Here is a 69700-nt window from a genome sequence, read left to right as displayed (position 1 = left end):
AAAGGAAAAAAAACAGTAACCATGCCACGAACCATGCCACTGGGGCCTTGGTGATTCTAAACTATCGTTATTAAATAATGCATTTCACATCACTGAGGATTTGAATCACTTTCCACTAACCATGCCACGAAGAACACACCGAGATCATTCTGCAGGTGTCTCTTGAGTTGTGACCTAAACAACTGATGGTTAACCAAACAGTCAACCTATCAAAAAGAATAAATTGGCCAAATGACAAAATATTGGGACGACATTCGAAATTGTTTAACCTCGTAGCTTAAAAACCGGCAAGTTTTCTAAAAAAAGAAAAGGTGCGTGGTAGCAAAGATCTTTGAACTTTACTTCATATTTAGTTTTTTTTTCTTGAATTCTCATATTAGTTTCTTCCGTCTTTTAACTTAATTAGCAGTGATCATTATGTCAAATTTGTCTTTTTTCCATCTAATTTAAGGGTATAATGACCCATATAGAAAATAATTCTAATTTATTTAAAAGGAAACTTGGCTTATTAAGGTCAAGGAGGAGTTACTCCTCAAAATATTTAGTAACATAGTCACAAAATTTTGTACTTATAATTGATATGTTACAAATCACTATGTAAAGATCACCAATAAAAAAAATCAATTAAAACTAAGATCGTTTCGTCAATTCCTAAGGAGTTCCGATCATAAATACACAGTTTATGAATAGGTCATGAGGTAATAAAGGGGAGTTCCTTCTCAATCTTTGAGGAGCCAAGTCTATCTCCTAAAAAAAATCAATTTTTTAATTGTTTGGATGAACTTCCTATTTTATCTCTCAACTTAACATAAAAATTGACAGAGTTAATGAAAAGACTACTAGTATAACAAATGACATAATTCGAATATAGTAGAGTTTAGAGACGAAAACTTAACTCGTGGTATAGATCAGAAATTTTTAGGACAATTTAGCCAAAAAAAAAGAATAAGAGAGTTCCTTAAAACCCCTAAGAGGCCCACTTAGGTAATTTAAACTCCTTATCAGCCCAGACTCCAGAGCCCACTTAATACTTATTTTGTACCTGGCCCACACCCTTTCCATCTTTATCTTCCTTTTAAGAAAAAATAAAAATAAAATAAAAATCCATCATTGGGACAGTTATGTGTTTCTTTTGCTTTTCTGGCTGTGACAGTTAGGTTCTGTCCATTTTAAAAGTCAGTTATGACCCCCCTCCAAAACCCTCTACACTTCCTCCGATGCCTCCACCTGTCTCATCCAACGGCATAAATTCCATCTAACACATCACTCACGGTTACTTCCGCGCACCAAACTCTCAGAAATACAAAATTCCCGCAAAAAAAAAAAAAAAAAGCGGGACTCGCGGTTCCAAGTCACATCATACGTGTCATGGCGCCTGGTGGGTCAGATAATTGCACACCACGCGGCGCAATTTGGTTGGCCAAAAGAGTGGGCCCGTAGGCTTTATCCACCTGCCGTCTCGTTTCTTCCAAAGAAACCCATTCGTCACCTTTTATTTATTTATATAAATAAACTTGGCATTTTATCTGAGTGTCGTCCCTCAAAAGTTGAATCTGGAGCGCGAGCCAGGCTTTTTCATTTCGGTATTTTTGCCGCTCTGCACGTTTTCACCCGTTTCTCGAAACAGAATTGAAAACCCTAACCCTTTTTCGCATCCCGCGCTATTTCCTCTCGCAGATCTCACTCGACAGAAACACCCCTGATTTGTTTTCTTGAATTTCAGATCCGCAACTTTCCGAATTCGATTCGGAAACGCTTTGGATCTCCGAGCTCCTCTTTCTTCTATCGGATTTGGATTTGGATTTGGATTTCGTAAGAGAAGGTTAGTTTGTTAATTTTTACTTGAAAATTGGTGATTCCGATGTTTTTGTTTTCGTTTTTCGTGTTTTTTATTCGATTCCTTGCTTTTAGGATTAAAAACTGTTTTTGAATTCTGGGGGAAAAACTGTGGTTCGTGATCCGAGCTCCGGTAATTAGGATTCGTTTTTGGAATTAGAATTCTGATTGAATGCCGTCTCCGTATCACAGTGCTTGTTATTGGAAATTTATTGAATTTCGATTCGTGAGTGGAGTTGTAGTTGGATGGGTGAAGAGGCAATTTGTGTGGGGAAATTGAGAGATGGGGAAGTGGAAACAGAAAACTCCCCGAGAGCTGAATTGAAGCGAGAGCACGAGTGTCTCGGAGATGATAGCGCGGCAGATTCGTTTCCAAACAAGAAGCAAGTGAAGGAGCATTCCAATGAGGATATACGTTCGGAAGTATCAAACCCCGTTGTGTCTCCGAAAGAGAATGGCTCCACTTTTCAGGACATTACTAGCCAACCTGCTGAATTGGTAAATAATAACCGAACAGAGTGCGCTGAAGTTGAGTCCTCATGTTCGGGGAATCCAGGCTCTGAGGAGACCTTGAGCGATGGACAGTGTACCGTGAATGATAATTGCCAAATTGAGAATGAGACGAATGGTGATGTATTGACCTCTCGGGTTGTGGTTGAAATTCCTAAGCTTGCCAGTTCATCTGGGATTCGCAAGATTACGTTCAAATTCAGCAAGAAAAAGGAGGATTGTGACTCTTCACATGGAAATGCTTATGAGGAGTCCGGAATGGACTTTCAGGCAACGGCTAGTACAAGTAGGGAGTTTCCAGCAAGTTCATATTGGAGGCAGTGTGCTGAATCCGGTAACTTTCATCCTTGTGCTTCTAATTGGGAGTTGGAAGGTTCTACTAATGTAGTTCCGAGCAGCTATCCTTCAAATGTTAAAAAGCTATTGTCCACTGGTATTCTTGATGGGGCTCGAGTGAAGTATGTTTCCTCCCCGCCAAAGGTACTATATCAAATATATTGTTTTTTCTCTGTTGGATGTAATATCTGCTTGCAGTGAATATTTATTTTCTGTAGAGGTTCTAACATAAATTTTGGCAGATAGAGCTACATGGAATTATAAGTGGCGGTGGTTATTTGTGCGGCTGCTTATCATGCAATTTCACCAGGGCAAGTTTACTCACTGTTTACATTGTTTTGAGTTTAAGTGCAATATTGCTTATAGGCTTATAGCTAATTGATTCAATGAAATGAGCAGGTACTCAGTGCATATGAGTTTGAGCAGCATGCTGGTGTCAAGACTCGGCATCCTAATAATCACATATACATGGAGAATGGGAGGCCAGTTTATAGCATCATACAAGAACTGAAGACTGCTCCTCTAAGCAGTCTGGATGAAGTGATAAAGGATATTGCTGGTTCTGCTCTCAACGAAGAGTCCTTCCGGATTTGGAAAGGTAATTTTTAAGCAGCAACACTTTTCTGAGTTTTATTTTCATTTCCAAAATAGCTCTTCTTCCAATAAACCTTTTAAGATAGCTCGTCTCCCAATTATTGAATCAATACTTGACTCACACATATAAGATTTGTGGACCTGCAAAAGCGCAAATAACGTTAGACCAAATCCATATCCACTTAGGTAGGATCTCAAGTAGGGGCTCAACACAAAATGGCGTATGCTCTGCATCAAAAGCTTTCGCACTTGATCACACTACCTTTGTTTGGGAACTGAATGAGCGATTCCCATAGGATGATGATTATGATGTGTATATATGTTTTGGACAGTAACTATTATATGAAAATGAAGGAGGATGGGAAGGAAAGTGGTTGGGGAAGGAGGGGGAGGGCTTGTCAGAAGAAAACTTCATTGCTTGGTTTGAGCTTGATTCCAAGTCATGTTTAATTTCACCATCATTTTTCTCAACTTCCTTAGACAAATATCATATATCTCAGATCCAGAAAATCTGACATTCATGAAGCTCATTTGTCATGTGCTTGATGAGATTTTGAGGGTAGTGTAATATAATCAGATGAAAAGTTCACTAATGATAGAACATTTTAACAAATTTTGGGTTTTCAAAATGCTTATGTTGGAATACTGGAAGTGCTAAGGAAAAAGCGATCAACTGAAGGGAAACAAAATTGTGTCCAGTTGATATATATGTTATGTTAATGTGATATTGAGACCCTAATGTTCCTTTTTTTATATATATAAAACATTCTGCAGCAACTCTTTATTGTATTGATGGAATGGCTGAAGTGGAGAAAAGACATCGTGTGAAGCTCCCTAAATTGCCTCATCCAGTTCCCAGGTAATAAACTTAACACATGGTACACTGAATATAAGTCCATCATTAAATTTGTTAGATTAATGTAACGGTGATTGAACTTAATTTAATTACAGGCTAATGGAACATTTTAGATTCTTTTACCATTGTCTTTGTCATTCAGATTAAGATAACTTGTTTTGTGCATGAAAAACTGAAACTGTATATGCTGTGCAGACCAAGCTTCCATGCAACTATGAACCAGAAGAAAACTGCTGAAGGTGGCAATAGGAGAAGGTTCACCCCATCCCTTTGCCCCCTTTTCTTATTTTGATTCTTTGTGAGTTTTTTTTTTTGACAAGATACTGTCAGGGTGAGTTTTGTTTGATTCAGAAATTTCTGCTGGTTGATAGGGATAATGATCTTCACCGGTTACTATTTATGCCAAATGGACTTCCAGATGGAGCTAAATTGGCATACTATGTCAAAGGGCAGGTAATTATATAGATATAGTTATCATGATGATGCTGGTTTCAGGTGTCAATGCCTGTAACTTTTGATCTTTAAATGATTTGATGCTTTCATATTCCCAGAGATTGCTTGGTGGCTATAAGCAAGGAAATGGGATAGTCTGTAATTGCTGTGACAAAGAGGTAAATACTGAGCTGCACAGACCACATCAAATTTGAGTCCTGCATATTGGTCTAGCCCCTCCTTCCCCTTTCTCTCATGTCAATCTTACTCTTTATATGTAAACAGATAAGCCCTTCACAGTTTGAAGCTCATGCTGGAATGGCTGCAAGGCGTCAACCGTGAGTAGCTTCTAAAGAGCTTTGGCTGCTGTTCTAGTTTTTTAGTGTGTGAAGTGTAGATAATTTATTTCATTTTGCAGCTACCATCACATCTATACTTCCAATGGATAGTTGTTTAGTGTGTCATGTGTAGATAATTTATTTCATGTTGCAGCTACCGTCACATCTATACTTCCAATGGATTGACACTTCACGATATAGCCATGTCATTGGCCAATGGGCAAAACCTGACAATTGGTGGCAGTGATGGAAATGATGATATGTGTGCTGTGTGTGGACATGATACAGGGGATTTGATTTTCTGTGATGGATGCCCTCGTGCTTATCATTCAGGTTGATATTGTTTCTAATTTTTGGTACTTGATTTTAGTTTTGGATGTATACATTTGTTCTGTGTCCTTTAAGTCTTGCTCATCAACATTTTAGATCACATTTTGATATATTCCATTTTGTTCTTTCCCCGGTTGAACTGAAAATTTAGTGGTTTGATGAATGATTTTTGATCTACATCACTGTCTTCTCAATCTAATGATAGGAAGTATTGTCCCCATGCTAATATTACTCATGTTTGAAAAAAAACAAAAATAATATATCAATTCTTTTGGTGGAAACAAAGTCATCATATATATTGATGTTAATAATTTTAATATCCCTATGAATCAATCAAGTTAGTAGTTGTTAGGTGTTTCATTTTTTTTTTTTTGGGTCTAACTTTGTTTATATTGCAGCTTGTTTGGATTTACCATTGGTTCCTCAAGGTGATTGGCATTGTCCAGATTGTAGAGATAAGTTTGAACCTGGTAAAAAGGCTGCTGCTGGGGAATCTTCAAATATTGGAAGACCTATTGTAATACGTTTGACACGGGTCTTCAATGCACCTGAGTATGAAATTGGTGGCTGCGTTGTTTGCAGGTTGGTTCCTCTTGTGTATAAATTCCATTCATTTCTTGTGTGCATTTTAAGCAGTCTGACATGAATGACGGTCTTCACGAAGTTGGTTAAATTTTGAGTGTCACATCATGCTCAACACCCATGTCTACAAACTATTTTGTTGGAAATTTGGTACCCTGGTTTCTAGGCAATTTCTTGCAATATATTTTTTTTATAATATCTCTTGAGGACTCTTGCGCTATAATTTCTTTACTTGATGCTTGCCATTTGGTTATCACTCATAGGTGCTAACGTATTATTTTGTATTTTTAGGAGCCAAGATTTCAGTGCAGCTTTGTTTGATGAACGAACGGTTATAATCTGTGACCAGGTATGACTTAACATTTTTGCTCTTTTGATCACATGCAACGAGAGTTTGTCAAAATTTTCTCTCTTTAGTCATCTTTGTTTTATTCACCTCTCCCAAACCCTGCGTAAAGCGGGAACCTTGTGCATTGGGTACGACCTTTAGTCATCTTTGTTTTATTCTTACCATTGATTCTTGTTCAGTGTGAGAAGGAGTTCCATGTGGGTTGCTTACGGGACAGTGGATTATGTGACTTAAAAGTATGTTCTGAATGTTGTGGTGGTTAAATTTTTTAAATTTTCTGGGATGCTAATTTATATTTTATGCGTCTTACTGCAGGAACTCCCCAAAGATAAATGGTTTTGTTGTGATGACTGTAATAGGATTCATTCAGCTTTACAGAATTTAGTATTCAATGGAGCAGAGCGTGTTCCAGCTCCATTATCAGATACAATAATCCGGAAGCATGCAGATAGAGGTTTGCTTATTGATGGAGTGGCAGATGTTCAATGGCGAGTTTTCAGTGGAAAGAGTCGCTATCCGGAACACCTACCCTTCCTTTCAAGGGCTGCTGCTATTTTTCGAGTAAGTACATATATGTGCGTTGGAATTTCTACCTTATTCTTTTACGCTCTTTGATGCATTCCTATTAACGTATGGCGCTGAACTTGGACTTGGTGTTTTATTCTTTCCCATTTGTATGTTTAAAATCCCCAAAGAAGTAGAATTTACTTAGAACTGGTAAGTTATGTTTCAGAGCATCAAAATTTATACAGGATGAATATATTAAGGGAGTGGCTTCTCTCATTTATCACTTGGCGTTCTAGATTAGGCTTCCTATCTAAGTTTTATGTATTTTTCTGTTACTTGTTAGTTGTCAATTGTGTATATACCATATGTTGTCACTTAATTTGGTTGTACGGACAAATTTATGCTGAATAGTTATCAATGTTGTCACCTTCAAATTGATTGTGCTCAATTGGCAGGAGTGCTTTGACCCTATTGTTGCACAGTCTGGTCGCGACTTGATCCCTGTTATGGTATATGGGTAAGCGGTGGTTTTTAATTGTTCCGCTGATTTTTAGTTTTTTGTTGCTTCCTGTAATTAGGAATTTTTGTGTAGCGTTTGTTCATCCAATGTAAATTTCTATGACTAATATTATGAAATCAATTATTTTTCCCGGCATGTTTCAGGAGAAATATTTCAGGTCAAGAGTTTGGAGGCATGTACTGTGTTGTTTTGATAGTGGGGTATGTTGCTCCTCTGGTGTTAGTGCGGATTGTAGTATTTGATGGTTTTGTCACACCATTTCACACTAGTAATAATTTTCGTTTATGTCCAGGTCTGTTGTTATATCTGCTGGTCTCCTTAGGGTTTTTGGTCGGGAGGTTGCTGAGCTTCCGATCGTTGCTACTAGTAGAGAACATCAAGGAAAAGTGAGTATGATTTGGAATCTGCTCTTGTTTATTTGATATACTTTAATGTTTTTCCTTTTCTATGAAAATTACCCTTTGTTTGAAGTTTGACGTCATTGTTTTTTGGTGTTTTTAGGGTTACTTCCAAGCACTATTTTCATGTATAGAGAGGTTACTTATTTCCCTGAAAGTGGAAAAACTGGTTCTCCCCGCGGCTGAGGAAGCCGAGTCAATCTGGACGAGGAAGTTAGGATTTAGAAAGATGAGAGATGAGCAAGTAAGTGTATACAGTTATTTGAATTGCAGATAGTGCGGAGAGTTAGAGAGAAATTGATTTTTCTAACTCGGTATTACAAAGCGGGCTGTTCTTGTTTAAACTTTTAACATTAACAGCTTAATTTTTTTTCTTACGTTCCAGTTATCGAAATACATGAGAGATGTGCAGTTGACAATTTTCCGAGGGACGTCAATGCTAGAGAAGGCAGTGAAGTTGACGGATTGAAAACTTGCCAATCTCCCGAAGTTCCGCACGGCAAAATTAGATGTAGAAAGTGTTTTATTTGTGTTGTTTTTTTTTTCTCATATCTTTTCAGTTAGCGCTTGACGCCTCCTGTAATATCGCTGCTATTTTTAGTTACGCTGGTGATTCGCCTCTCCAATAAGCATCAGTTTGAGGATTTTAGAGAGTAAAAGAGGAAGAGGAGTAGGAACAATGTATGTAAAAAGAGAAGAAAAGAAATTGCATGCTGACCTTTTATCCTGCATGCATGCGATGCCACATTTGTTTTTGTTACTGTATGACGACATTGTTTGCCATAATTCCCATTTGAACGGTTAATTTGCTTCTAGCACTTTTGGATTTAAAAAAAAAATGACACTAACCAGGCAACTAAAGGGCAACATATCATGATTCATGTACGATTATTTCTTGTTTAGTGTTTTTTTATTATCAGTTTTTGTTAAACATTAGCGATCAGTTCTATTTGTGTATATTTTCCAAAACTATTAAGATTTGTTTATGCTAGATTAGGCTACAATTGCATTTCACAAAAACATGAATCTGATTGGATTTGTAATTGGTGATTCCAATATTACGTTCCCAAAAACTTCCACATCCAGATATTTTTGAGTGCGACTCAACCACTTGACCATCCCACCATCTAAACCTTCATTTTGTGTTATTGGGGACATATTCGAACTTTATTTATTTATTTATTTTTATGAATAAACAATAGTGTCCACACTAAGAGAGAAGGGGTAGGCTTAGCCTCTTAATGAGCTATTAATAATGTGATTCAAATTCGCTATTGACGAGAATCAAACTTAAGATCTCTCACTTATAAATGAAGAGGAATATCACTAAACAGTAGTACTAAGTGGCATTCGAACTTAATTAAACTTATGACACTCGTTTTTGTGGAAACCTCCATTGGGCCCGGTCGGGCCTATGGGTTTTGCACAAAGTATAGGAGCTTCTGCAACTGCCCCCACCCGACCCGAACCTCTTTACTCGTTAAACCCTCAACCCCCAAATCCCCAGACTCTGTCATCACACACAGTCCATTGAAGTCGGATCACCTCAAATGGCGTTCATCTCCGCCTTCCGCCGCATCCACGGCGGATCTTCCTCCGCTCTCCATTCCCAATTCGCAGCCATTCGTCACAATTCAACTCTCACATCCCCCAGGCTGTTCATCAGCGGTACATTTCGATCTCACCCACTTCGTTAATTGCTTTCTGTTCTTCCCTGTTTGCGAAATCCAGTCGAACCTGCAGAAACCCATGTTTTTTTTTTTTTCATTTTTTCGATAATTCGTTCGTTTTCAATTGATTTGTTAAAGGTTCCATCTTTTTTGAAAATTGGCTAAATTGATCAGAAATCAAACCCAATTTCTGGAGTAATTAAAATTAAATATCGATGAAACATTGACGACATAACGGTCAATGATTGACGATATAGTGACTCTATATTGACGACATACTGAAAACTGATCATTCGAGCAATGGGGATTTAAAAAATTTCATCTTTGCCAATTTCCCGTATTTTTTTCTTATTTTCTGCTGCTTTGTTAAAATTGGTTGTGATTTCCACCAGATGATGGGAGTTAATATAATTTGGTGCTTCTTAACAGTTTAGTGTATGTTTGTGGTTTATAAACGATTAGGCCTTTTGTAATTGAGTAGTCTCGTGTTGTGATTGGCTCATATTTTAAGCTGGCAACAATGAAGTGACCCATGTGTTTTCGGCAGTGGATGATTTGTGCAATTGTGCATGCTTTGTATTTAGTGGAAAAATAATGTGGTGCACTTTCGGATAAATAGTGGAAGACATGTTTGCTTGGGATTCTTTCCACTTTGTCCTTGTTTTGGTTTCCCATTGGAATGCCAGGGCTTTGAGTTTGGTCAAAAGGCAAAGCAGAAAGTAGGAGCATCATGATGCATCATGATTATGTTTGTAAAGGAAGGAAAGTATATTTTTTTTCTTTGTTTAAAGGCAGAAGCAGGGCATTAGAGAGAGTGAGAGCATTCGGCTCTCCCATGGGTAAGCATGGGCATGGGTGAGAGAAAAATCAAGAGAGCTAGAGTGAAAAGTATTCTAGTGAAAAAACTCTTGGGGTAGAGTGAGGCTCTTGGGAAAATTCTATGAGTGGGTGTGCAAGGGATGCGGGATTGGGTTATGTCGATTTAACTCATGTGTACTTGTACTGTTATTCTCATAGTGAAGAGCAATATCTCTCCGGGGACGTAGGCAGAATTTTTTGCCGAACCTCGTAAATTTCTCGGTGTCTTTATTTCTTGTATTTTATTCTGTTTAACTGAGTGTGATTTTGGTGAGGTTGTAATCTGAATCTCGTTTCCGCACTAATGAACGGACCAAGGCACAACAATTGGTATCAGAGCATCGTTGGGGGCTTTGGTTCGTTGGAGGTCCAGATTTGTTGTTCACCGTGGAATTTTCAGTTGAACAGTTTAATGGGAAAGGCAGTTTTGCTCTTGGTAAAGGAGAGTAATGGAAGCCTGAAGAAATGGAAGCCGTGTTCAGGGATGCTTGGATCAACTGCGAAAGTTGATGTTGAGGAAGAAGACAAAGGCCTCTTTCTTCTTACCTCACTTTCAGATTCGTACGAGAACCTTGTGAAACTTTAATGCATGGAAAGATACAGTAAGTTTGGAGCAGGTGCAAGCTTCTTTGGTGTGAAATGATACACAAAGGAGACCATGGATGATGGTGGGCACAAGACTGCTTAAGTTATTCAAGGTTGGAATCGTGGAAGAAAATTGGAAAGAGGATTTGAGAGAGACAGCAGGTTCAGATCCGGTTCCGAAGGCAAGGGTCCACAGTGCTACGAATGCAAGGCTGGGTTGTAGCAATTTTGTGGCGGAAGACTTCGAGTATGCCCTCTAGGTACTCGAAGCAACACTTCTCCTGGTGATGTATAGTCTAAAGTGTTGCAGGGGTTTTGCAGCAGGTGGAGCTATAGGATTCACAGGTGATCAGATGGTACTGAGGAAAGGAAGTGTGGGAATTTTGTCTGGTTCGATGGGTTGTTGCTGGAAACGGGCGCGCTGACGAGTTTCCAGGTTGCAGACAATAAAGAGGAGGAAAACCTGTTGGAGGAGACGAGGGTGTGTCGAGATCCTGTCTGAAGCTAAATTGTGATTTTTAGCTTGCAGCAGCTGCACATGCATTGGCAGTGACTGAATCGGAATAGGACCAATGAGGTGGATTCAGAGTGTGCATGCTGGTACGTAAGGCCAATGGACTTTGGTGATGGGTGCAAGGATTTTTGCACTGTATATTCGCCAAGGTGGAGATTGTTGTGATTGGCTCATATTTTAAGCTGGCAACAATGAAGTGACCCATGTGTTTTCGGCAGTGGATGATTTGTGCAATTGTGCATGCTTTGCATTTAGTGGAAAAATAATGTGGTGCACTTTCGGATAAATAGTGGAAGACATGTTTGCTTGGGATTCTTTCCACTTTGTCCTTGTTTTGGTTTCCCATTGGAATGCCACGTGAGTGGCTTTGAGTTTGGTCAAAAGGCAAAGCAGAAAGTAGGAGCATCATGATGCATCATGATTATGTTTGTAAAGGAAGGAAAGTTTATTTTTTTTCTTTGTTTAAAGGCAGAAGCAGGGCATTAGAGAGAGTGAGAGCATTCGGCTCTCTTCTAAGAAGGCATCAGAGAGCATCCAAAGGGGGAGAGCATTCGGCTCTCCCATGGGAAAGCATGGGCATGGGTGAGAGAAAAATCAAGAGAGCTAGAGTGAAAAGTATTCTAGTGAAAGAACTCTTGGGGTAGAGTGAGGCTCTTGGGAAAATTCCATGAGTGGGTGTGCAAGGGATACGGGATTGGGTTATTCGATTTAACTCATGTGTACTTGTACTGTTATTCTCATAGTGAAGAGCAATATCTCTCCGGGGACGTAGGCAGGATTTTTTGCCGAACCTCGTAAATTTCTTGGTGTCTTTATTTCTTGTATTTTATTCTGTTTAACTGAGTGTGATTTTGGTGAGGTTGTAATCTGAATCTCGTTTCCGCACTAATGAACGGACCAAGGCACAACATCTCGTGCTTCAATCTGTGTTCCTTTTTTGTTATTTTGGATTTGATTACAAAGCTTCAATCCAAGACATTCCAATTTTTCAACTGATTGATCGAAAACAAAACAAAACTAATACGGCTGCAAATGTGGTAAAGTCTTGTAAATATGCCATCTGTTTACTGAAGAACTGTTGAGACTCCTGACTCCTGTGGAAACTACATTACCGTTTGTGTTATATGGAGTACATGCAGGTTCTTGAATCAGTACCATTGTTTCGTTGAATTGCAATGAGCAGGTCTCTCGAGATTAACAACAGACGAAAAGCTTAGAGAGGCATTTTCCCCATTTGGGCAGATTGTAGATGGTAAATGTTGATTCAGCTTGTTTTTTTTTTTTTTTCTCTCCTAACACTTCTTACATCGCTTTAACCGGAACTCATTGCGTTTGTTGATCATGCAGCGAAAGTGGTTATCGATAGGGTGTCTCAAAGATCAAAGGGTTTTGGTTTCATTACATACGCATCAGTTGAAGAAGCCGAGAAAGCTAGAGAAGGGATGAATGCCAAGTTCTTGGATGGGTGGGTTATTTTTGTCGACCCTGCCAAACCTAGGGAGCCTAGATTTCCTCCTCCTCCGCAAGCACAGCAGGACCCTTCTGAAACCGGCTTCAGATCAAACAAGACCATCGGATGGTGTGGATGATGGCTGCATTAGTTACTTCGGTTTAATCTCATTGTGATGAAAAGGAGGGCAGTTTAAACGCTGTAAACTCTCTGGTTATTTGTATTGAGAAATACGAAACACTTACTAGGTGAATGAATTATTGGAAGTGCTATTGATACATTAAATTTCCCTTGATTGTGCATGAATGATTCGTTAACCTCTATCTGGACGATGGACTGTAAAATACAATGGAACTTACACTAATTTTGTTACGCTTGCACTACGAAAATTAGATAGAGGGATTCGACAAATAATAGATGCACTATAAATTGAGAGGCGGTGTTTTTGAAGTCCTTTGTATATAGCTTTATAGTGCATAAGTGGTTCATTCGGAAAAACACATCGATCGTCATACCCTTTAATTCATTTGTGTACGAGTTTTCTAGCTTTTGTATATCCCCACAAGGCAAGCCTGTCACATCTTTTATCCAGCAACAATGTCTTCCAAGCAAATTCTACAAACCTTACTTTTGCACGCATCTTTTTCCTTCTCGACCCTCCTCCTCCTCCTCAACACCGTCTTCACGAAGATCGTCAGTCACCCCTCCTTCTCAAAGATTTTATGCTCCTAAAGTATATGTCAGAAATATAAAGCCTCATCTTGGCACCATTTCCTTCATCAGAGTCTACCGAGCCCAAATCACAAACTGTGCTTGTTTTTTTCGCTTGTTGAAGGTTCTTCTTTTTCTTCAAAGAAATAATTGACGTAGTATTTATTATTTATGATGAGTGTGAAGTTGAGCTTGATTTTAACCGTGTCAAGTTGATCATGGTGGTTTAGATGGTCTAGTACTACTCTTGTGGCAAGAGACTTCACGTCACAAGTGAATGCCCGATGTGCCTCGTGATAGACTTTCTTATAGACTTCTATTGCTGAATAGTCAAAAGAAAATAGTGCTATAGCAAATAGTACTGAGGAATACTATAGAAAATGGCTTAATATATATATATATATATATATATATATATATTTTCAATCCATGTGGACAAGTTTGTTTTAAACCAATATGAGGTATTCTAAAATACCTTTGTTTACAAAAAAGATCACTTTCATATCACTCAGCTTTTCCGGAGTTTGATTCTTATATTATTACTTTGTTAGTATCACACTCAATTTTTGGGTCTACTATGGAAGGTCTAACCTAGAAAAAAATGAGTGTGATATCAGTATATTGAACTCATAGCGAAATCCTACGCCTATAGTTGGACGGAAATTTTGAATGTGATACCAGTATATTGAAATCTTGAGTTCAATATATTAAACTCATGAATGTGATAATGATATATTAAACTCACACTAATATAGTATTATTATTGGTATCAAATCTAAGATGTCTGATTTATATAGATAATTATTACACTCACTTAAACTCCCGTACAAATTAGAAACATTACCACAAACAGTAGTGTTAAGAAGTAACATTGTCATTAACTTGTCTTTGAACTTGTTATATGTGGCTTGGTAAACTATAATCTTGTCTTTGAACTTGTTATATGTGGCATTAACAAGTTAAGTACCAACCAAAACAAATACAACAAAGCCCAAAACAAGTTAAGGACAACAAAAGAAAACGGCCCCATTCCAAACTTGGAGCTCACTACACACAAACAAACTACACAGAAGAACCCTGGAAAACTAAGCTTTCAGAAGCTGCAGACAACATCGTCGCCGCCACCAGAAAACCGGGCGATCCTGTAACACTGTTCATAATCACAGTGACCTTCCTGTCTTACCCCTGCTAAGTTTGCATTATTATATTTTTACACGGACAATAATGTCCCGCACTCGTCTCGTTCCTCCTAAACCCTAAGCAGGTGATTCAAATTGAAATTCCTCTCCTTAGACCTTTGGAGCTTTGTTCGGTTTCAAGCTTTTCGACGGTAATTGGACGATTCCTCCGACGCCGGCCATCAAGGTTAGTCTGAAACGATTCCTACCTTATTGACCTATTGCATGTCAGAATCTGCTTCCAATTTGTGATTTAATATAATTGGGCTTTAGAAAGATCTTCATGATTTTGTCTAATCCAATTTCACGATTAGCAATTTCGCCTGGGATGGGGACTGCAATTTCATCTGCTCCAAACAAATAGATTCTTTTTAGTCTGAATTTAGAAAATTATATTCGAATTTTGTTTTACATCTGATTCGGTTGGATTTAGGGGTTGTAGTGTTTCCTGGCCTCAGTTTTATATAAAGAAAAAAGAGAGATTTTTTTTTTTTTGTATCCTAAAGAGTTCATCATGATGATCGACACGAGTCTCATATTATCAAGTAAGATGCCAAGTCCTCTTGCATTCATGTATTTACATTTGTAAGCTGCTTTTCTGGGTTTTTGTTGATTTGTTTGCTTATCTGGTATATACAAGAAGAGTGACACCGGCACGAACATTATCAATTTATACATGAAAAACGTCACACTTGGGCCAATCTAACCATTTATTTTGTGTACATCACATCAGCAAAATAATAAAACATATGACAGCAGGGTTTTTTCAAGTCAATTTTTGTTGGCATGTTGTTGTTCATGTAAGTGTTGATTTGATAAATGTGAGTGCTTTTGGCATTTTATGACAAAGAAGAAGAAGAATAGGATGTATGCTATAGCATGATGAGTCTGAGAACTAAGATGTGAATTGTATGGAGGTAAGCAACAGTTATGTGAGATATGTGAATTGTATGTAGGTAAGCAACAATTATGTGAGACATGTGAATTGTATGCAGGTAAGCAACAATTATGTGACTGTTTTTTTGCTAAAAAGATTGTGTGACTTTTTGATATATTGTTCATTACAAAACAAGGAAGAATAGGAAGAAAGTGTAATATATCTCTAACTATTCGACTTTGTTCCAAGCAATATTGTTTGGTGAAATAGTTGTGTTAAGATATTGGAGAAAATTAAAAATATTTAAAATTCATTTTGAGGAGGTGAAATTTGGATACCAATTCTCAAGATCAGTGGTGCCACAAAGCGGCATATGAAGTAGGAGTCTTTTTAACACCTAAAACTTTGTCCTTCTTACGTCCACTTTACGGTTTGAAACGTTTTGGCAGCAAAAAAAATAGGAAGAATACGTCTAACGTTTCGGCGGCCGCAAAACCCCACTCGCCTCCACAACAAAACCTTAAAACCACCGTTTTCAAATCCAACTCCAAAAAACACAGTATATTCGGATACGATCGTCGAGATGTATCTCTGCGTTCCTCAATCAGTCTCCGTCAAATTCCCAGCAATCCTTTGTTTCGGTTCGTCTAGACGGGACTTCAAGATTCCCGCTATTTCCATGTCTGCCATTGAAGTCTCCCGTCACATTCCGGCAGCCCCCATTTTTCTGCCTGAAGGCCCTTGGAAGCAGGTTGACCTATACGTCGTCGTTTTTGTTTTAATTTTTGCATTTTGCCGTGCAATTTCATTTTCATGTTTATTCAATTGATCAAGACTGTGACTTTGTTTGTGATTCTATAGATTCCCGGTGGAGTTACTGCTGCAGAAGGATTCAAAGCTGCCGGATTATATGGCGGTCTTCGTGCCATAGGCGACAAGCCTGATCTCGCTCTTGTTACTTGTGATGTGGATGCCACATCTGCTGGTTAGTAGTTAATCACATTTTGAACTATTTGGTTTTGTGTAGCTTTTTGTTTTCGTAACAATTTTTATGTTGGGTTAATCGCAGGATCGTTTACCATGAATGTGGTAGCAGCTGCGCCGGTGTTGTATTGCAAATCAGTATTACACACTTCAGAAACGGTGTGTTGGATTGTCTTTTGTTTCCATGATTCTTTTCCTTATTAGCGAATTAGGCTTGGATTATTGTAAATTTAGTGTTGTGTTTCGTATTTTCATGTTTTTGTTTATCTGCTAATGACAAATTTTTACGACTTGTTAGGCGCGAGCAGTTTTGATCAATGCTGGTCAAGCCAATGCAGCAACGGTAGGACATTTATCGAGGCATATTTTCAATTTATCGTTTATTTTGTTCTCCAAAAACTTTGTAGCTCTTTGAATCACTCTTTGATCATGTTGTTACGTTTAGGTTTTGCACAAATAATATATGTTCCAATTCTGTCCAGGGTGATGCGGGATATCAAGACGTGATAGAGTGCTCAAGCAGCCTTGCTGAGGTATGTGGAGAGCGACAAACACGTGAATCTCATAGATACTCTTGCATAGGCTTTTTTATCCCTTGTAAACATGAATCTTTGTGGTGCAGCTACTTCAATTGAGACAAGAGGAAGTGCTGATTGAATCGACTGGTGTGATTGGTCAAAGGATAAAAAAGGTAATAATATAGCCACCATATTTTTGTTTCCTTGATATTCTTATTTCTAATCATATTGATTTGGCAGATATATAACATGACATAGTGTTGTATAAGCGAATCATTCGTTAATTCTCCTATGCAGGAAGCACTTCTAAAATCTCTTCCAAAACTGGTTAATTCACTATCATCGTCAACTGAGGGGTAAATGTTAATGCTTGCAAACTTAGCTCATATCGTGTTTATGTCCATGATCGTATTTCTTTTCAGCATTGAATTTCCAAGTATCTTTATTCTCTTTTATCTAAACTGACTGTCTTGTTTGTTGGGCTCATGCTATTCTTTTTGTTGTGAAACTATGTGGCTTAAAAATTAGATTTCATCTCACTAATGTGCCATTTTGGATCGGTCTGTAGGGCAGATGCTGCATCAGTAGCAATCACAACAACCGACCTTGTTAGCAAGAGTGTGGCAATTCAGTCTCAGGTCAAGTTGTTTCCTATATTTATATCTTTGTTTCCTAGTAAATATTAGTGATTGCTTGTACAAGTTTTGATAGTCTCTCGACCAATGACCCAATCAGAAGCAACTCTTATGTTGCTTGCTTTTGTTTAAGTTATTTTTTTAATGCATAATCAGCAATGCCAAAATGTTGGCATTACAATTTCGAAGTTTATTTACTCTCTTTAATGTAAATTAACTCTCTTGTTCTTTAATTGTGATCTAGCTATTGTATATTACTACCAAGTAAACAACATTGAAAAATCAGTCAGATCCTTACAAAACTGGTGATTTGCTCAGGTTGGTGGGATAAATATAAGAGTCGGGGGAATGGCAAAAGGTTCCGGGATGATCCACCCAAATATGGCTACCATGTTGGGGGTATGTCTTCTAAAGTTTCTCTTGATGTTTTATACTAGCACCTAATATTTACTAGTAGTTTTATACGGGAACAGGTAGTAACAACTGATGCGATGGTTAGTAGTGATGTTTGGAGAAAAATGGTTCAAATTGCTGTCAACCGGAGCTTCAACCAAATAACAGTAAGTAAAGTTTCTATTTTCTCAAATTTCTAAACATCATACTTAGTGGGACCACCTAACGAGTTGTAATAAACCTACCTTGTTGCATCTTTCTTTTGTAGTATGCTGACCCACCTATGGTGTTTTCTCATTGCAGGTAGATGGAGATACAAGCACTAATGATACTGTCATTGCGTTAGCTAGTGGATTGTCTGGAACCAAGATTTCTTCCTACAATAGTAATGAAGCAGTCCAACTTCAAGCGTGCCTTGATGTGGTTAGTTCCGCTCTTTTAAGTTTTGCCTAGAGTGAGATCCAAAATTCAGGAATCAATGAAAATTAAATGGAAAAAATAATTATTTTTTTTCTTGACTTGAGTTTTACTTTTATTTGGTCTAATCCAATTTTTAGGATTGAAATTATAGTGTCATTTTGCAGGTAATGCAAGGTCTTGCGAAATCAATAGCTTGGGACGGAGAAGGAGCAACATGCCTAATTGAGGTCTGCATTTTTATTTAAGGATATCTGTGCTAAACAAGCTTAAGTATACCAGACCTCCGCTTCTAAGTATAACGGTGGTGCAAATAATACAATCCAAAGATCAGAAATGACACGAAAAGTTTATAAACGTAGAAATTTGATGCTTGATGCTTGAATATTATGTCCTCTTTTCTTTGTTTCTTTTCATATTCATACATAACTTGTGCTCACTATTAGAGTAATGTTAAAAATGTCGACCAGATTGCTAATTTTCCGCCCTTTTTTGAAGATTTAATTTTGTAGTTAAAGTCAAATTGTTCTTTAATTTCACAATTATTAGGTTATATTGTGAAGTACTCAGTCAGATCTGGGTATATAAGTACCGGACTATGCTGGTTGTTTGCACTATATGTGTTTTGAACTTTTGAGGATGATGAAATTGAGTGCGTTTACTAATCCTAACTTAGATGTGCAGGTCACAGTGACTGGTGCAGACATTGAGGCTGAAGCAGCAAAAATAGCACGGTCGGTGGCATCTTCTTCACTAGTAAAGGCATGACATCCAAACTCTGCCTACCTTTTTGATGCTTAAGTATACAAATACTAAATTTACTTTCCAAATGTCAATCAGGCTGCAATATATGGCAGAGACCCAAACTGGGGGCGCATTGCTGCTGCTGCAGGCTATGCAGGAGTACCCTTCGACCAAAGCAAGCTCCAAGTATTGCTAGGGGATATTCTGCTCATGGATCGTGGGGAACCACAATTATTCGACAGGTAACAAAACGTCTCTCATTAACTAGAACACATTTTCCCTTTTAGTATGTCACCTCCTTTTTCCGTTCTGAGGAGGTCGATCCTAAATTTAGTAGTTTACTAACTGGATTTCCTTTCAGGAGTGCGGCTAGTGACTACCTCAAGAAGGCTGGTGAGATCCATGGCACGGTTGTACTTAGTGTATCCGTAGGTAAGTTTTTGAAACATTTAGAGGATATGCAAGTCAAATATTCAGTTAGAACCATGATTATAATTTATAACTCGCATCTGCTTGACTACTAAACCTGCAAACTCAACTGTTTTCGTACATCTTTCGTGTCTATCGTGTTTGATATGCCCTTTTACTTTTGAACAGGTGACGGCCCTGGGCGAGGTCAAGCATGGGGTTGTGATCTAAGTTATGATTATGTTAAAATTAATGCCGAGTACACAACATAGTACTCATTTTTGTCATGGTGCAAAACCAACTGGAAAAATATTATCTCAAAATGAATAATGACGACCCAAATCTGTATTTTTATTTTATATTTATAGGAAAAATGAAAGATTTGTTGTGAATCGATTAAAAATTGAAAAAAGAATCAAATATTCACTGATCAAATCATTCACTCCACCGTAGTTTGATAGATCTTTGTAATAATTGATTAACGGACGAGAATAAAGATAGAGTCCCGTTATACATGTTAATATCGACAACAACGAAATTTATAGTAAGAGGAAAATCCGTCGACTTTAGAAATTGTGAGGGTTCAAGCCCCTCTATCCCCAAAACGACCTGGTTGATTTCCCAATTATTTATATTTTATCATTTTGTTAGCTATTCAAATCAAAATTCGTTATATTTATCATTTATTTTCATTATACTCTTTTCTTTCACAAATGGATTTGTGCGGAAATTTTTTCTTATCACAAGACTTGTGTGTGATATATATGATACGCGTACAGTACAAATGATTTGAGCAAGGAATCCATTAAATTTGAATAATTAACAATACATATCATTACTTGTACTGTACTGAAACTTAGAAAATTGATTTTTGAAGATCCAGGAAATTCTATTAGATCCTGTATAATACTTTGTAATACTTTTTCGTTTTCTAATTGACATAGACTGTCACATCCCGGCCCGGGGTGGACCACTTCCCGGGCCCGCTCCACCACCGTAGCACGATATTGTTCGCTTTGGGCCCCGACCACGCCCTCACGGTTTTGTTTCTGGGAACTCACGAGCAACTTCCCAGTGGGTCACCCATCTGGGAGTGCTCTGACCTCCTTCTCGCTTAACTTCGGAGTTCCTACGGAACCCGAAGCCAGTGAGCTCTCAAAAGGCCTCGTGCTAAGTAGGGATGAGAATATACATTTAAGGATCACTCCTCTGAGCGATGTGGGATGTTACAATCCACCCCCCTTAGGGGCCCGTCGTCCTCGTCGGTACACCACGGCCAGGGTTAGGCTCTGATACCATTTGTCACATCCCGGCCCAGGGCGAATCACTTCCCGGGCCCACTCCACCATCGTAGCACGATATTGTCCTTTTTGGGCCCCGACCACGCCCTCACGGTTTTGTTTTTGAGAACTCACGAGCAACTTCCGAGTGGGTCACTCATCCTGGGAGTGACCTGGCCTCCTTCTCGCTTAACTTCGGAGTTCCTACAGAACCCGAAGCCAATGAGCTCCTAAAAGGCCTCATGCTAGGTAGGGATGAGAATATAGATTTAAGGATCACTCCCCTGGACGATGTGAGATGTTACATAGACCCAAGTCCTATATTAAAATAAAATAAGGATGATGCATCGTGAATGGTCGGGATAGGTCAGCTGGTAGACCAGAGGATTGAAAATCCTCGTGTCACCAGTTCAAATCAGGTTCCTGGCACATGAGTAATTTGTATGAATATATATTCAAATATTAATTGATAGGGGTCGACATACTAGTATCATATGTATATAAAGTATACAAAATAATTAAGAACATAACAAAAAAACGAAAAGGAAGATTTGAGTATTATTAATTTTAAATTAAATTAATAGCCATAACTAAAACTAATAAAATGGCTATAACTAACCACTCCGTTAATTTAGAATTAAAAGATAATTCTAAATAAAATTATTTATTAATCAAATATGAAATTATTTTAATTATATATAATAAATAATATTATTATAAGATTGTAATATACAATAAATATAGAAATAGAGCAGCATGGTAGCTTGCAAGGCTCATAACCTTGATATCACGGATTCAAATCCCGTATTCGCAACATTTGTTTTTGACAAAAAAAAATTATAATAATGAATTAACCTTTTGTTTTTGGTGGGAGGAAAAGAGAGGGAAGAGTAGAACCCCTATATTATTGTGGTCAACTATACTTAATGTTTTATCTAATAAATAAAAAATGAAATTTAATATATTTATCCATTATCCTGGGCGGATAACGGGAATCGAACCCGTGTCTTCTCCTTGGCAAAGATAAATTTTATCATTCGGCTATATATGCATTATATATAATTTATTTAGTATTTATAATATTTTATAAATGATATATTTTATTTATATATATAATAAACTAAATAAATAAAATTTCATTTTTATAACTTATTATAGTTATTATTATAGTTATAGAATAATACATATTTAATAAACAATATATACAATCCATATTTAATAAATAATACATATTTACATCTATTTATTTTGATTTAATATTTTTCATTTATATATATTTTTACAATACACAAACACAAAAGTTTGATGACACACCCCGACCTAATTCGAGGCATGCTGGCTGTCACGTGCGGATGACGTAGCCATGTGCATAGTGTGAAAGCAATAATGATGTAAAGAAATGCGAATAAATAAAAACCAAACCAACTAGAGCACAAGATAAGGTAAGGTGCAAGACGAGAATAAGTGTGACTACACATAACCAAAGCATAAGTAGCCTAAGTGCAGTCCAGCAGGACGAATAGTAATTATACAGTAGCAACGAGGGTCCTACACTAGTGATAATCTGTCAGAGCTGCCGTGAATTCCTCGTGAGCCACCAACAAGCACTCCTACCTAAAACCTGAAGGGGCGCAAAACGGAAAGTGTGAGTGGAAAAAACAAAGCTTTTCAAAACCATTTCATTTATCAAAAGTTCTAACCCCTCGCCGTTCCCAGAGAATAGAATATATTCATATTTACATCAAAACCATACTCATAATAGCGATAATCATAAGTATGCCCTGCCAAATATCACAATGCAACAAAATAACTTAGGTGAAATAACTCATGAGAAATAACATGTCAGCCGGATCCACCTAAAGGGGCCTGTACGGTTGAATCTATAGCTCAACAAGTATGCCTGCATACGAGTCGGAACCACCGAATGTGGTCTGTACGATAGGACTAGGTGTAAATAAATATGCTCAAGTGCTATGATCACGTGAAGACTGTGCGAATAATCGTGGGTCACCTACGAGTCGGAACCACCTATAGTGGTATGTACAATAGGACTATGCACCTAACTTGGATCCAAGGTGAGCGTATGGTGCGGGAGGTGAACATCACGTGAAAGACTGTGCCCTAACCACGGGCGAGAGCACTAACACCAGAGTGCAGGTTTATGAGCTCTCAACACATCTCACATGATCATCAATTCACAATAACAATCTACAACTCACCTGAGCGTCCATCGCGTCGAATCACATATGTATATACCATACAATTTCATAGTTTAAGTATAAATCAATAGGCATGGCATTTCAAAACATAATTTCATTTAAACACATTTTCTGGGAAAAATACCAAGTATATAAGTATATACTGAAAACCAAAAGCCCACTCACTGATATGTGGAAGGGTCGTAACCCTCGAGCCTTACTTGACTGCGCTCGTCCTCAGGATAGGTCTCACCTATATGCGAAACAACTATATAAACGTTATTTAAAGCACATAACCAAAACTAGGTAATAACTTCTCATACATTGCTCAATTGGGGTGTTTGAATATACCAATGTGATCTACTCAACCCCACGAACATCCCCATATTTTTAGAAAAAATTTCCAACGTCCCACGAGCCGTCACGTGCTGGCCAAGGCATTGCCAGACGCGCCGCCCACTCATAGGCACGTGCATGGCACACTGACGGATTCGGCATTAGGGAATATTCCGTTAAATAAAAGCATAAGCCGTTAAAGATACCTGATGCCATTAGAATATTCCCTCAAAGTTGATGGAATATTCACCTTCTTCTCCGGCGAGTCATCAAATTCCGTCGCCGTCGCCGTTTGTGTCACCAGAAACTGGGAAAAACTTTAAACTTCAATATCTTTCTCATTTTTCATCCAAATTTCATGAAATTTGCACCAATTTGAAGCTTAGGACTAAAGGAACACTTCCTTACCACTTTTAGGTCCTAAATCCAACGAAAACTCGCCGGAAAAATTCGAGGAAACCGGCTAAACCCTGCAACTATATAAACCCGAACATTCTAACGTCAAAACCACTCCAAAATCGATCCAACGTGCTAGAAAAGTAAAAATATTACCTTCATAAGTCTCGAAGCAACCTAAAACCTTCGCGATCACGTCGGAGGAATTTCCACCCCTCACTGGAGCTCGGGTAACTCAGGTTTTACAAGTCCTCACGTCCAACCAAGGGTATAGATCGACTTCCGAGCTTGCAAGGAGTCCAAAGATACCATTCACGACCTCGATACGTGCCTGAAAGGGTTGGTTCACGAGTTGACCTCCAAAGATACCATTCACGACCTCGATCCGTGCCTGAAAGGGTTGGTTCACAAGTTGACCGTACAATTGTACAGAAAATGGAAGAAATCCGAGAGGGAAGGAGAGAGAGGGTCCACGGGTTGGTGTGTGTGTGGTCCAGGTTTGGGCAACCAAACAAAAATAATTAAAACTTAAAAATCTAATTGGGTCCAAAAGCTAAGGAAGAAAATGGATTGGTCAAAATATTAAGCTTATTCCACACAACACAACCACACAACGTTCAAGAGCAATATAGACATTTCACACCATCGAAAATATATTTTGGGACAGGTTGTCACATTTGACCCCCCTCTAATTTTTTTCTTTATTTGAATTTTTGGGACTTATATTGAATTTTAATGTGTCTTGCAACCTGCATGAATTGGGAGGGGGTCATTTCATTTTTGGATATAGAACGAATAGGTTCAAGAGATGAGAGAAATAAGGATACCCACTAGAAAGACTAATCCAATTCATAATGATGTGCCGGAAAATAGAACATTTTTGTTACCCAACCAACCCTCAGGAGAAACAAATACAACAGGTTACACTAATCATTAAGATTAATGAAGTAGCAATTAATGCAAAACAGCCAATTGGAAAGCAATAAGTCATTTTTCTAATCCTCCAATCTACCAACAAAAGAATCATATTATTTGATCCTGGTTTTCAAGACCAGATCTATCAACCACTCGGCCATCTCTCTGAAAGATAATTTCTATTTTATTTTTATCCCATATTTTATTTTTATTCCACCCCATAGAACACAGACATATGTGTTAATACCATTACTATCTACAAAAAGATATCGGGTGTGAATCTATCGGTCTATCTATTATGTATATATATAATATAGATGCATGATCCAGCAAGCATTGCCCATTTGTAAAATTTATAAAGTAAAAAAAAAAAAAGGATTCATGGTAAAAGGATTTGCAGTCATAAATAGCTCCGATATTGTTATTCATGATATTGATTTGATTCAATATCATCGAGATGCAATGCATCCCATTGAATTTACAGGCGAAAGATTTATTATCTCGATGGGATTAACTCTCGAGTTATTGCAAATTAAAGAAAAATTAAACAATGAGATTATGGAAGTAAATATTCTCGCATTAATTGCTATTGCACTGTTTATTCTAGTTCCTACTACCTTTTTACTTATAATATACGTAATGTGACAATCCGTCCTTAATTTTACGTTTTTATTAATTTTAAAAGCATGGATTTACGAAAATGCCTTAGAGGTAAGGACTTTGACTTCCGTTGACCATCGGTTTGAGAGACGTATGACTTATTCTTTTAGCGTATCCTTGTAGTACTCGTCACTATGAACGCATATGCGAAAGCCGTTTGCAAGTCCGGATTATAACGGTATAGTTACGGACGTTTGAAATTGGTTAAGTACATTTTAGTTAAATATTTTTCAACTCCCACCATATGGGGATGGTAACCAATTTGAGGTGATGAAGGGATATAAGTGACCAATCAGAATTTGGGTGAAAGAAGCCCAATCGGAAATCAGGAAAAAAAAAAAAAAAAAAAAAAAAAAAGCCCAGCTTTCCCGTGGGTTCTTCCACACATTCAACCCAGTTTGACCTCCAATTTTCCAAGGTCGATTTTGGACAACTCCGGTGGATTTTTTCGATGCCACCACCATCATCTTGAAGTTCTCATTCCCCTCTACAAAACCCAACCAAGAACCACCTTGATTAACCACGGTATGTGGCAGTTTGAGGCCATGAAAGTCGATGAAAATCAATAGTGCTCCGGCCACTCGTTTCAATTTTTCGGCGAATCGGCAAAGCGATGGCCGATGCCACCACTTGGGCTTTGTAGCCCATCATCTCAGGAGTAAATCCCAACCAACCTTGATGTGAAATCCCGTCCCCGGAATTTCACTACTCATTATGTATCTCGTAATTTAAGTTCGTATTTCACGTTTACGTCATTTTTATTACTTAATTTTAATTCCGTAAATTTTGGGAATTAAATTGATTAGTTATCTAATTGGAAGTTTCATAATCAATCTTTATCTTCCGTTGACCTTTCGAAGGTATAACTAGTGTTTTTGAATAGATCTCGAACCCACGAACGCATAGGCGTAAGCCGTTTGCGAGTCCGGGTTTTAACGGTATAGTTGCGGACATTTGAAGTTGTGTTACTAAACTATAGATTTTTAAATTTATTTAAAACTTCTATGTGGAAATGATAACCAATCAGGAAAAAAAAACAGAGAGAGAACTCTAGAAGCTGCCTGATGGCAGCAGGGGAGAGGAAGAAAAGAAGAGATGCGGAAATCAAACGCACATCAGCAGCAAAGAGGATTTTCCTTTTCCTCTCCTCCTTCAAATCTTATTTTCCTCTTTAAATTCACTCTGGAACTCCAAATTTTGTGCAGTTTTGCCCACGAACTCAGACTATCTCAGCGAGACAATCTCTACTCTCGAAGGGTGATAGTCTTTCAGAGAGTGGATTAGACAGAGATGGCAAATCAAGGTACTAATAAGCGCAAGGAAGAGAATGCCCGCCACATGGCCAATCTCCGTCGCCTCATCATGGCCTGTAATGTTATTTATGTGCTAATGGTGGCTTTGATATGACTACTGGTGGAGTATGCGGCTATTTGCATGATCTCATCTACATCACCTGCTCCGTGCAAGTCATGTCCATAATCTCTGGAAAATTTTGGTACACATATCTGCTGGTGAGATCTATCTAATTAACCATTTTTCTTGTTGCCACCCATTTATATATATATATATATATATATATATATATATTACCTGCTTAGAACCTTGCGTGGATGTTTCCAATGAGGTGGAGACTCATCACCATTATCATGTGTTTATTTACCAGGAATGAGAATGTAAGATTTGGGGATTATTCTCATTCCTGACATATCTGCATTTACTAACACTCAAGGAATGCAAATGTTGGGTGTTAGCTTATGGTAATTTGCTGCTTTGGTTCTCAAAAGCAATATGATTTGTCAAGTTCTGTGAATCTGCTAAACAAAATTAAGTTTTGCCTAACATATTCTTTAATCAATAGAGAAGTCAAAGAATACTGTCTCTCTTTTGAATCTTTGTGAATAAGGGTAGGAATGGTAGTATGGTATTAAGGGTCTAGGAATGCATTTTTGTTATGGAATTTGTGAAGTTCAATAACTCTGTCAAATTTGGATTTTGGGCCAATATTACGGTTTTCTTAATTGATTGTGCTTAAGTTGATGCATCATGCTGGATATATAATATGTTCGGAAATTAATCTTTAGTCTTAGGAAGTGTATGTTATGATTAGAATGGTGATAGCGTCTGTCCACAAGACTATGAATGAGTGTGTCATGTCTTCTCTGTAAATTTGTTCGGACCTTATGTCTTGAAACTTTGTTTGGATGTTGCATCTTAATCAAAATAAATGAAACCTCTGAGAGGCACTACGGGATACTAAGTGAAGTCTAGTGGGCCTACATTGGTTAGAGAGTGACTTGAACATACATGATATGGTTATTACCTTGATTTCTTATATTGGTATTATCTATGAATATGACTTGGTTTTATAATGTGACTTCTATTGAATGTGATTTTATATATTTAGCCATAGACCTATGTTTATTAAACATGATTTGGCTTGTGTACTGATGATGATTGTGATATGTGAATTGACTTGCATATTTGAAAGGTGGTTGATTTGCATAGATGGTATGATATGATAAAATGTGAGTGACTTTAATATATGTGATATAGGTGATTATCCTGTTTTCATAACTATTATCCTGTGTGGATATGAGATGGTTTTATGATTATGTTTCCTATAAAATTATTAAGTTTTATATTGAAGTTTCTGGTGTGGGATTTGACATGCATATTGGAAATATTGTTGTTGTATGATTGGCTTAGTGTGATGAAATGTGAGGGGTAGTAGTGGACCGTTAACCCATTGTCATGGGGTTTGTCACTTCGAAACATGTTTCACCCCTCGTTTCATTATTTCATTTCTCGTTTCGTTGAACCTTTGTAACCTGAGTAACTTGATCCATGTTTTGTTTCATTGAGTGGTTGTTAGGCATTGTACTCCGTGATTCCGTTGAGTGATGATCCGGAATCGTATCCTGGTTTGGATTCCGTTTAGTGATGGTCCGGAATCCCTTCTACTCTGCGGTTCCGTTGAGTGATGATCCGGAATCGTATCCTGATTTGGATTCCGTTGAGTGATGGTCCATAATCCCTTCTACTCTGCGGTTCCGTTGAATAATGGTCCGGAATCTTATCCTGGTTTGGATTCCATTGAGTGAAGGTCCGGAATCCCCTTTGGTGTCTTGGTTTAGTTAAGTGGTCTGAAATCCCATTTTCCAGAGATGTAGGCTTCGGCCGAACGGCGTCACTGTAGCCCCGCATTTCAGTGCATTGGATGTGTTATTGATTGATATGGTTTGAAATGATGTTTGTTATGATTATTGTAATTATGATTAGAATTGTTGGCTATTGTGACTAGAGAATATTATTGTGCTTCGTCGAATGTTCTTGGGATGTTGCATGCCTGAATTGTGGTTTGTGTGGAGACATAATGGTTTATGTGATGAAAGTTCGAGTGTATTGAAACGACGAACTACAAATGGCTTGATCCTTATTTAGGGTACGTAGGCAGTCTAACGAGGAGGTTAGATGCAGCCATAAAGTATACACAAAATTATTATGCATCTGGATCTTGAATTATATATTGTTCATATCCTAAAGGCGGAGTATGTTGAGTTACGGGCATTTAGGGACGTCATGCGTCGATCTTGGACGTATGTCGGGATCGGGGCGTGACACTTGACCCCGTTGGGCCACCGTAGACGACGAATCAACGCTGGGAAGCTTTAGGCACCCGCCGGCTTTGTGGGAAAAATTGATCATCTTCTGTCCACTTTTGGACTTCATGGCAGGTATGAAAGTTGTTCATCTATCTGAGATCTTCATTTCTGTAAAATTTGAGAATTTTTAGAAATAGTGGAATTTTCCTGCGAACCGTGGCGGCCAGCCACCACGCGAGGCGGTGCGTGGGCCGAGACCTCATCTGACCACCTTAGGCTAATTTTGAAGCCCTGATTCCATATTTGTCATCCGTTTAGTGAACTTATGATGTTTTCATGTAGTTTCATAGTTGACCACCTAGTTGGCCGTCATGGGGTCCTTGCATGAATTGACGATCCAACCGTTGGATCGTCACCAAACCTTAGAACCTTATAGTACGTAATATTTGAGGATCATAGGAAGTTACGGATTGAGAAACCGTGTATGGATCTTCCCGAATTGAATTTGTTAGTTCACAAAATAAAGTGTTGACCTCCACTTAATTTTGGCAATTGGCGAAGATTCGACCATTGGATTATTCTAAAACTTTAGAATGTTGTTTTAGAAGCATAATTTGAATCTTTGGAAGTTATGGATCAGAAATCTAAGGTACGAATCTTCCGGATCGAGTTATGTAGGGTTGTGGACCCTACCGTTGACCTTTGACCGACGATTGACTTTTGGTCAATGAGTTTCAAATCATTCTAGAACGACCTTGGGGATGTGTTTTATGTCAGTTGTGTGTTCTATCAATAAGAATCCTGAGTTGTGATTTGATATTTGTTCTAGGCAACGTTTGTTCGTGACGTTTTGATATTTGTGCTAGGGAGTTATAACGCGGACTCCAAGTGAGTAGGCAGTTTATTTTATACCTATACATATTGATAATTTCTCTAAATGCGTATTTACTTTACTTTTACGCTTATATTGCCAAGTATCGTTATTGTGATATTAATTGTAATAAATGCTGTTATATGGTTGGGATATTACTATCATGACATTCATACATATTTGTACATGCTCATCTTGCTGCACCAGTGTTAGTACTCACCCCAGGGCCAGGACCAGTCATTCACGTGTATGTTCACATCGCACCGTTTGCTCGCCTTAGATCCAAGTTAGGTGCTAGTCTTGTCGGGTAGATTGCATTAGGCAATCCGACTTGTATATGATGTGCTTCTACACCAGTCTTCACGTGATCGTAATATTAGAGTGTATTGATTACTCCCAGTCTTGTACGTGTCGGAAATTATCTGTTCGAACTCGTGTGTCAGCTTAGATGGATGAGCATTTAGCTATACTTGATTATCACATGATTATATTACTGCGGCATTTGATATATCATGACTTGGCATATTTCTGGTTATAATGTTGTTGTATTATTGTTTACATACTTACATAGTATGTTTTAAGGAAACTATACTTGTTTTACAAGGAGGGGTTAGTATATTCGGAAATAAAGGTTTTTACAAAACGTTGTTTTACTGACCCACTCAACTTTGTTTTTCGCCCCTCCTGGTTTAGTAGCTTAGCTTGCGTGTAAACGAGGACTCTGGCAAGATCTTAGTAGATGGGTACCTTAGTGGTATAACCCTCACCCTAATTACTGTACTGTTCTTATGCTCTACCATCACGTGTGAAATGGGTGCAATCTCGCTCACCGGCGCACTCTTTTGTTTTAGGCACTTTTAGGTTTAAATTTATTCACTTTTTCACATCACTTACCCTTATAGTTACGTTACCTCACAGTGATGGCCAGCATGCTTCAACCTTCTCAAGTTAGGGTGTGTCACATAAAAACAGTCAGCCAAGGTGATTAATTTGAATTAAACTTGATTTTTTATTTCTTATCAATAATTGCAGAGAAGAAAATGATAAACATTTTGCGTCTTAAATGAAATGGGCAGACTAGAATAAGTTGTATTCTATACGATACGATATAGTGTGGTAGAAAGATTTAGATATTTCTTTCTACCATACTATCTAGTATTGTTATTGTAGTGTATAAAATTGTATTGTAATGCGGGTTAATTTAATATAGATTAATATAGATCAATCTACAATAGTAACATCATATTCCTTTTCTCTATATATAGAAATCGATTTAATTACGTGTATAATATATATATTGTATTGTAATGCGGGTTAATTTAATATAGATTAATATAGATCAATCTACAATAGTAACATCATATTCCTTTTCTCTATATATAGAAATCGATTTAATTACGTATATAATATATATATATATATATATAGTGATCATGTATATTATATAGTATCCCAATTCTATTTCTTTGCTTTATCTATTTGTATTTTGTATTGATTTCCATTAAATTAATTTGAAATAATCGAAAGCGACTTTTACAATTAGAATTTCTAGATTTCTGATTATTTTCAATATGAATCCCGGTTGAGAGAATCAATCAGAGAAGTCATTGATTGAGGAATTGACAAAATATCCATGGGAACTTCTTCAGATTTTGAAAAAAATGGGATCACTTCTTATGGACTCGTTGAGAATGATTCTGATCTAGTTCATGGCCTATTGAAGCAGAAGGCGCTCCGGTGGGATCCTCACAGACAGAAAAAGATTATAGTCAGTTTGATAATGATCGAGTGACATTGCTTCTTCGGCCCGAACCAAGGAATCCCTTAGATATGATGCAAAATGGATCTTGTTTTATCGTTGATCAGAGATTTCTCTATGAACAATACGAATCAGAGTTTGAAGAAGGGGAAGAAGTCCTCAACCCACAACGGATAGAGGAAGATTTATTCAATCACATAGTTTGGGCTCCTAGAATATGTCGCATTTGGGGCTTTCTATTTGATTGCATTGAAAGGCCCTATGAATTGGGATTTCCCTATTGGGTCAAGTCATTTCGGGGCAAGCGGATTATTTATGATGAAGAGGATGGGCTTCAAAAGAATAATTCAGAGTTCTTGCAAAGTGGAACCATGCAGTACTAGACACGAGATAGATCTTCCAAAGAGCAAGGCTTTTTTTCTAATAAGCCAATTCATTTGGGACCCTGCGGATCCACTCTTTTTCCTATTCAAAGATCAGCCTGTGTTTTCACATTGAGAATTCTTTGCAGATGAAGAGATGTCAAATGGGCTTTTTACTTCCCAAACGGATCTTGCTACATCTATATATAAATGCTAGTTTACCAAGAATACACAAGAAAGGTACTTCGAATTGTTAATTCATCGCTATAGATGGCTTCGAACCAATAGTTCATCATGTAATTGATTTTTTTGTTCTAATACTCCATCTAAGAGTTATCAGTATTTATCAAAGTTGTTTCTATCTAACGGAACACTATTGGATCAAATGACAAAGACATTGTTGAGAAAAAATGACTTTTCCCAGATGAAACGAAAATTGGATTCATGTAACAAAAGAAAGGTTTCCCTCCTTAGCCGGAGAAGGGTAAGATAAGTTTTTAGATATTGTGTGTTTTAAGAAACTATACAATCAATCGAAGGGGTGGATCCAACCCAAACAAAAAAGAAAGATTTCTTCTAAACAAGGAATTAAGGAAACAGGATTCAGATTCAAAATACAAGGCAAAGGGAAAAAAATTTCATATATTTTGTATCATGTTATTCTTAGGGTTGACCTTCGCTATTTTTTATCATAACTTGACTTGATATTATAATAATATCACTTGAATATTATATTTTATATAAAATTTAATGGAATTAAAAAAAAATTATTATAAAAGAATTACATTTTTTAAAATTTAAAATTAAAATTTTGAATTTATTAAATAACTTATTAATAACTTATTAATTTATAATATAATAACTTATTAATTTATAATATCTTTATATAAACTAACATCTTTAGATTATATTAGAATATAAAATATATTTATAATACATAGATATTTATTATTTTATATTTTATACAATTATATATATATTTATTATTTTAAAATTTTAAAATTTACATATTAATGATTTAATCGGTCTTCTCAAGGCAGTTTACTTACTTACTTTAAAGAGTAAGAAATTTTTGTTATAGATAATGGATGTCCTTGGCTTCATCTGAACGGTGTAATAAAGCAAGGTAAGAGGAACATATAAGTCATGTTGCTTGTGCTTAATTAATGTATAAGACTTGGATCAAGCTAGGGCTCGTTCGCTTAGCAAATCTTTAATTAGTAAGAGCGTTTCTTATTCAAGTCATTCAAAATATCTTTCTTGACATAGAAATCGAAAAAAAAATGTATAGATATGGAAATAAATTGTGTCCAATAGGATTTGAACATACACCAAAGGTTTAGAAGACCTCTGTCTTATCCATTAGACAATGGACGCTTTTCATTCCAATTTTCCTATATCTTGTTTAGAAAAATAGTTGAACCAATTTTCAAGTCAATGATGCATTACATTAATTATATTCATAATTTTTTTTATAAAATATTCAAAATCTCAAAATGTTTAATTCTATTTTTTTCTTATTTTTTATTAATTTAATAAAAAATAAAGTAAAAGCGGGTAGTGGGAATCGAACCCGCATCGTTAGCTTGGAAGGCTAGGGGTTATAGTCAACGTTGATTCATCATTTTTAACGTCTCTAATTCAAAATTGAATGTGAAATTTTGGTTTCATTTGGCTCCTTTATGGAAGATGTTTAAATTCCTATATTAAGACATGAACGAAAAAAAAATTCCACCTGTAACATCTATGTCAGCTTTTCTGTCTGAATGTATTCAGAACAACCCGCTTTCTAGACGATCCCTATAGAAAATAGGGGGATTATATTATAACAACCTTTTAAGTTACTTTGTTCTCTATTTCTATGTGAGAGAATCCTTAGAGCAAGTCCACCCCTAAAAATGCAGTCCATTTAATCCACTCAAATGAATAGTGATTGACCCCAATTAACAGTAATTGGTCAAATGCATCTCCACCCTTCAAAAAATATGTTGGTACAAATGCATCTTCATCCCAAAAAAATGCGCTAGCACACAATCCATTTAAAATATTATTAATTTTTTAATAAAATAATAAAAAAATTACATAAAGTAGTACAAATAAATAAGAAATTACATAAGGTACTAAAAATAAATAAGAAATTACATAAAGTACTAGAAATAAATAAGAAATTATACAAAGTCTAAGGAGTTAGGATATGTGGTGCTAGGATCTGTGTAGCTAGAACCCCCTCGACTTGTTTCCTAATCTCTTGCACGCCTCCTTCGCACCACGTCTCTTTTTACCGATGTCCAAAAATATTTAGAATTCGGAGACATTCCCACTAGAGGCTTGTTCATAGTGTCACGATCTGCTTGAACCATCATTTCTTCTCTAAGCATCAGGTTTTCTCGTTTAAGTATTTTTCTTTGTCTCTCATTAGCCGCATCACGTATCTCAGTAGCATCTAAGATTGCTTGCATAGTCGCAGCTTTTGTCTTATATCTAGCCGCTTCATGTGCTATGTTCAGTTCACCTTGGCGAGCAAGTTCGTCCATATATTTTGTGTAGTCATTCTTGGAAAAACTCCATTTTTTCTTTGCCGCCCATTTACCTTGAGGCCTTAGGGACCGACAAGTCGGCTCATGCACTTCTTCAGGCGTCATTTCCCGCTCTTTAAATGTGTCGCCTTCCTGTTCGACCGAGTCTACTTCTGATGAACTGTGTACAAAGATGTCGTGCATGACAACTTTTGGACTGGTTTGCACAAGTTTGTATATGGGACAATCTTTAAACAATTTTTAATAATTTTTATAATAATTTTTATTAAGTTAATTAATCTGGACCGTTGGATTTGAAAAAGATTCAAATCCAACAGCCCAGATGTGGACACGTGGCCAACGGCCATAATTCTGACCGTTGTATTATTTTTTTTTTACGTTTTTTGGGCGAAAATCCTGGACCGTTGATCTTGGGATCGAACGGCCCAGAACGCACCACTTCACTAGCCGTTGGGTTTGAATTTCAATTTTTTTTACCGTTGAAAATCCAAAGGCCCAGAACGAGCCACGTGGCTTCTCTCGCTCCCCTCTGTTGCGCCTGCACCGACAGGCCCTGCCCCTTTTTTCTTGTCGGGAACGTGTGCATGTTTCCCACACTCCTGACACAAAAAAAAAAATCAATAGTGGCCTGTGATGTCATGCTGATGCCAGCGTGACATCACATAAGCCGGGCCTTTGCTTAGCACGTTTTGAGCTGCCCTAGAAGTTGGCTTGGGCTGGGTGCTAGCCTATTTGGCTAGGTTGGAATTGCTCTTGGGGAAAGCAATTTGTCTCTACCGAGCTAAAACAATTTGTTAATGTCTCTAATAAACCAAAATCATTGTTTAATAGCCATTTTGCTTCAATTTCCGTAATACAAATTCCAAATTAAAGATTTAGTTACGATTAGAAAATTTAAGCAATTAAGTCTTAAATTCCATCTTTAATTTAGCAGTTGGCCTACAAAACCAGCTCAATTTTTACGGCCTTTTAACGTAAAAATTATACTGAAAAAGGGAAATGCCGGTGGTTTTGAGGTCTATACATGTAGGAGGGAGGAACAAAACGTGGTCATACGAGATGAGAACACTACCTTGCGTGTTGAACGATGGATGTGAATAAAATTAGGTTCAACATAACTTCCTCATACATTAGGGTTCTATAATGCTATTGATGTATGAATTCATGAACCTATGAATTCATGAACCTTTGCTGGAGAGAGTACGCAGACAATGCGATCACATAAATTGATAAGCAGATAATTGGCAAATCATAATAGGGTAGCAACGACACAACACGCAAAGAAATCACCACGCTGGGTCAACAACACGGACATGACTAGAGTAGCAGATTGTTCCAAGTTTTCTCAAACACTATCATCAACAAAACGGTCTCGAGTGACTTATTTATGTACACAACGGAGGTTGTGAAATTCGCAACATATATATGTTTTTACTTACGAGGCTTCAGCAACCGGGTAATGCATGTTAGCGAGCGAATTTTTCAAGAAGGAGCTCCCACAATAAGAATGCTGGTCTGGGCTGCCTACCACAAGCTCACCAAAACCATTGTTTGTGTCAACCAATGTTTCACGGGGATCCATTGATCTGTAACACCTCCCAGAAGACCCAGATTTGCGATATTGCTTCTTATCTTTTCCTCGTGAAGAACTGCTCTTTTGCCATTTCTTTCCATCTTTCTTACAATTTTTCTTGTTCTTTGACTTCTGCTGTTTCTTGGCTGTCACTGTATGTGACATTGATGTAGCAGGCGGATCGTACACATCAGGGGCCCATTTGACAGAAAGTTTCCCGGGTGATAATCCCTCTTTCGCCCGGCTACCTTTTAGGGCAGAAAGTAGCTTCGAAGGAGACTGCACAAGGCATTAAGAACAATAAGAACCTATGTTATGAGAACTACACAAAACTAGACCATCACAACATTTCTTTTCAAGTGGCTAGTTCAATCCATCCAAAACTAAAGACATAAACATAATTATACTAAATCATAATTCCATATTTTCTGGAGAACTTAATATAGGAGATGCACAGAAAATAGTATGTAGCTTCTACACATTGCATGATATGCTAGAGACCAACTATCCGGCAAGAAGGACAAGGCATAATGAACAGGACGAAAAAGCCAAAAAACAAATGAACATTTTCTATATCACAAAGAAACAAACACATTTTGCCTCCACCACTTTAAGTGAAGCCAAGAGGGCGAGGACGGGATGCGATCATACCAACTCACATGCACTGGATCCTATCAGAACTCCGAAGTTAAGTGATTTGACAAAAAAAAAAAAAAAAAAAAGAGGGGGAGGACAACCCAAAACTCTAAACCATCTCCGAGTATGCACCACTTTGTGTGATGTGCAGTATATCAAGCTAGGCATAGTCCAATATAGGGTTATTCACTCATTACAATAACAACAGGTTCTTAAGTATATCAACTGAAAACAAAAGTGGTAATGATTAATGGGATGTCCAAGAGAGAGAACATAGTATGAGGGGGAAATGGTGCACAACTCTGTTCCAGTAAGCATATAAATAACTTACAGGCAAAGACACTGAGCGCGAGTGGGCATGGTGATGATTTTCATCCCCGCATAGCACTTCTTCTGGTTCCTCCTTTACTATGCTTGAGGCATTAGGAGAGAGCACACCAGTAGGAATAGGAAAGGTTGCACACTTGTTCAAGCATTTTCGAGTGACGTTTCCCTGTTGTGCATTAGGAACTTCATATGTGTTTCTTTTTTCCACACCACTAGTATTATCCCCATCAGGTGCATGTTCCACTTCTCCAACACCTTTGATCTCAATCGACTCTTTTCCAACATCTTTGGCATCAATCGACACTTTTCCAACATCTTTGGCATCGACGGACACTTCTCCAACATCTTTGGCATCGATGGACACTTCTCCAACATCTTTGGCATCGATCGACTCTTCTCCAACACCTTTGGCATCAATCGACTCTTCTCCAACACCTTTGGCATCAATCGACTCTTTTCCAACATCTTTGGAATCAATAGACTCTTCACTAACATCTTTAACATCAATCGACTCTTCTCCAATACCTCTGATATTCAAGGACTCACCAACAGCACTTACAAGGTCGCTTACTAAATAATCTTCAAGCAAAGTACGAATTTGCTCTTGGTTCGCAGAAGGCTGCAAACCTTGTAAACTGTCTACATTTCGCAACACCGATTTCCCACTAGAAGAGCTTATGTCCATCTACAATAACAAATTCTACACAATGCCAAAATCCACATGTTAACAACATCAAACATCAAACATCAAACATCATTGAAGAAATCAAATCAACACAGTTAACCGGAGAAATCAAATCAACACAGTTAACCAAATCATTGAGCTACAAAAATAACTACATATCCATCATATAATCGAAATATCCAGCTGCCTCATTATCTGAACCTAAATATAAACAAAAACAATGAACACCAAGCTAAATTCATAAAATTAATTACCTCGAATAAAGTTAGCAGATAGAACAAGCTTCGCACCAAGATCTTACAAAACGATTCCAAACTTTTTAAAGCCTTAAAGAGGATTTCTTCGATCCTTAAAACCTCAGATTTCTCGAAGAAATCTCGACGAGAACTCTCTAAACTTCGCTACAAACTGGGAAGCTAAGCAAGAACCACAAGATAAACGAACCCAAGTGAGATTTCGACCTAATGTTAACTAAGGTTACCGCGCCGATCACCTTTTTCGAGATGTTTCAGACGATGAGAGCAAGAGCCGCCGTGGAAGGAAGTCAAGTTGGGGACCGAGGGTCGTAGGAGGAGGTGAGTGGGCACCGAAGGCATTATCGTATGCTCTTCGAAACCCCTAAACCCGTACGTTGCAGCAAAACCCGCCCCAGATCGTGAACCAGAGCTGCGAAATCTGAGAAACCCGGCTTCTAGGTAGTCGTGAAATCGGGGGATTTAGCGGCTTTCAGGGGATTTAGCGGCGGAGCATGGCGGAGGAAGGAAGAATGGATGGATTTGGTGGTGGGTCAAAGTCAAAGGGAGCTTCAGAGATCGCAGAAATGGAGATCAGAGCGGATGGGATTTGGGGGTTTTCCTTGTTTGTATATAAGGAGGAGAAGAAGACGGGTAATGCTTTTGGGTCAATGGGTCCACGCCCGAGTCTGCCGGGTTCGCAGATTATATCGGAGACGTACACGTGTTCATCGGGGATTGCCGCTGGGTCGCGGGAGATTTTTAGTTAGGTTGGGCCAGGTCAACTAACATTTTCCTTTTTCTTTTATTTTTTATTTTCAAGAAAAGGGCTTTCTTGGTATATTTATTTTGCTATTTGTAATTTAAGGGACAATGACTTTTTTTTATTATTTTTTTTATTTTTAACAAAAAATATTATTTATAATAGGAGATGGGCGAGTGGGTTATCATAGTGAGTTAGCAATAATATGATTCAAATTCGTTTTTGACGAAAATCAAAAATAAAATACAATGCTCAAGTAGGGCTAGTTTCGAAAATAAGAAAGGAAAACAAAACCAATATCTGATTGAAAATCATTAATTTTCAAAATTAGTTCCATTTTTTATTTAGTTTAGTAAATCGAAATGATGAACCTTGTGTAGATTTCTCAGCATTTGGAACTAGACCTGACAAAGTTGTGTTTGCCGTGTTTTTGTGGTTTTTGTGTCAAGTCAATTATTATAATGGGCCATGTCGTGGCTACTAAATTATCTTAATGAGTTTAAGAATTCAAACTTCAACCCGACCTATTAAAAACAATATATACTTTAATAAAAAAATTCAAATGAGATTACTAAATATTAACATCTGAATTCGTAAGGTCCTTTGATTTAGCAATAGGACTACAATTCCGTTAACCACTACAAGCTTAGACTTTCATCCCATATAAATATTACTTTCAAAACACATAACGTTATGCGATAAATACAAAACAAGTATACTATGTTAAATATGAACGAGTCAAGTACGTGAAATATACATGAGCACATGTATAATACACATATTACACGTGAAACTATGACTATCATATAGTTAGGGTTTTTAGTTTAACGGATTACCTACTTGTAGATTTGAATCAAAGCGTTATGTAACTGATTGACCTGATAACACATCGGATCGATTAAGCTTTGACTCAAAATCTGTTATTTTCGTATCATTTTATATCGGATTAACGGGTCATGTGTTAAATGCTAGGTCTAGTTGGAACTTCTAATCCAATTGAGAGATGTGAAGTGAGTCGCCGTTAAAGAGAAGATGAGTGAAGTCGAGAGAACAAGAGCTTATCCACTACATAAAACTTCCAAATTTAATGCAAATCCAGGTGGTAAATCAAACAAAGTTTATCAGAAAATCACGTATTGAAGAAATCCAAATGCAACGACGGTAGTCGATCAAAGAGTGGTGGTAGTTGGCCGCCGTTTAGAACGAGACGGAGAGAGACGAGCAACAGAGTGATGATGGGGGCGGGGTCCGGTGGTCTGGGTTTGAGAGATTGAGAAGAGGAAGGAGACTCTTCTCTTCGCTCTTCTATTCAAAACAACAGTAGGAATTTAATCTTAACCAATATAATGGCTAGGATTATTTATAATGATATGTATTATATAATAAAAGTTTGAAAAAAATTATAATCAATTCGGTTTGGTATTACTAAAAATACGGCGATGAGGTCCATAATCATGTACCGAATTATCGAAGAATAATCCTCTACCAAGAATTATCGAAGAATAATCCTGTGTTGTTGCAGTCCTATTAGATTAGAAATGTGATGGTGTAAATCCTAGTATATCTTGGAATATCTCTTATATTCCTATTAGGAGTAGATTACCTGTTAAATGTTGTAATCCTAAAGGGAAAGGTTTTTACCTATCCTACTACTATAAATAAAGGCACAATGGGATGATACAAACACACCCACAATTACACATCTCTCTCATTCTCTCTACCTATTGCCGCACCCCTCTCTCTAAGAGCAACTACACTATCCAGTGTAGGAGCCCTCCCCCCATGCTATTCACTATTTAATCCACCCAGTAAACAGTAACTGCCCTTAATGAACAATAATTGTCGTGGCAATTGCCTTTTACATCTTCACTCCTGCATTGAATAGCCATGGCAATTGGCAATAAAATAATACATAATAATTTTATTTGTAATTTCGGATAAGATTTTTAATCGTTCTCGTTGAGCCACGTATCATTATCCGAAAAGCCAATAGCAATAAAATATTTGTATTTTTTTATTTATAAAATAATTCAAAATAATTTTATTTGTAATTTTGGATAAGATTTTTAATCGTTCTCGTTGTGCCACGTGTCATTATCAGCAAAGACAATTATTAGTGATGGATTTTCGATAAGATTTTTAATCGTTGTGTTACGCCACGTGTCATTATCTGAAAAGACAATTATTGGTGATGGATTTCCGATAAGATTTTTAACCAATCACGTCGTGTCACGTGTCATAATCCGATTACAATCTTTGAGGCTAGATTTCCACCAGATTTTTAACGAATAACGGCATGCCACGTGGCATTATATACAACCTAATCATTTTGGAATCCTCCATATAATCCACTATCCATCCTCAGAAATCTCACACCAATTTTCTCAAGATCTCTATCATTATTCATAGTCTCTGCTTCATTCTTCACCAAAATCCCTATCATTATTCATAGTTTTTGCTTCCTTCTTCACCAAAATTTCTATCATTATTCATAGTTTCTGCTTCCTTCTTACAATGTCTTTTTCTTCTTTTTCAAAGATGATGTGGGAAATCGATCAAGAAGAGGAAGAATTGTTTAACCAATCAGAAGGAATGTTCAATGCCGTTGATTGGGCCAACAATGAGATGGAAGAGGATGACGAGCGTAGACGGAGAGATGACGAATCAAGAATGGCAGGAGCCTCACACTCTCGTCGAGTTCCAAGCTATGGTTCAGATCTGTAGGTCCAACCGTGCTGTAAACATTGATATAAACAGGCAACGACGAGGTTAGAAGCTCTTGGACGATTATTTTGTCCGTAACAGTGCATTCCCTGATACGTACTTCTGACGTCGTTTTAGAATGGAACGACATGTGTTCAACAAAATCATGGGCGCTATTTGCAACCATGATTCTTACTTTGTGCAAAAGCCGGATGCTTTTGGTGCTATGGGTCTCCTGCCTCAGCAAAAAATTACTGCTGCCTTGAGGATGCTTGCATATGAAGCAGCTGCAAACCAAGTGGACGAGATAACAAGGATGGGAAAATCAACCATTCTTGAGTCCCTGATGAGGTTTTGCTCGGCAATCGAATCTATCTACACAGCAGAGTACCTCCGGAGACCTACTCATATGGACTTGGAAAGGTTTCTGAAGAAGGGCGAGATGTGAGGTTTTCCAGGGATAATTGGAAGCATTGATTGTATGCACTGGACTTGGAAAAACTGTCCAAATGCATGGCAATGCGCTTATGGGGACAGAAAAGGATCAAAAAGTATCATTTTGGAGGCGGTGGAATCTTTTGATACATGGATTTGGCACGCCTTTTTCGGGGTTCCGGGAGCTCAAAATGATCTCAATATCCTTGCCCAATCCCCAGTGTTTAACGAAGTCCTGCAAGGAAAGGCACCAAAAGTCACATACTGGGTCAACAGACGTAAGTACGACGGGCCATACTACCTAGCAGACGGCATTTACCCAAGATGGGAATCGTTTGTCAAAACAGTGTCACGTCCACGAAGTGCAAAGGAAAAATACTTTGCAAGCTGTCAAGAAGGATGCAAGAAAGATGTGGAGCGTTGTTTTGGTATACTCCAAGCTTGCTGGGCTATTGTTAGGGGTGCTGCCAGAATGTTTGATGTAGAGTCGCTTCGATCCATCATGATGACGTGCATCATTCTTCACAACATGATTGTGGAAGATGAGTACGATTATGATGCCGTTGATGAATATCAGCTAGACACGATAAACAATTCTAAAACACAAATATATTGTGTTCATGATGCCACTGAAGAACCTGTGCAACACGAACCATTACAAAGGGATGGACGTTACAATGATAGGGTCATTCAACGATATACTGCACTTCAAAGGCCATATATGCACAATGCCCGCCAAATTGACTTGATAGAGAACCAGTGGGAATTGAGGGGTGCTGAAGATACTTAAGTTCATTAGTGTTATTTGGTGTGTTTATTTTATTTTATGTGGTGTGTTTTTTTAGTTCATTTAGTGAGTTGAAATGTAATTTTGGTATGTTGAAGTAATTTTATTTGGTGTTTGTTTTTATTTGGTGTGTTTTTTTGGTGTGTTGATGTAATTTTATTTGGTGTGTTGATGTTATTTTATTTGGTGTGTTTAAATGTGTTTTGAATAAAGTACTAAATTAAATAAATTGGAAACAACATATTCAATAAATAACCAAATTAAATAAATATACTCTTAGTTTAAATAAAGTACTAAATTCAATAAATTAGAAACAACATAAAGTACTTTATTCAATGAATAAGAAATTACAACCCGAATTGATTGGAAAATTATGGGTTTGTGAATGGATAATCATCACCTAACCAATTTGTCATGCTAGGATGATCTTCTCTTGTCTTGCTAGGATGATCTTCTCTTGTCTTGCTAGGATGATCTTCTCTTGTCGTGCTAGGACCATCTCCTCTTACTCTCGCTTCTCTTGCATGCCTCATTCGCATCACGTCCGCTTTCTCCGACTTCCAAAAATATTTAGAGTTTGGAGACTTCCCTTCTAAAGGCTCCTTCATAATGTTACGATCTTGTTTAGCCATTCTTTCTTCTCTTCTATGTTCCCTTTCTTGCCGAAGTAGTTCTCTTTCTCTCTCATCAGCTTCAAATTTTTTCTCAAAAGCTGCAGCTTTTGCATCCTCTCTAGCCTTATCAGCCTCAAATTTAGCCATTTCCCGGGCCAAAGTCAATTCACCTTGGTGGGCAAGGTCTTCCATATACTTTGCGTAATCATTCTTGGAAGCATTACCTTTTCTCCTTGAAGCCTTCTTACCTTGAGGCCTAATTGGAAAACGGGTCGACCCCGACGCTTGTTCAACGGGGGGGGGGGGGGTTTCAGGCACTTCTTCTGCATCATCTTCATCATGATCATGCGAGGCATGATCGGGTGTAAAGTGTAGATGGATGCTGTTCATGAAAACTTCTAGACCGACAGGCATAACTCTGAATTTAGGACAATCTTTGACAATATTCCAACATTCAAACTGGGTGAATGTTTTGTTTTTGCTTTTGGTTTTGGCACCATACCAAGCTTGTGCTTGAAGTTCCTACATAATGAGGGAGAATAAATAATTATAGGTAACAAAAAATAATACAAACAAATAATTATAATGAAAGTAGGTAACAAATAAATAATACAAACAAATAATTATAATGAAAGTAGGTAACAAATAAATAATACAAACAAATAATTATAATGAAAGTAGCTAACAATTAAATAATACAAACAAATAAATAATATATTATTACCTGATCCGTTAAATTTTCCCCACTTCAAAGATTACCACTAGCTTGTGCAAAGGCGTCTCTCCACGTACTAAACGCTTGGCTAAGTAATTTCCAACGACTGGACATCGATTCTTTAGTTCTTTGCCCACCCATTTTCTCAAGATAATTGGTATGAATAAGACTCCACATTTCTCACAACAGTATCTCATTACCCGTAAGCAAATCATGAGTAACTTGAACCCAACTAGTACACAACGCAACATCTTCAAGAAGTGTCAAATTCGTACCTGCTTGAGTTGTCATTTTGTTAGAAAAAAAAATTGGATTCAAACTTTGAGAGAAAGATAGGAATGTGATTGAAAGTAGTTGAGAAAATATGAAATTGTGGTGTAAGGTAGAAGATAATGAGAAGGTATTTATAGAAAAGTAAAATCAAATTTTTTTATAATTTTTCATAATTTTTTTTTGGATTTTAAAGAATTTCTTACATTTTTAAATTTTTTTTATTCACCTAATTAATCTCTGTAGTTGGATTTTAAAAAAAATTGAATTCCAACACTCCAAATTGTGCCACGTGGCACAACGGTAACATTTCCGAATTTTTAATTGTTTTTTCTTTTCTTTTTTTAATTTACAAAGCCTAATAATGTGGACCGTTGATCTTAGATCAAATGGATGAAATTAAATGAGATTTTTAAATATTTTTTACTGTTGGAAATCTAACGGTTCATAAAATAAGGCCGTTGCAATCAAACGAACATGGGGAAGCCACATGGCTTCCCCAATGGTAACATTTCAAAACAAGCGTCGCGGGCCCCAACCCTGTTTTTTTGTCGGAAGACGCGCGCCCACGTGCATGTGAAATGCATGCGCTTGACGCAGCCCTCGGGCTCTCGGGCGGGCAATCGACGCCGGGTGTCACGTCCTGATCCCAACATACGTCAAAAATCGACACGTGACAACGAAAATAATGTTCGTTGAATACGGTATAAGTTACGGAATAAAATACTTTAACTGATAACCCAAAATAATGTGAAGGTGGCTAAGTTCTCCACAAAATATTTACAATTATGTACATCCCAAAAAGAAGCATAATCTTTGCTTTACTAAGAACAAGTATGAGGTGCTCAAAAGAAAGTCCCAAAAGATAGAGTACAAGAGTGAAACAAGGGTAACCTAACACTCCAAGTCTCTGATAACTGCACTGCTACCCCCACCTACAAATTTCCCGGAGTCTACTCAAACCTGTCACTTGTACGATCAGTGCCTACACCATCGGAATGGTGCACCAGGCAAACAACAACCTAGATAAGTTAAGAAGTTTATGCGAGTGACAATAATATCAAATATGTGAGAATAATGCTAATGCCAACCATCAAACAAAGTTTACACATCTTGAATATAAATCATTCATAAGAAATCAATACCAACTTTTGCAAACCCCGAAGGAATCACCCAAACACCCAACGGTTCATCTGAAACCAATCACAACATCTCACAACCATCTTCTCAACAACACAATGAAAAGTAGAGTTAGAGCGACACAGTTTGACCGAAGCCTACCCCTTTGAAGCCATCTCAATTCAAATTCAATACATCCCAAGGTGAGTAAGATCTCGGACCTTCACTCAATGGAATGTGAAATAGGAGGGATTCCGGACCATCTCTCAACAGAATCCAAGTGGATACGATTCCAGACCCTCACTCAACAGAATCGCTAAATCAATACGTAACAATAACTAAATGAAACCCAATTTAGATATGATTCTGGAACATCACTCAACAGAATCGCGGAATAGAAGGATTCCAGACCATCTCTTAACGGAATCCGAGTGGATACGATTCCAAACATCACTCAACGGAATCGCAGAAGACCAACAATCAGAATGTACGGCGACTCAAAGAAATGGGACAAGCACATGCTACTTAATTTACAAAAACTCAACAAAGAAAGATTAGGCACAATTACTAAATTTAGAACCAATCACCGAAGCGGAAGGTGAAACCATATTGAAGCAACAAATCCCCATCATAATGGTTAACAGTCATTACTAGTCCTCACATTAATCTTAACATGTCAATCATACAAATCAAACCACATTTCCAATATACATGCCACACCCCATTTCATTAACATAAATTGATGTCGAAGTATTGGAATAACAATTCAATAGAACATATTCATAAAACCAATTCATATCCACACAGGATCATAATTATGACAATCTGATAATTACCAATATCACATATATTAAAGTCACTCGCCTGGAGTCCGCGCTAATGTACCCTAGCACGATAGTCAAGGCATCACGTTCTATCACCGCCTAACAAAGCAAAAGTCCACATTTAGATTTCCTTCGATAATTCACATACTCAAAAATTCTCATATGTCTCCCACAACAACATTTAATGAGGAATCGAACCGTCGTTCTAATGTAGGGTCCATGATCTTACGTTATTTGCTTCGTAAAATCCAATCACTAGATTTTCACTTATAAGTCCCTAAGGTCCTTAAACAATCTACAATAGCATATTAAAATCTTGTCTCAATTCAATGATAAGATTGTCAATTGTTAGAATAATCAAGTGGTAGACCTTATCGATAATATATACAATCAACAACATTTTCATAAATCAAATGTCACATATCGGAAAATTTGACTTTTTCAAAAAATTCTCAAATTTTACAAGAATGAAGATTTCAACAAGTAGAGTAAACTTGATACCTGTGGCCGAGTCCAATTTGGTCAGGAAGGCCCTCAAATTAGCTCGCACCCAACGAAACCCTAAGGTGGGTGTTATTCAATTCGGCTTCTTTGGTGTTCCAACGCCCCAACCACCAATTGGGTTTTGTTCTTGGGTCCAAGGGAAGCTGATTAAGGGTGATGGTGAATGGTGATACTCTCCGAAATGACAATTCGTCATTGAGAACCCCCGGGTTCTCCTATGGAGTTCTACATGAAATAGACCTTAAAACCCTTGATTTTTTTGTAGAGAGGGAAGGAGGAAGGTAGTGGAGCAAGTTGCAAGTGAAGGAGGTAGGAAAATTAGAAGAGAAATGGTAGGAATTGGCCTAACATTGGCCGGTTTGAAAATAAAAAGGGTTTGGTGGTGGTAGATGGGTTCACCCAATGGAAAAAGAAAATGTCCACATTTTCCTCCTTCCTATTGATCTTTTCTCAACCTTAAAAAAAAAGGAACTTTAACGAAAAGCACCCGGTACTGTTCACTTTAACGAAAAACCACATTTTTACACTAAAAAGTCAATCCTGGTACTATTCACTTTACCCTTTATTTTGTCCTTATCATTAAAACTCAAAGTTTTCAAACATTTTTCATTAGTTTTCCTTAAAAAAAATCTGCTAGGTCCCCTTAATAGTGGTTGCTGCCTAAACTTTTTCCACCACCTAATTTGCCCAATTCCACTTATAATAGCCGGTCCATTAATCTAAAAAGGGTTTGGGTCTTTTACCCATAAGTGGAAATTAAAATGATTTTCACAATCTAAAGTTTCACCACTTCAAACGTCCATAACTATACTATTATAATTCAGACTCGCAAACGGCTTTCACCTATGCGTTCGTGGGTTCAAGATTTATTTAAAAACACTAGTTGTAACTTCGAAATGTCAACGAAAGATAATGATTGTTTATGAAACTTCCAACTCGATAACTAATCAATTACTAAACTTATAAGTAGTAGAATTAAAATTAACTAATAAAGATAACGTAATTGCGAAATATGAATTTAAATTACGAAATACATAATAAATGGTGAAATTCCGGGGATGAGATTTCACACCGGGCCTGCTCCTCGGACCTCGTCTGTCACTCGGGCTACCCAACGTTGGACCCTATCCCCCTAGCAATTTGGTCCTGTTTGAAGGCCTGGCCCCCGAGCAACCTCCCCCACTGGAGTTGCTCTAAGGTATCCATAATTGTTCAGTAAATTATGCCTACAACATGTACCAAATTATTGAGATTCTTCGGTATCATGTTACCAAAATTTTTGGGATTTTGGGCCAAATTTGGGTTTCTTGGGTTGGCTTCGAGAGTTTCAGTATTTTCTTCTAGACCTACCTAAAAGGATGTTTTATCTTAGAAAACTTTAACGAAAAATTTCTAGTACTGTTCACTTTAACGAAAAACCATATTTTTACACTAAAAAATCAATGCTGATACTATTCACTTTACTCCTTATTTTGTCCTTATCGTTAAAACTTAAAGTTTTCAAACCTTTTTCATTAGTTTTCCCTTTATCTTATTCAAAAGGCATTAGTAGTACAATTAAGAGTGATTTGGCTTAAATTATTAGCATTAACATGTGACGTCGTTAAGTAAATTTTGAACTCTATAGAATAAAACGGTTTATTGATATTGGAAGATCTGTTTAGATTTCGGCATTGTCGGGGTTAAAATGTGATTGTAGACAAACAATTTCGCAAGCGTGCGAACCTAATACACAACGTTTGAAATTCCCCTGAATGTTTGAAGCGAAATTTTTGTGCCACACGAAGGAAGGCTTGGACGTATGAAGAAAAATTAGGAAAATCATACAAAAAAAAAGATTAAGAACTGATACCAATGCCATTAACTAAAAGACTGATCCTTAAAATTATGAGATATTTAACTATACTAAAAAATCAATTCTAATATTATTCGGATCATCCTTTATTTTGTCATTTTCGTTAAGGAAAAATTTTCAAACTCTTTTCATTAATTTTCCTAAAAATTAAACACAAGGAGATTACATGAGTCATAGTTACATGCAAAAAGCAACCCCTTATTAGATCTGAAGGAAGTTGCTCCACAAAAACTCTCCCAGCTCGCATTTCCTAAATGAGGTTGGCGGTCACACTACAAGAGAAAAAGAAGCAAACTACCAATGTTACAACTTATGTTACAGACACTGACGTAGCTAGAAACACTAAAAAACGAAATCCAACTGGGGTTTTGGGAGCCACCAATGTTGCTCCGAAATCAGCGATTCTTGGTCTTGTACTTGGACTCGTCAATCTTGATGCCTTCCTCAGCAGCACGCTCACCTCCGGACTTGTCGGAGGTGCTCAGCCCGCCTTTCTTTCCCATTTCATGGTATCCCTCTTCCCCTATCTGTTCCTTCCTCGTCTGCCCTCCACGGCACCGCCCTAATTTATCATCACACAATCATTCATTAATCATTCAGAGACTACAACAAATATGTCAAAACTTACTTTCACCTGGAATGCAAAGGTTGCATTATAGAGAATATGACTCACTACCACATAAATTACCATATTTTTTGGCTTTCAGGTCTCGACATACTGCTACCCTTGCATATAGCGTACTAAGTGCATGAAATTTCTTTCTCGCAGGAGAAGTGGAAAGAGTGAGTAGTTAAATGAATTAGTTACCTTCAGCAAGGTGCTCCTGAGCCTCGAGGCTATGGCCACCAGTACCACCGGGGACGACAGTCTCTCCCCTCCTTGCCTTCTCGTCCAGCTCCTTTCTCTTCTCGGGGTCTTGTCTTTCCTGTTCCGAAGCCATTTCTTAATTTCCAAACTCGAGTTCTTCTCACAAACCCTAGCAACTGTACGCAAAGTTTGACCCAGTGAGGTAATTGCACTTTTCAGTACTGAGTTACCGTTAGGAGGGGAGTTGGGGTTTATATAGAGGAAGGATTGGAATGTGACTGAAGAGGCAGAGAGAGGAGGATGTGACACGTAATAGGGTAAACGTGGCTGATGAGGAGCTCTAGAACTTTGGGGGTAATGCCACGATTTTGCTTTGCTCTGTCAAAACGGTTGTTTAACCTGCAGTAAGAAGGACACGAGTCCATTGCTTAATTCGGTCACTGAATCCGCACCGTTGCCAAGGAGATGATCATGCAAAGTCATCCTTTACATGCACATCCACATCCACAAATAAACCCTAGAAACTGTATGCAAAATCATCTCCTGATATTTACACATGCATGAACAAAAATGAATACAAGTACCAAAGAGAGGAGAATTCAATTTGCGACCTGTGTTAACGTCATCGATAGCTCGATCAAAAAGCTAGCTAGTTTGTTGACAATATGATAATTTGAATAAGATCCATCACTTATCGAATGCGTATATAATGCAAGTTCTGGACTCGATTTGGATCTAGTCTTTCTTTTTGCTAACAAAGATGCTTGGAACGTACATACAAGTTCTTACAATAATTACAATTCGTTGTAAGTGCGTTTGTTGCACCAGACTATTACGGATTGACCTAGCTCTAAAAATTAAGTTGGATTGACTTATAATATATAAGCTAGACTGACGTAGTGAAATATTGTGAATTTTGTGCATTTCAACGAAGAGAAATTTAAGAAAGTGATATTGACTTTAATTGATGAGGAAAATTGTTCTTGTTGACCTATGCTAGAAACCATCAACCTATGCCAAAATATAAAATTATTTAGTGACCTAAACCAAATTTTATTTTTATTTTTGGTGCAAAGGGTTTTTGCTTTTTATTAACTGTTGGGATCTGTTTGGTTGGTAAGAAAATGATGGAAAAGGGAAATTGAAAATCATGGTTTTCTAAATTGTAGAGGATGAGTTTACTATTTCAGCAAAAGAATTTATAATAGTCCTATAACAGCCAATTCCCCAAATTTGTTTCCAATCTCCTTTGATTAGCAGCCAAATGTATTCAAGTACGTATATGCTTTACGATTTAGGTAGATATTGGTGTTAATTATGATGAAGAGATTTGGTTAGGTTTTGGAACTGGCTGGAAATGCTGCAAGAGACAACAATAAGAATGGCATTATCCCAAGGCATGTGCCTATTGGCCGTGAGGAACGATGAAGAACTTGGAAAGCTCCTGAAGGGTGTGACCATTGCTCATGCTGCTGTGCTTCCCAACATCAACCCTGTGCTTCTGCCAAAGAAGCCCGAGAGGGTTGCGAAGGAACCCAAGTCGCCCGTCAAAGCTGCCACCAAGTCCCCTAAGAAGGCATAACGTATCGAATTAGTAGTGTGTTTGGTAGCAGTGCAATGTGAAGAAAGTTGAGGTTCTACCCTAAAACCAATTGGCAGTATGGGAAGTATCCTAACTACTTATAAGCACATGCAAGATCCATCATCTCATTGATGTGGGATTCGCTCTCAACACAATGCACTTGTGTATGGAATCTCCATGTTTGTACTTGGTTAGTAGGATGCCTTCATGTGTCGTTAAGACCTTTCTACCCTGTTTCGATATCCATTTTGAACGTCCATGTTTCATATGAAATGAAAATTTTCCGACTTCTAAATTTTGCTTTTTGCAATGCAGTTGGAGATAATTTATACAAGTGGAGTGGTTTCTGCAGACTCTCACTTTCTACACACCCCTCTTAATCGTGGCTCTTGATTTTCCTTTGGTTTGTTCAATCCAAATGGTTAGGGAAAAAATAAACAGGTGCACTAGAAGTGAAAAAGAGTGAGCATAAATCGTTTCTCTTTGTATAACTATTGCTTGATTTGGTGTTTTCTTCCACTTATATCTTTTAACTTTGAGAACATCTACTGCATGATTCTCGAGTTGGAAAATTCTAGTATGCAACGATATATGTTATACATTAATTGTTTTATCCATGCGACAAGTCGGGTTCATCTTTCCCTCCTAGAGTATAGAATGATACTTGTCATTGAATACATGTGCCATATACTGTTGTACGGTAGAAAGACTGCTAGGGTTGTTTTTTTCTTTTTTTTTGAAATCTCTCATGATAAGATGGTGAGTTTGCGTTAAGCAATTTAGAAAGCGTTTGTTATAGAAGTTTATCGAACGGCTGGAATAGCTCAGTTGGTTAGAGCGTGTGGCTGTTAACCACAAGGTCGGAGGTTCGAACCCTCCTTCTAGCGTCTTTTTTTTGTAATATTTTTGTATTTTACATAGGCAACATAAGTTGGATTCTTGAAGTGGTTGCACTTGAATTTTTAATAAAAATTTGAACTTGTTTTAATTAGGCAACATAAGTTTGATTCTTGAAGGCGCTGCTTCACGAAATGCTCTCAAATCTCAAGTGCTTGTCGAGGTTGCACAGTTGCACTTGAATTTTTAATAAAAATTTGAACTTGTTTTAATTAGAAGCGGTTTTAGCAAAAACGTTTACGAGAAAAATAAATACTTTATAGAGGAGTCTCAAATAGGCTATGAATTGTAGCAATTCAACTTAATTGCCTTCTTTGATATTCACATGGGCTATGAAAGCCTCCTCCTCCTCATGTGAAAATTAATGTGGATGGATCATGGAGCTACTTACTGCTAATTGTGATTGGGGTCTTATGTTATTCTATGGATGCCAAACAAGTGGTTTCGGACTTGTTAATTAAGAGATGAAGATAAATTGGGCATGTGGCGGAAGCTACTCTTGTTTCCTTTACTTTGCTTATGTTATATATTTGCCGTGATTGTAATTGAGTAGCGCATCATTTAGCTAAGAATGCTTGTTTGCATCGTGAATTTCATATTCGGGTGGAGGAAGGGCCTCCATTTCTATTTGATTTTTACCCTCTCACGTACAAAGAATAGTCAAGTTAATTCCCTATAGATACATGAAAATAAAAAAGAAAAAACCTAATTACCTCTTGGTACTTCTTGTACCAAGAGGAAGAATGGAATCGTACGTAATTATTTTTCCTGTTTTCTTTACAAGGTTGTCTTATGATTTCGAAGAGTACATAACTACTATTTCATAGCATTAATAACTCTCGCATTCGTCTTTGATTTATCCTCCATTCCTTGTTCATGTGTCCCATCATCAGAAAAATCAAAAATTTCCAGTTAAAATTTTCAATCTACAAACCATCATATAAATTGCAATTTATTAGAGATTTCAATCCAAAAACGACGCGAATTGCCCACTATTTCACTGGTTCATCACATCTGAATATATTTTTCGTGGAAAAATCCAAATAAAAACCGATTACATAAAAACAACTGCATGCATGTATATTATTCACGTCAAAAATAATATTAACACAAAAAAAGGACGTTCCCAAATAGAGCCTATCATAAAAATTAAAAAGAAAATCAACAACTGGTAAATTTAGTAACGGCCTTGGTGCCCTCAGACACGGCGTGTTTGGCGAGCTCGCCGGGCAGCACCAACCTGACGGCGGTCTGGATCTCCCTCGACGTGATCGTTGGCTTTTTATTATACCTGGCCAAACGTGACGCCTCCTGAGCGAGCTTCTCGAAAATGTCGTTGATGAAGCTGTTCATGATCCCCATGGCCTTGCTGGAGATCCCGATGTCCGGGTGGACCTGCTTAAGCACCTTGAAGATGTATATCTTGTACGTCTCCGTCGATTTCTTCACCTTCTTCTTCTTCTTCATCTCCACGCCGCCTTCCTTTGGGATCTTCTTCTCCGCCTTCGTCGGCTTCTTCTCCCCAGCCGGTGCCTTCTCCGCCACCGGCTTTTTCTCACCCTTCGTTGGCGCCATATCGGGTGGTTTTTTGTTGAATCGGAAAAGATGCGATGATGGGAAGTTGGAACGGATTTTTGCGGGGAGAGGGAGTGAATTCAGGTATTCTGGTGGAGGGGAGGAGAGTGCGGTTTGTTTATATAGTGACGGGTAGTTGGTTCTGATTGGTGGATGGGTTGCATGAGGATCGGTGACGTAGATGATTGGTTGTCCGTTGGATTGATTTGGAAGCGTGGTGGCAGTTGGATTTATTGGAGTCGTGGTCAGACTGATCCGACAGCGAAATACGAGGTTGATTTGGCTACCGTCACGAATTTGGACCGCACGATTTGTTGGAAGGAATATTGACTTGGCTGTTCAGTCCACCGTAGGATTTATGAATTATAAAATTTTATGACTTGTGACTTTCCATTTTCAGGAGTTCATGTGAAATCATTCAAAATTTTAGGGGAGATACTTGATTTGCTAAAGTCTAAAATACATTATAAAATCACTTTTAATTCATAAAAATTCTTAGTTTTTTAAACGGGTAATATTAGGTAGATCAAATTTTTAAACCAGATTTTGTAAACTACATGATGTGGTTGTTGATTATTAAATTATTACTTAAGCGTTGATTAACATGTTTGTTTTATTAGTGACACACCATTTGATTTGTAAATTTAGTCGACCTAGTATTGGCATTTTCTAATACTTTAAAATCAAATCCTACTAAGTACACATGGACTTTTATGAATTACTTTAAAATCTTGATTAAATATGCCTAGATTTAATTTTGTAAATTTTCATAAACTCTTTTCAAATCTTAATTGAGTACTCTTACATTTGTGGACTTCCATGGATTCGTTTAAAATTTTTATTGAATATCTTAAATTTAAACACTTTATATATATATATATATATAATGATATGTTTACTCTAATGTGTCACAGCCCGTCCCGAATTACTTTTATCTATGGCGTGAAATGTCGATTTTGCCCATGAGCGTTGGGTCGTGAGTGTGTCAAACAGGCCAATCATTTTAAGTCCTAATGGTTTGGACCCAATTAGAACTTAGAGTTTACTTGATTTTGGTTGGTGACCCAAAATCTAGACCATACACACACACCCACATCACTGCCGTTGACCTCTCTCTCTCTCCTTCTCTCAGAATTCATCCACTTTCCTTACACTTTGTACGGACAACCCTCAAACCCTTCAACCAGTTACAGATCGAAGACTTGGAGGTTGGTTTTGTGTTCCTTGTAAGTCCAGGAGCACATTGGTACCCTTAGTTGGTCGAGAGGACGTCGGAATCGTGAGAACCAAGAATCTCCGATTGATGCATTGTTCATGCACACGTAAACGTGAAGGTTTTAGTTGATTTTAAGCTCACATGGAGCTTTAGATTGTCTTCACGAAGCTCGGAGAAGAAAATTGAAGTGAATTGGACGTCGGAAAGTTGAGATACGATGAGTTGTAGGTTTAGCCGGAATATCGAAGAATTTTCCGGCAAGTTCTGTTGGTTTTAGGACCTTTGAAAGGTAAGGTTTTGTTCTACTTGTCCTAAGCTTTAAATTGGTTCAAGTTTCATGGAATTTGGTTGAGATTTGGACAAGATATGAAGGTTTCTGTAATTTTTCAATTTTCCGGCAAACGACGACGACGACGATGACCGGCGAGTCTAACCGGAGAAGAAGATAGAATAGTCCGTCAAAGTTGATGGAATATTCTGACGAAGCCGTTAGGTAAAATTAACGGATTCCATTACTTATTCCTCTCCGTTAAGTTCCCTGCGCGTGGCGGCAGGTGGGTGGTCGGAAAATTTTTCTAAAAATATGGGGATGTTTGTGGAGTTGTGTAGATCACATTGGTATATTTAAACACCCCATTTGAGCATTGTATGAGAAGTTATTAGCTAGTTTTGTCTATGTGCTTTAAATAACGTTTATTCAGTTAATTCGCATATAGGTGAGACTTATCCCGAGCACGAGTGCAGTCAAGGGCGACTCGGGGGCTACGACCCTTTGACATAACAGTGAGTGGGCTTTTGATTTTCAGTATATATCTATATACTTGATATTTTCCCAGAAATATGCGTTTAAATGAAAGTATGCCTTGAATGCCATGCGTATAACTTTATATTTAGTATATGAGTTGAATTGTTTACATATATACATAATTGCGGTGTTGTGGATGCTCAGGTAAGTACCAGGTGAGTTATGTTTTGTTATGAGAATTAATGATTAATGGCATGTGATTGAATAACGTTTAGCTCATAAAACTGCACCTAGGGTGATTGTGATTTAGTCAGAGATATGACACAGGTCTTTCTATAATGTCACCTCCTGCACCATATGCTCACATTGGAACCAATTTAGGTGCACAGTTTTGTCGTACAGACCATAATAGGTGGTTTCAACTTGTAAGTGACTAGCGATTTATCGCCCAGCTATTATGAGAAAGTAGTATTGAGCATATTTATATTACACCAAATCCTGTCATACAGACTTTTTCATTGGTTCCGACTCGTGTGCAATAGAGTGCCGTATAGGTCATTGTAGTGACTCCGGCTAGATTTGACTATTGAGCTATGAATTCAGCCGTACAGACTTCCATAGGGGTTCCGGCTAATATATTATAATTCCATGAATTTATTCTCATCTGAATTACTTACTGTGTGATATCTTGGCATGGCATACATATGAAAATGATATTGTGAAGCATGATTTGAATTGATAAATTTACATATATATTTATGTATATGCTTATATTCTATTTCTGGGAAATTATACATGTTTTACGGCGAGAGGTTAGAAATGTTGAGAAATTAAATGGTTTTGTAAAACATTTGTTTTTGCCCACTCACGTTTTCTATTTTTCGCCCCTCCAGGTTTTAGGTAGACTGCTGTTGGTGGCGTATGAGGATTCCGGCGATTCTGACCTATTAAATTAATTGTAGGACATCTTATGGTACTATACACTTAGACATTCTATGCTCTGAATAGGAGTATTTACACTTGTATTTCACTCCTAGCACTTCCTGTTTAATAGTGCATATTAGTAGCTTTCGGTTTTAATTTATTCGTATATTTCTTATCTTAATTGCTTCCGCACTGTGCACATGGCTACGGCACCCTCACGTGACAGCCAACATGTCTCGATCTCGGTCGGGATGTGTCAAATGGGTAGAAGAATAAATTGATTGCAAACTCATCATCTATAAGATTTGAAACTAAACCTCTTAAAAAGGACATTGTAAACTCCTAATTAAATACACCCCTAAACATTGAACAATGCCACTAACTTTTACTCTTAAAATAAGATAGCTTTAAAAGTTGCAAAACCAAATGACACTAGGCACATTTGATGTCTAGTATTGGCTTGGCAATCAACAAAATTTAATAAATGTTGAATAAAAGTATGGGTGTTAATTTGCATATCTTATCTAAGTGAAGGGTAAAAATGGAGAAGTCACGAAGAAGACTTGTCCCATTCAATCCTATCATTTTTTGGGAAATTACGATGGATAAAGTTTATTCATAATTGCTCCATCTTCTACCTTCACTTGATCAGAATATACAAGTCAAAATCCATATTTGCATTAAACATTTCCTTTGTTTAGTAAGGACTCGTTTGGATGTGCTTTTAAACTCACTGAAGGTACTTTTAGAGAAAATATTTATAGGTTCCAAAAGCACTAGTTATGTGCTTCTTCCATGAAGCACTTTAAGTGCTTTTCCAAGATGGGTTTTTTTTTTCTTTTCACAATGATCCCTAAAATTAACTCTCACCATCAAGATGGGCCTTGAAAGTCGCGTGTTAATTTCAAAGACCATTTTGATGTCGCCGGTCAATTTCAACGATCATTTGTGAGAAGAAAAAAAAAAGGGACTTATGTGGCGCATTTATGTGCCACATCAGCACTTAATAGAATTTTTAACATAATTATGACATATATACCACATTGATTTGCGACACCTATTTTCTGGAACTACATTGATTGATTTTCAATTTCAAAGACCATCTTGATGGTCAAGATCAATTTCAGGAATCATTTGTGATAAAAACCTTTCCAGGATTTAATTGCATTTTTACTAAGGGTTGCTTCCATAAACTTTTTTCACCAAAAGGGTTTTCAATCATTTTAAAAGCACATCCAAACGAGCTATAAGTTGTCCAGCCATCCTAAACATCATATGTGCCTAGGTCCGTTGGTTTTGAAAAACCTAGAATCGGAATACAAGAATGCTGAAGAAAACGGCACAAAATTTGTCATTACTTTGAGGAAGGTCATCAAAATTGCCACCAAAATCCAAAATTTGACAATATTTTAATCACCACAATGCAACTTACATTAAACACGTTCACTGCCACGTCCATAATGCATTGCCGTGCACAGCTACCTGGGCATAGTGCGACGGTGAACTTGTTCCATGCAAGTCTTCTCCCTCTATTGAGTAACTCAAACAATAAATTAGAAATAGCATCGCTAGTGTATCAAGAATATAACCCTTTCGGAGCCAGAATGACTTGTATGAAACTCAATTGTTCTGTCTTTTCAAATTTGCATCAACCACCTTGTACTAGCCAGCTTACAGGCATAACTAAAATTTACAACCAAGTAATATAAAAGAGTCGATGCACCATTTTAGTGCAGTGATAAGCAGCGCTAATCAAAAACTACTTTAACGGAATGATGTCTCACAAGACATTCCTCCTTTTGTACCGTCTTACGTACTGGAAATTCAAACAAAAATAAAATAAAATAAACAGCTTACAACCATGTGAAATGATAAGCAGTCTTGAATTCCCACCCCAAGTACCAAATCAAGGAAAAGTTAGAGGAGGCCCCTTCTTTGACACTAGAAACTTCTTATGCAACCAAAAGCCTTTCTTTTAGGTAATCTTGCAAGACGAAGGATAATCAGGTTAAACACATAGCTCATTGCGAATGACATAACCGGCAGGATCCTATACACAAAAGCACATACTACCATAACTTTATTTATTTAGGTTTATACATATAGGTCTGAGGTTAAAAGTTACAGCACAGCCAGACATGATTATAGAGTACTACTCAAAATCCCGTCATTTCAAGGCTCTGAACCACAACTTACCATAAACATCAGTGAAACATGAAGATGCAGATAATAGGAGAATACTTAAATAATGCTTGGTGAAGGAATCAGAGAAAGAATTCAGAAAAATCATTTAAAATTTACTAAAAAAAAATAAACTCAACTTCTATAACTCCTTTTCTTTTCTTTCTTTTCTCTTTTCACATGATTCCATAAAACCCTCAAGTCATAAATCCATTACGGATAAGAGGAAGAAGAAAACAGTATTTAGGGGACGAGCATCCAACTTGAAACAAGATCCTAGTCTCTAGATCCAGAGCACAAATCTATTCCAAGAGAAATTTAATCCTCGTTGTTAAATCAACCTATGCCATATTGGTTCAACAAGCATAAGGGTCCACCAGTCAGGCTGGTAGGATATTGTTAAGACTACAAACATGCGAACAAATTGATGGAAAGAGCAAGTAGCAGCAGCATCTTTATGTCCTTGTTTGATGTTGGGATTTTATATTGACTTCCCATAAGGTGAAGAATTGATGGTATGAGCAGTAGCAGAATCATTCTCTACTTCCTTGTGAGATGCCCGCCTACATCATAGCCACTAGTAGTAGTAGCCATATCATATTACCAATTTCAAGATAATCCGCTAAATATTCAAGGCATTGCTTGGCCACACTTCTTTTCGCAGCCTATCTGGTAACTAGCAGGCAGATATGTGAAACTTCTTAAGCTTTTAAGTCAACATCTTGAACACTTTTATCACAAACGTTTTATCATCACTAGAATTGTCTATCAGAAAGCAAAGTCACCAATGGCTAAAGTCCTCCAACTACACCGTAAACGTTCATCACAATGCAGGTGAAATCTACTTTTGAGTTTCCAACTTGATTTAGTAAAATTACAATAAAATTTAAACCAATAAAAATCCAACTTATTACCAATTCTAACAACAAAATAAATGTGTCCTTCCCTATGTGCCGACTTTCTAAATACAGTAGGCATAAAACCTTTACTCTAATATTCGAAAGAAGGATTATGTTCACTCCGAACATCAATGTGAGAAGTTAACTAGACTATTAGGGTAAAGAGCCAAAAGTGCAATTTATGCAGCACCGAACTCTCACCAAAATATAAGTTCCAACACAAAAGGTCGCGTTATCACATTGCAATATACCATCCATTTCTCAAATCACAACTACTTTGAATACCCAAAGCACTAACAAATGTGAAGGAAAACAATGCAAGACAAGCACATCAAATGAAAACACACAAGAAAAATAAGGGGGTAATTCATATAGACCTTGTAGAACCCGCATTGATATTCCGATGAAGAATTCGACCCTGACCCGAATCCCCGCCATCAATCAACTCCCTGAGCCCCAAAGTAGTAACTTTCTCTTTATCCTCCTCCTCTTCCTCTTCCTCCTTGGCCTCCTCAACAAGAACACTGTCACCTCCGCTGCCACCACTTCCACGAGCCTTACCAATCAGCCTCTCAAAGTAATTCCCATATATATACTCAGGAGTGTACCCGTTCTCTTCATCAAAGAGCATGATGTGCCCATGCCACTCCCAAACCCGATAGTCCGAACCCGATTCCTCATGAAACCCCACGCAAATGTGGTGCTCTCCGATGGTGACGGCCTGACCCGAATTGGGCTTGAGGGAATCTGTCTTGCCGCTGAGAATAACCCGGATGATATCCTTCTCGAGGCGGGATTCTTCCTTGGCGAGCTGGGTCTTGTTCTCGTCGTCATCGTCGTCGTCGGCGGAGAGATTGGCAGCGTCGAGGAGAAGATCCTCGAGGGTTTGGGAGAGGAAGGAGTTGTTGGTGGGGGGTCGGATTTGGAGCCTGCCCATTAGGGTTTGGAGCATGAGGTTGTCGAAATTGGTGGTGTTGGTGAAGGAGCTCATTGCGTTTGGATTTGGGTTCGGACTTGTAAAATTAGGGTTTTAGGATCCCTTCGGAAGGAAAGGGGTTTTGGGTTTATGGCTTTAAGCTTGGAAATTGGAATATTTTTTTTTTTTTTCATTATTCGACCAACAAAATGAGAAATTTGTAGTTGTAATGGCAATACAAATAATACATCACGTATTTTAATAGGAGTGGTAGAAAATTTTATTTTTTAAGTTATTAACTTTTTAGCACACATATTTCATTATTTGTATAATGACACGTAGCGTATCACCTATGTACCGGTCTCATTGAAAAATCTTTGTCAAGAAAATGACGATTGAAAATGATGGGTTTATGCCACGTGTAGTTTTGATGGTCCACGTGGTATTCGATGATAAGTACACTGTGGCTGTGACCTGGACGTTTATCACAAAGTCAACCTGTGGGCTGTGACAATGATGAGAATGTGTATATTAATTAGGCCCAAGCCTCCAAGTCCAAAAGGTTTTGACTATTACCCGTTCACGATTTAGGTTCCAAGCCCAAACTTTTATATTTGATTCTATCATTTCATGTGTTATGATTTAAGTAGACGACAAATTCACAATTTAATATATATAACATCAATAAAGAATAAAGTAGTGTTGTAAGTCCACTCAGTTTGCGTTATCTTCCCACAAAAATGAATGAAAAATAATAATAATAAAACAAGTGGACGGACATAATAGCATTTCAACTATGTGTTGCAACATATGAATTGATGATACAACAATGACAGTGACAATCACACACAGTTATTTCGTCGAATTCTTGCATTTGCCCAACATTTTTAGTATGGTGAGAGTAAAGGGTTTTGTACTTTTATGGGAAAATGATAAACACGTACCATGTTTTTTTTTCTCTCATACACCCATGTTTAATCATGACCGTTGTTTTCGTCTGATTCATTCAAATCCGATATCCATGTTTAATCATCTACCGTACATTATATATAGCGGGTTAGTCAATCTTGTTTTGTTTAGCTTTGTAATGGATTGCAGGTTGCATCAGAGACTGGTTCCCCAAAAGCACGTTGGCATCCACCAACGCTAGTAAGTTGTTGTGGCGAAAAGGAAGACATGGTCATATATTACTGGTGTGTACTAATTCTAAAGTTTTGACGGTTTTATCTGGGATGACATGTTTGTTGGAAGCTTGGATGTATTAGTTGCGGTTGTGTAGCTTGATACAAGTCATGGATGCGGACAGACTTGATCCCACGTCATATTACAAGTGGGTATTTCGTTGCTAATAGAATCAACGTCATTTGAGATAAAATCTCACCCCCGAGTAAATTCATTCCATGAGACGCTCTAAGTTGAAATCGAGTGGTTAAGTTAGAAACATTGCCACCACTAACATTACATCTAGTAGTATTTCTCAACAATCCACTTCACTTGTAAATGAAAAGTTTCAAGTTCGACCAGCATAGTTGGCAAGTTCGATGCTAAATGGTATCACATGAAAGGGTCAATGTTAAGACTCGGTCTCAGCTAAAAGTTAAGCTTTACTTTGACCCCATTGTTTCATCGAAATAATCAAATTTATTGGTAACAAATGATATTGAAATTAAGCATTTTACAAGGTGAATTGTTCACAAGAATTGCTCCATTACACTGACACACAGTAAATAAAACCTGTTTCTCCAACAAAAACAAAAAGGGCAGCCTCAAGAGTCGCATTCCAAATGAAAAAATAAAGGCATAAACCAATATATCAAGCCAGACTATTTTCCTTTCTCCTTTTCCCTATCATTTTCGTCGATATCATTACTATATAAAAGGTTTAAGACACAATCCCAACTAGAGTCGGAGTATAAAGGCATACATTGTTAAACAATGTGTGCATTAACAACAAAATATCAGTTATTTTTTCATTACAGAGAAACGAATATATAACGTCCCCTATATATAAGAGTAGTGATAGCACCAAGTTTCATCACTTGCAACTACCGCCTAAGGCTCTCCACAATGTAGTCCGCATAGAGGTTCCTATCATGTTGAAACAAAGAGTTTGGGAGATTAAGATTATACTCCATTTGTATAACTAAACAAGGCAATGCAACATCAGACCGAGGATGAGTTATGTTATGCACATGCAGTCGCTTCAGTAATCTGATGTTTTAAATGAATGAACACTGGTTGACGTCAAAAGAAATTTGGACAGAGGAATGAGATTCAAATCAATGTTCTGTACAAAACCAGACCAAAACTCTAGTGATTCAAAACTTTCCCGACTTCTTTTTCATTCCAATGCATAACTTGTATCCATGCTATTCTAATTTCTAACATCTACATTCTTGTATGACTATCGATGGTTAATTTACAGACAAAGAGGTAATCATATAGTCTGGGCATGCATGAGTGGGTGAAGGTCAGAGAGCATTGACACTTACATGGAATGCTGGATTGCATCAAAGGCAGTAGATGCAGGGAGAAAGTCATCAACTGCAACTTCTTTGTTCTCATTTTTCTTGTAGTCCTCAAAGAAGCGCCGGATCTCAGCCAAACGGTGAGGTGGGAGCTCCTTGATGTCATTGTAGTGTCGGTACTCAGGATCATCAGCACAAACAGCAATGATCTTGTCATCTTTCTCACCCTGGATTAATGAAAAGTTAGAATTTTGTAACAAATTTAAGATAATAACCCTTTATGTCTTTATATATACCTGGTCAATCATAGGCATCAGGCCAATAGCTTTGGCACGAAGAAAGCATCCAGGAACAACTGGCTCCTGTGAGAATTTTCAGTGTCAAAATATATCAGATTGAGGCTCCACTTACATACATCAGCTTTAAAATAAACCAAATGGATTTGGAAACTGTGTAAAGCTACTTACAAATATAACGCAACATTTTCAAAAACACGATTCCTTACAAATATGGCAAATTAAGCCCAAAATTTTTTATATGATTATTATTTAATGAGACATGCATATGATTGATTCAGTGTCAAAATATATCAGATTGAGGCTCCACTTACATACATCAGCTTTAAAATAAACCAAATGGATTTGGAAGCTGTGTAAAGCTACTTACAAATATAACACAACATTTCAAAAACACGATTCCTTACAAATATGGCTAATTAAGCCCAATTTTTTTTAAATGATTATTATTTAATGAGACATGCATATGATTGATTGTGTCATAGCGAATGATTGGACATGGGTGGTACATGCCCAACAAGTTGATGTCATATTCAGGTTAGCATGCTATAAACCATGTTTCATTGCTTGATATTCACAAAATAAAGTTCCGAAATGGCTTGCAACAAAACGAAGCATAAAATACCTGCATAATAATCAAGACATCCAAGGGGTCATTATCCTCACAAAGAGTACGGGGGATGAAACCATAGTTATGGGGGTAGACAACAGATGAGTACAGTATGCGGTCAACCTGAACGTACAAACACCCTTCAGCAATCATACTTAAATGAATAAAGGTACTAGGAAGTTAGCTTGCCTTAGATATTTACCTTGATGAGTCCAGTTTTTTTGTCAAGCTCATATTTCACTTTGCTTCCTTTTGGAATTTCGATAACCTGGATTATTAGTCATGTTTCCACAAGAACTATGGTCAGGTAGGTTGACATACATATCGCAATACGTAATTAAACACTCTTTCTTAATAAGAGCTATAATTGTCGTGAACATTACAATTATAATATGAAAACTTAGTATTCAGAGAAAATTCTGTCTCGTGAACATTACAATTATAATATAAAAACTTAGTATTCAGAGAAAATTCTGTTAACAGTAATGTTATAGTGCAAACTATATTCAGGAGCACACTATTTAAATATGACATTTATATTTAAGAATGCCATGAGATTCTGAAGTAGGTCGACTCCATTCGCACTTAAGAAGACTTCACTACTTATTCCAATTGTATAGTTACTTAGTGCAATATATATTGAATATTTATTCAAATTTTCAAATTACGCACGGAAAATGAAAACTTTGAGAAGCACAGAAGAAAGTTAACAATAATTTTCTGGAGCAGATTATTTAAATATGAGAATCACATATGAAGACTGTATAGATTCTGGATGGTTGGTCAATTCTAAGATAACTTCTTAATGTGTAACTTTTTTCAACTGTGAAGTCATTCAGTGCAATATTTGTCGCTATAAGTTCAACCTAAGTACTGAGAATGCAAAATTAGAGCAAACACTGCAGAAGATAAATCATCAAAAAATCTAAAGCATCAATGATTCAATATACTTACACAGTTGAAAATCTTAGGAGCTCCAGGTCCTGCATTGAAATGAAAATAAAAGTAAAGTGGTTAGACATAGGCTATAATAACAATTAGAGAAAGCTAGCACGACGAACAATGGCTGCTGGAGATATTGCATACCGATTTCAAGGTCATGCCACGGGTGGGCAGCGATAGACCTCCTGGTCATGGATGAAAGTATCCTCTCATTTAGAGGTGGATGTGAGGAATGATCATGATGATAGGTGACATGGGGTTCAATAGCATTTTGTGGAGGCTGAACTTTTTGAACAGTCTCAATCGGTGGAGCCATATCTACAAGATATATACACCACATGAAGTCAGCAAAATCCAAACTACATTTAGCAAATTCTATCAGCTATTTAATTAACCAAGCAAAATATTTTGAATACTAATTTTCAATAATGTTTCATGGAATTTGTCTCACAGTCTCACACCAAATCGAAAGATACCAATAGCTCTAAAATTTTGTAAAAGCTTTTCTCTCTTCAGTTGGCTAAAATCTAAAAGTTCAAATCCAAAAATAGCCTCACGAAATTGACTGAGAATACATTTCCAGAAATAGCATATTTTCTCTTCTGTTCCAGAGGCTCAAAACCCAATAAATTAAATCCAAAAATAGCCTCGCAAAATTGACTGTGAAAACGTTTTAAAAAACGCGTCAGCAAAGCGTTTATTTCAAAGTAAAATCCGAACAAAAGAAACGGAAAGGAAATCTTTTTGACCTAAATCTAGATCTGCCAAACAGTAACTCTAACTTTACTCAAAAAATTAGGAAAAATAGCACTGCTACCTATGAACCACTTGAAAGATTAATCTCAGAAATTAAGATAAATTCAGCACAATAATTAACTTTTAATGGCATTAACAGTAATTAAAGCGAAAGCAGACGCGTACGAGCAGCAAGTAGCGAAAAGGAAAAATCAGATCCACAAACAGAACAAAAACGAGACAAAAATCAGCTTGGATGCACAGTAAAGTTGACCAAAACGACGGGTTCGGCCTCGGAAAATCGAACACAACAAAACCAGATCCACAAAAACGACGAAAAATCAGCTAGAACGCACACTAAAGTTGACCAAAACGACGCCAAAAACAGCGAGAAATGCAGCGTAAATTGAACGCAACGACGGTTACGGAGTGGGGAAAGCGAGGCGATAACGTACCGGCGGAGGATCGGAGCTGCGAATCGGTCGGTGGATTGAAGCGGAAGCTTCAAGAGGAAGAGAGCGCAGATCTCAAAAATTGAAAGAGCGAAAGGAGGACGAGTGAATGGGGCGCTCAAGTAGAGGATGAAAGGAATAAGCAGCTGTATATCTACGTGTTCCCGCTCTCTTTGTGCCTTCCCATTTAAAGGGCAAAAAAATCGAAAAATTAAAGTGAAAAATTCCCAAGTTTTGGTGCTCATGGAATCCGGATATTCTGGCCAACGGAAATTAACGTGTTTCCAGCTGGCATATATGTACTACGTGGCGGGCGGTGATTGGAAGAATATCGGGACCCACCGTCCGACAGAGACGGTGTTCCTAACGGTCGTGAGGAGCATTCTTTTTGGTTCGCTGCGATGTCGTGAATCGGACGGTGAGTGGTCTCCACTGAAACAAAACGTATTTTGCTTTTTATGTGGGTTGGGATGGTGTAACTGACGGAGCAAGCTAATTCTCGTGTGGCTTTTTGTGGCAACAAATTGTGTTTCCATGTCATCGGATGGACCATTCTAGTAGCAATGGGAAAATGATCATCACCGGATCATTTTCTTGATAATCCTAAGAATTTTGTGATTAAGATTATTCATCGTACATCGTGCGATTAATTTTTGTTAAACATTATTTATATTTAATTTTAAATTTTAATATGATTTCCTTTTCCGTAGCAATGGAATGGTAAGAAAGGGGATATTCACACGCCTTCAAGTTCAATGGATAGAAGAATCATAAACATTCAAAGTACAAGTAGCATACATGGTTCTGAATTTTTTTTTTCCAGACATGATATTGAAAAGTAGCCTAAAAATAGACAGTTTTGGTTATCAAATAACATCGAAAATTTGAGAAAAGAAACAAGATGACAGGAAGAGAATGTCTAAGTGAGAAAATTGTTAACATCACTCATACGATATCATTTAGATAGGAAAAGAATTTTAGTTAAAATAGTCCTTAAGATTTGCATAACTCTTCATTTTAGCCATTGAGATTTGAAATCGATAAAAGTGGTCTTTAAGGTTGTCCGCCATTAATTATTTTAGTCACTTCGCAAAAAAATCCATTAAATAAGAAAAAGTGACAAAAATACCTTTAATTTTTGTCAAATTATTTTGGCCTATTGCTTATTAAATTGAAGGTATTTTGATTCTTTTGACCCTTATTTAACAAAAATTTTACTAAAATGATTGATGCATATTTTTATATACTAAATAGCATGACAAGTGATTGTAAATTTATAAGTGCCATTTAATTTTCATTTTCATTTCACTAAACCATGAGTGATAATGTAATTCAAATTCGCATTTAGCGATAATTAAATTTAAGACTTCTTACTTACAAATAAAAAAGAATATTAATAAATCGTAGTACTAAGTGACAACAACATTTCATATTAGTAAACAGTAAAACACCAAAAGTCATTTGTGAAAGAAGCGACGCGGAAGCAAGGAGAGCCGTCGAGGGAGCATCGTTTCCTAAATCTTAGGCATGTGGGTGGGGTGCGTAAGAGATGAGTGGGAATGCCTATCCATCCGAAGACTTTTGATTTTACAAATACCTACCAGTCTTCTTTTGGTAACTTTTCAGATATTTTTATTACCACTGTTTCGTGGAACAGTCAAAATTGCATTAAATATTGGGTCCAGGCAGCACACAACTGGTGGAATTTAGGCGCAGGAGATTCGGACTCTGTTTGAATTGACTTGCTGGCGAATGGTTCAAGAAGTTGATTTTAGGAAGATTAAACACACGGACCGTGTTAAGAGCAACTCCAGCCTTGCTGGTTGCTCGAGCGTCAGGCGAGGAGAAAGGGCCCTTGGGCCGGTGGGAGCAAATCCAGCGGGAAAGGGTCCGAGTGAGGGTGGAAGGTCGAGCGAAGGGGGGTGGGGAGTCGACGGGCCTGTGGCCCGAGGGTTTTGTAATTTTTTATTTTTTTTTATGTCAGAGAGAGAGAGATAGTTTTTGTAATTTTTTATTATTTAAACAAACATAAAAAACTATTATTTTTATTGCTTATTGCCAGGGGAGGGTTCCAAGGGTGGAGATGTAAATGGCAATTACTGTTCATTAATGGTAATTACTATTCATTTAAGGCAGTTATTGTTCAATATGGTGGATTGAATAGTGGATTGCCAGGGGGAAGGGCTCCATAGGTAGAGTTGTTCTAAGGAATTCTTCTGTTCTTCCTGGCCAGCCAATACGTACGTACCCACTTGTTCAACTTTTTTGGGTCGCCCGCGCCACGTCTTATTATTCGCTTTCGATCGAGAATAACTTGTCTATAAATTTCATACACTATTATGGCAGCGTCTCGATTCTAGGTGTTTTTATTTGGTTTTGTATTAGGGGTATTATTCATGCATAACTCAGTATTTATAACATATAAACTCTATGTTAACTTTTATTTGAAGTAAGCTTTCATAATCGGAATCGAACTTATTTCCTCCAAAATACTGTTTAACTTTAACAAATGTCCCTCTCACTTCTCGTGTCCTCCTATGTCTTTGTGTTTGTGTGATTACGGTTAAGCAGCGTTAACATTTTATATTACTATTTATTTTTGTCTTATTATCTCTATAAAAAAATAATATAAAAGATTGACGTGATTTAACCGTGACCACACAAAACAGGAGGGCACGAGATGTGGGAGAGTAGAGAATATGCCTCCTATTTAAACTAGGTCAGTTGAAACTGACTACTTTGAACTTCAAAAGAATTAGAATTACCTTAATGCCTCATATCTAGCTAAGGAGTTTGCTTGTTAGGTAAACAGAACGCAAAATATTTTGTAAGAAAACAATATAAACCATCTATAGAGTTTTAGATGGTCACTTAGTACTACGGTTTAATAGTATTCTTCTTCACTATAAGTGAAATGTCTTAAATTTGATTCTCGCCAAAAGAGAATTTGAACTACATTATTACTAGCCTATTGCGAGGCTAAACACACCCCTCCCCTAGTTATTGGTGAGCTTATATTTATATACAATGTGCGATAGAACCTCAATACTCTCTTATTTCTAATTAGACCGTATGAAAACATCACATGCTTTATGTCAAGATGACACTTTCATTGATGTGATTCCATGATACATATATAGCATTAGAGTTACTTGAAAATGATGTCACTAAACTTTTGCCATGTTGGTGACAATGATTTATATGGAACAATTTTACCGTTATAGTTGTTTCTCTACATGACAGTACATTATTAGATCGGAACAAAACGATCGTTTCATGTAAATTGTTTTTAGTATTGAGGAATATTTATGCAATTACAAATGGGTGGTGCTATACACACACATATCTCATTTCGGTCATCTAACCAAATAAATTTAAGAAAATCAAATGACAGAAATTAATAGGAAATATGTAAAAGGTAAAGATGTGTTTGGATATCACCAACCTCACAAATTTGTTTAAAAGATTCCTTGCGAAACTTAACTTGAACATGCCATACTTTTGCGTATTATCGTCCTATGCAGCAATATACAAACAAAGGGATGGCAATTTGGGTAAGGAATCTTAACTTGCAAACTTCCACTTTGATTTTTCCTTATCCAGTAAAGAATCAATACTTCGGAATTCCTACGCAATGCACTTCAGATGCTTTTAAATATGCTGAGCAATTTGATATCTTTTTTCTTCTTTTGTTTGGTAAATGAACAAACTTGAAATTTGCTAGGATGTTTCTCATTTGGTGACTAATATTGGACAAAGAATCTTGTTGTGCAGATGTTACATCAATTGCATCCATTCAAAAAGGAAGTGACATAAATACGTAATTGTCACGTCATTTGAGACGTCTAAAGAAGAATTCTATTTCTAATTCTAATTTCAGTGGTTCAAGTGCACGAGTACGAGTGAATCTAGAATGTTGCATCGTTTGACAAGGATGATTGACTTGGATTAATTTAATATATTGA

At 37.3% G+C, this 69700-nt stretch overlaps 9 protein-coding genes, 1 long non-coding RNA gene and 1 other non-coding gene across 16 annotated transcripts; 6 read left to right on the top strand and 5 right to left on the bottom strand.

The window, feature by feature from the left end:
• The first annotated feature begins 1511 nt into the window (after window positions 1-1511).
• LOC103408369 (uncharacterized) lies at window positions 1512-8333 on the top strand. 2 transcript variants are annotated; one of them, XM_008347220.4, is made up of 19 exons: window positions 1512-1822; window positions 1912-2826; window positions 2925-2993; window positions 3082-3280; window positions 4051-4135; window positions 4328-4387; window positions 4504-4585; window positions 4684-4743; window positions 4850-4902; window positions 5057-5235; window positions 5631-5814; window positions 6106-6163; window positions 6343-6399; window positions 6479-6724; window positions 7126-7187; window positions 7334-7390; window positions 7483-7576; window positions 7692-7832; window positions 7974-8333. In XM_008347220.4, the coding sequence occupies exons 2-19, from the start codon at window positions 2083-2085 to the stop codon at window positions 8055-8057; spliced, it is 2514 nt and encodes an 837-aa protein (XP_008345442.3). In that variant the 5' UTR covers window positions 1512-1822; window positions 1912-2082; the 3' UTR covers window positions 8058-8333. The 2 variants fall into 2 exon arrangements, with proteins under 2 accessions (XP_008345442.3, XP_008345444.3); XM_008347222.4 differs by having other exon boundaries at window positions 1529-1822; window positions 2029-2826.
• Window positions 8334-8987: 654 nt separating this feature from the next.
• LOC103433380 (organelle RRM domain-containing protein 2, mitochondrial) lies at window positions 8988-12950 on the top strand. The gene is made up of 3 exons (XM_008371633.4): window positions 8988-9256; window positions 12399-12467; window positions 12563-12950. The coding sequence occupies exons 1-3, from the start codon at window positions 9139-9141 to the stop codon at window positions 12802-12804; spliced, it is 429 nt and encodes a 142-aa protein (XP_008369855.1). The 5' UTR covers window positions 8988-9138; the 3' UTR covers window positions 12805-12950.
• A 1424-nt stretch (window positions 12951-14374) lies between these two features.
• LOC103408370 (arginine biosynthesis bifunctional protein ArgJ, chloroplastic) lies at window positions 14375-19922 on the top strand. 3 transcript variants are annotated; one of them, XM_017324988.3, is made up of 18 exons: window positions 14416-14741; window positions 15511-15549; window positions 15881-16182; window positions 16293-16416; window positions 16501-16574; window positions 16714-16758; window positions 16898-16948; window positions 17038-17106; window positions 17231-17289; window positions 17502-17571; window positions 17887-17967; window positions 18042-18128; window positions 18265-18384; window positions 18546-18608; window positions 19063-19140; window positions 19219-19364; window positions 19484-19554; window positions 19720-19922. In XM_017324988.3, exons 3-18 carry the CDS (start codon window positions 16015-16017, stop codon window positions 19800-19802), a joined length of 1389 nt encoding a protein of 462 aa, XP_017180477.3. In that variant the 5' UTR covers window positions 14416-14741; window positions 15511-15549; window positions 15881-16014; the 3' UTR covers window positions 19803-19922. The 3 variants fall into 3 exon arrangements, with proteins under 3 accessions (XP_070676051.1, XP_017180477.3, XP_028956994.2); XM_070819950.1 differs by lacking the exon at window positions 15511-15549 and having other exon boundaries at window positions 14375-14741; XM_029101161.2 differs by lacking the exon at window positions 15511-15549 and having other exon boundaries at window positions 14602-14741; window positions 15755-16182.
• Window positions 19923-26352: 6430 nt separating this feature from the next.
• LOC103433378 (uncharacterized) lies at window positions 26353-32275 on the top strand. Its single transcript, XR_011580091.1, has 2 exons — window positions 26353-26826; window positions 31438-32275. It is a non-coding gene; the product is annotated as an uncharacterized lncRNA (long non-coding RNA).
• Window positions 32276-35647: 3372 nt separating this feature from the next.
• LOC103427563 (uncharacterized) lies at window positions 35648-38585 on the bottom strand. The gene is made up of 3 exons (XM_008365622.4): window positions 37922-38585; window positions 36987-37682; window positions 35648-36298 (listed from the first exon to the last, which is right to left on the bottom strand). The coding sequence occupies exons 2-3, from the start codon at window positions 37665-37667 to the stop codon at window positions 35882-35884; spliced, it is 1098 nt and encodes a 365-aa protein (XP_008363844.1). The 5' UTR covers window positions 37668-37682; window positions 37922-38585; the 3' UTR covers window positions 35648-35881.
• Window positions 38586-41319: 2734 nt separating this feature from the next.
• LOC139195050 (uncharacterized) lies at window positions 41320-42591 on the top strand. Its single transcript, XM_070820230.1, has 2 exons — window positions 41320-41431; window positions 42023-42591. The coding sequence occupies exons 1-2, from the start codon at window positions 41320-41322 to the stop codon at window positions 42589-42591; spliced, it is 681 nt and encodes a 226-aa protein (XP_070676331.1).
• Window positions 42592-48671: 6080 nt separating this feature from the next.
• On the bottom strand, window positions 48672-49499 carry LOC103427564 (late embryogenesis abundant protein EMB564-like). Its single transcript, XM_008365623.3, has 2 exons — window positions 49298-49499; window positions 48672-49051 (listed from the first exon to the last, which is right to left on the bottom strand). The coding sequence occupies exons 1-2, from the start codon at window positions 49428-49430 to the stop codon at window positions 48885-48887; spliced, it is 300 nt and encodes a 99-aa protein (XP_008363845.3). The 5' UTR covers window positions 49431-49499; the 3' UTR covers window positions 48672-48884.
• Window positions 49500-51692: 2193 nt separating this feature from the next.
• On the top strand, window positions 51693-51766 carry TRNAN-GUU (transfer RNA asparagine (anticodon GUU)). Its single transcript has one exon. It is a non-coding gene; the product is annotated as a tRNA-Asn (tRNA).
• Window positions 51767-52835: 1069 nt separating this feature from the next.
• On the bottom strand, window positions 52836-53439 carry LOC103427565 (histone H2B.9-like). Its single transcript, XM_008365624.4, has one exon. The coding sequence runs from the start codon at window positions 53349-53351 to the stop codon at window positions 52938-52940; it is 414 nt and encodes a 137-aa protein (XP_008363846.1). The 5' UTR covers window positions 53352-53439; the 3' UTR covers window positions 52836-52937.
• Window positions 53440-57827: 4388 nt separating this feature from the next.
• On the bottom strand, window positions 57828-60429 carry LOC103427566 (uncharacterized). Of its 3 annotated transcripts, none has more exons than XM_008365625.4 (2): window positions 59694-60404; window positions 57828-58286 (listed from the first exon to the last, which is right to left on the bottom strand). In XM_008365625.4, exons 1-2 carry the CDS (start codon window positions 60305-60307, stop codon window positions 58178-58180), a joined length of 723 nt encoding a protein of 240 aa, XP_008363847.1. In that variant the 5' UTR covers window positions 60308-60404; the 3' UTR covers window positions 57828-58177. The 3 variants fall into 3 exon arrangements, with proteins under 3 accessions (XP_008363847.1, XP_008363849.1, XP_008363848.1); XM_008365627.4 differs by having other exon boundaries at window positions 57828-58220; window positions 59694-60403; XM_008365626.4 differs by lacking the exon at window positions 57828-58286 and adding an exon at window positions 58533-59093 and having other exon boundaries at window positions 59694-60429.
• A 1642-nt stretch (window positions 60430-62071) lies between these two features.
• On the bottom strand, window positions 62072-65880 carry LOC103427567 (soluble inorganic pyrophosphatase 4-like). Its single transcript, NM_001328884.1, is given in 10 exon segments — window positions 62072-62320; window positions 62725-62927; window positions 62997-63062; window positions 63622-63630; window positions 63632-63645; window positions 63648-63729; window positions 63809-63874; window positions 64561-64589; window positions 64693-64866; window positions 65739-65880. Coding segments are annotated over 9 exon segments (684 nt in total). The 5' UTR covers window positions 64865-64866; window positions 65739-65880; the 3' UTR covers window positions 62072-62277.
• Between the last annotated feature and the right edge of the window lie 3820 nt (window positions 65881-69700).

Source organism: Malus domestica, chromosome 04, assembly GCF_042453785.1.
Source record: "Malus domestica chromosome 04, GDT2T_hap1".
Classification (NCBI taxonomy): domain Eukaryota; kingdom Viridiplantae; phylum Streptophyta; class Magnoliopsida; order Rosales; family Rosaceae; genus Malus; species Malus domestica.
Note: the sequence above shows the minus strand (reverse complement) of the source record. Positions and strands in the feature narration are given on the sequence as shown.

Coding starts and splice junctions, on each gene's coding strand:
- LOC103408369 (XM_008347220.4), top strand. CDS start 2,083: ATGGGTGAAGAGGCAATTTGTGTGGGGAAATTGAGAGATGGGGAAGTG. Junction 3,281..4,050: donor GTCCTTCCGGATTTGGAAAG/GTAATTTTTAAG, acceptor AACATTCTGCAG/CAACTCTTTATTGTATTGAT. Junction 5,815..6,105: donor GGTGGCTGCGTTGTTTGCAG/GTTGGTTCCTCT, acceptor TTGTATTTTTAG/GAGCCAAGATTTCAGTGCAG.
- LOC103433380 (XM_008371633.4), top strand. CDS start 9,139: ATGGCGTTCATCTCCGCCTTCCGCCGCATCCACGGCGGATCTTCCTCC. Junction 9,257..12,398: donor CCCCAGGCTGTTCATCAGCG/GTACATTTCGAT, acceptor TGCAATGAGCAG/GTCTCTCGAGATTAACAACA. Junction 12,468..12,562: donor ATTTGGGCAGATTGTAGATG/GTAAATGTTGAT, acceptor TTGATCATGCAG/CGAAAGTGGTTATCGATAGG.
- LOC103408370 (XM_070819950.1), top strand. CDS start 16,015: ATGTATCTCTGCGTTCCTCAATCAGTCTCCGTCAAATTCCCAGCAATC. Junction 17,290..17,501: donor CTATCATCGTCAACTGAGGG/GTAAATGTTAAT, acceptor ATCGGTCTGTAG/GGCAGATGCTGCATCAGTAG. Junction 18,129..18,264: donor GGAGCTTCAACCAAATAACA/GTAAGTAAAGTT, acceptor TTCTCATTGCAG/GTAGATGGAGATACAAGCAC.
- LOC103427563 (XM_008365622.4), bottom strand. CDS start 37,667: ATGGACATAAGCTCTTCTAGTGGGAAATCGGTGTTGCGAAATGTAGAC. Junction 36,299..36,986: donor CGCGCTCAGTGTCTTTGCCT/GTAAGTTATTTA, acceptor TGCCTTGTGCAG/TCTCCTTCGAAGCTACTTTC.
- LOC139195050 (XM_070820230.1), top strand. CDS start 41,320: ATGACGAATCAAGAATGGCAGGAGCCTCACACTCTCGTCGAGTTCCAA. Junction 41,432..42,022: donor TATAAACAGGCAACGACGAG/GTTAGAAGCTCT, acceptor CCCAATCCCCAG/TGTTTAACGAAGTCCTGCAA.
- LOC103427564 (XM_008365623.3), bottom strand. CDS start 49,430: ATGGCTTCGGAACAGGAAAGACAAGACCCCGAGAAGAGAAAGGAGCTG. Junction 49,052..49,297: donor TCAGGAGCACCTTGCTGAAG/GTAACTAATTCA, acceptor ATGATAAATTAG/GGCGGTGCCGTGGAGGGCAG.
- LOC103427565 (XM_008365624.4), bottom strand. CDS start 53,351: ATGGCGCCAACGAAGGGTGAGAAAAAGCCGGTGGCGGAGAAGGCACCG.
- LOC103427566 (XM_008365625.4), bottom strand. CDS start 60,307: ATGAGCTCCTTCACCAACACCACCAATTTCGACAACCTCATGCTCCAA. Junction 58,287..59,693: donor ATCAATGCGGGTTCTACAAG/GTCTATATGAAT, acceptor TTTTGTGTATAG/GATCCTGCCGGTTATGTCAT.